This window comes from Papaver somniferum, chromosome 5 (assembly GCF_003573695.1).
Source record: "Papaver somniferum cultivar HN1 chromosome 5, ASM357369v1, whole genome shotgun sequence".
Classification (NCBI taxonomy): domain Eukaryota; kingdom Viridiplantae; phylum Streptophyta; class Magnoliopsida; order Ranunculales; family Papaveraceae; genus Papaver; species Papaver somniferum.
Genome location: NC_039362.1, coordinates 216,151,902 through 216,212,337, shown reverse-complemented (window position 1 = coordinate 216,212,337; position 60,436 = coordinate 216,151,902). Strand labels below are relative to the sequence as shown.

Sequence of the window (60,436 nt, the reverse complement as noted above, 5' to 3'; positions counted from 1 at the left end):
CTGATGTTAGGTAAGTGGATATCCAATATAGTCTCGACTTCATGCGACTGGAAGCATAGCTGGAGTTTGTTTATATCCCACCTTGGAGGGTTCTGTAGGATAAGTTCACTAACTAAAACAGGCTGCTCTGTTGAAAGCAAATTGGGGATAGGCCTCCTGTTATGAAGTTTCGGAATACAAGGGTCATTCTTGAAATGTATCTTCTCTCCATTACCAACTTCCCAGCAACACCCTTCCTTCATCTCACTTCTGCAACCTAACATAGCAGACCATGTAGAGGAACATTTTTGGGGTTTCGTCATTTCCCAGAAGTTGTCTTTTTGGAGATATTTAGCCCTCATAAGCTGACACCATAGACAATCATCATTTTCTAGGAATTTCCAGACAAGTTTAGCAATCATGGCTCTATTTAAGTGTTGCAGAGTTCTAATTCCTAACCCACCTACATCTTTTGATTTTTCAAATTGTTTCTAGTTGATAAAGTGGGTTTTCCTTACCTCTCTAGCATGGCCCCACCAGAAGTTTCTCATAGTTCTGGTAAGTCTTTACAGCACCTTCTTAGGTATCAGGAATGTCGCCATATAGTACGGAGGTATGAGCCCAAGGACATGCTTGATCATGATGGTTCTGCCTGCATAGGTTAAGTGAATTCGCTTCCAACCTGCCAGCTTAGTGTCGAATTTATCATTAAGAAAATCATGGGAATCAATTTTGTAGGATGACTTTAGAAGCTGATGGCCAAGATATTTGTCGTTAATCTGCATCTGTTTAACCCCTAGCCTGTTAGCAATGTCAGTTCTTCTGTTGGGTCTGACTCCTTTGCTGAAGTGAATTGACGACTTCTGCATGTTTGCACATTGACCTGACCAGGCAGCATATATATCAAGAATACTTTGTAGCGTGTCGATGGTCAGTTCATCAAGGTTCTCAAATAGAATGAGATCATCAGCGAACATTAAATGGGACACTGAAGGAGCATTTCTACAAATCTTGTACCCGTTGTAAAGAGCATTATTCTCCATAGTTCGCATGAGCCACGACAGACCTTGAGCGCAAAGAATGTATAGGTACGGAGATAGAGGGCAGCCCTGACGAAGACCTCTTTCACTGGTGAAATAACCCTCAGCTTGGCCATTAATAATAAGCGAAAAAGAGGCGGTCGAAACACAGTTCATAAAGAGATCATGGGTCTTGCCAATAATACCAAAAACTCTCAAGCAGTGGCTTAAAAATCTCCAACTCACTTTATCATAAGCTTTACTGATGTCAATTTTAAGTGCAAAAGCACCTATTATAGAAGAAGAATTTGACATTGTATGAAATATCTCTTTTGCAGCTACAATATTGTCAATAATCATTCTTTCAGGTATGAAGGATGACTGTGCATTATCTACTAGATTATTTAGATGAATTCTCAGTCTTTGTGCAATAGTCTTAGTAATAACCTTGTAGATGACATTACTAAGGGAAATGGGCCTAAAATCAGCAGGCAGAGAGGTTTTTTTTTTACCTTTGGGATCAAGCAAATATTAGTATGATTAAGTCCTCGAGGAAGTGACGCAGAAGCAAAGAAAGTTTTGATAGTTTGAGCAACTTCTTCTCCAATATGGTCCCAACAGCGTTTAAATAAAAAATCCGGCATCCCATCAGGCCCCGGAGCTTTGAGATTCTTCATTTTCTTCAGCACATTCCAAATCTCTTCAGTTGTGGGAGTTTGAGCAAGCAGATCATTGTTGGCAACATCTAGTTTGATTGGAGCTTGGAACTGGATAGTGATGTTATATTCGTTAGGGTCTCGCTTGAATATATTAGAGAAGTGATCAACCAGATAAACCACTAAACCATCAGCATTTGTGAGCCAGCTTCCATCAGTTTGTTGTAGAGCTGCAATCTGATTTTTCCTTCTTCTTTGAGTTGCAGCAAGATGAAAAATATGCGTGTTTTTGTCAACATTGGGGATCCAGTTCACTTTACTCCTTTGCTCATAATATTTGTATTATAATTGATGGAGAGACTCAATCTTATCACACATTTTTTTTCTCATCCTCTCTGATGTCTCTCAAGTGAGCTTCTTTTTGGATGTTGAGGAGTTCAGCCTTAGCATGTTCCATGTCCTGGAAGATGTTCCCAAAGGATTTCCTGCTCCACTTGTTTAAAGCTTTACCAACTGCATCCAGTTTACCAACAATATTCACCTGCTGAGTGGACCAAGCATCAATCACCACATCTTTGAATTCTGGGTGCTCCATCCAGAAATACTCAATTTTGTTCGAAAGCTTTCTCTTGCGTCGATTTTACCTATGAGTATTAACTAGAATTGTGGCATGGTCACTACTAATTCTAGGTAGATGAAGAACCCTAGTATCCTTGAACATGAGGAGCCAATTTGTAGTGCACATAGCTCTGTCTAGCCTCTCATATATAGGCTCTGATAAGGTAGCTCCATTCGACCAAGTAAAAAACTGGGCCAATATAACCCAAATCAACCAAACTTCTATCTTGGATGATATCCTTAAAACCATTGTTAGCAGAATTAAACTTTTGACTACCACCATGCTTTTATGAACTGGAGCGGATACCATTTAGATCACCCACCATGCACCAAGGATTCTGAATCTGAGCAGTGAATAGGGAGAAATTGTGCCAAAATTCATTTCTTTTCTGACTACTAGGAGGGCCATAGACACAGAATAAATCCCAATCACTCTCTAATAGGTTATGAATACGGCAGTGAATAACATTTGTATTGGAACTGATAATTTCTAGGTTAACAGAATCATTCCACAGAATAACCATACCTCCATTTCTACCAATTGCAGGAATAAAATTGTAGTTGTCAAAATCTAATGAAGAAAAAAGCTTGGTTGATTTTACCTCATTCAGGAGAGTTTCAGAAAGAAAAGCAATTTGGGGATTGCAAGCCCTGAGAAACTCTTTAAGATTACGGACTGTCGAGACATTTCCCAGCTCTCGACAGTTCCAGGAGAAGATTAACATTGAACTTGTGGCTGATTTTGGGCAGCCACCACACCCTTTTGAGAGTTAACTGTTGAATGAGTCTTCTTGATTGGAACATCAATATCCATAGGACAAGCATGCCTTTTAAACCCAATTGGAATCTCTTCATATTTCTTTTCAGTGCTTCCTTTTGAATTAATCCTTGCTGATCTCTTCCAATACTTATTCTTCTTCTTCGTTGAATCCGTAGAAGAAACTGAGATAGATGAGAACTCATTTTCCTCACTTGATTTCAAAATTTCTCCTCGCTGAATGAAATTCAGTTTCTAGTAGTCACCAAAATATTAAAATCAACTGAATTTCAAACTAGTGGGCCACTAATCCAAACATGACAAAATAAATCAAGCTACACATTTGGATAAGAAGCGGAGAAGAAACGGGAGAAGGCAACCCCAAAAGTCTAAAATTTTATTACTATTTCTTGGTTAAGTGTTTCTCTTCCAAGAATTAACTTGATGCTTTAGTGTTGTATCCATAGAGTTCCTATATATAACGGTCTACAAATAACCCCTATAAAATAATAGCTCTAGGACCGGCGAAATTTATCAATTTATCACAATATTAAATTATCAATGAAATAATAATTATTAATTTATCAAAACATCGTCTCATTCTTGCCATCAAACACTACATCAAATATTCAACCTTCGTGACACATGGATCATTAGAGCTTTCAAAAATGCATCATCGTAGTCGATTCTATCGTAGTCTTTTGGAGAGTTATGAAGCAGGAGAACCAAGCCGGAGAAGATTAACTTTTTAGACACGATCAACCTTGTCATTTTACCTTGAAAAATAAATGTTCAATGAATGACACCGCGTCGGATAATTCCATTGAAATGTTAGAAAAACAAAGGCACTAGAGAACTGCAAAGTTTGGAATGAAATCTCATAACGAAATGGATGTTGAATACCTTTTGAATCACTCTCAAGATAACACTATTTCATATTTTTGACTAACAAGGAAAAAATTGAAAGTGGGAAACGAGAAAAGTGATGATGCGGAAGCAGAAGATGAAATTGTAGCATAGAGCCACCTTCACGTAAAAAAAAGCTATTGAAGTTGTGAAGTCATTGGATAGTTTTTTATTGCATCACCAAACAACAACACCAAAAACTCTTCTAATGTTCATAAAAACCCAAAATGATATTTTATGTGACATCAATTTAAAAAAAAAAAAGAACAAGTCACAATCGAATAATTCTTTACTAAATTAACGTAAATGTAAAACTAATGTTCTGCAAATTAGAGATTTTTTAATTAATACATCGGAAGGGTCTACCGATAGAAAGTTTGAATTTTTTTAATAATTTACGAATTTATCGAATTATTAATTAAGCACTCTATTCCCGGTTCGAGACCGGCAAAATTTATTAAAATTATGGTCGTTATTAATTTATCGCGGATTAATTTATAGGAGTTCTGCTGGATATAGTGTTATCGCGGATTGATTTATTAAAATTACCCTTAAGACACTTTTAGTATAAAGTTCTAAATATCACTAGTAAAGTTTCCAATCCCTTGTTTACTAATGTGTTAGCATAATTCACTAGAATTATTTTCATATCTATTTTTGAATCTTCTCACTTAAAGGCCTAGACAAAATAAGCTCTCACATTGAACGGTGATGAAACCCTAGCTTCTTATTGACCGAAATAGGCTTCTTGTAATGTAGAAGCTATGGTGAGGACACTTGGCATAACTCTATTGGTCGGAATATTAAAAATTGGATTATATTTTGTTTACAACAAGTATTTAATTGTTCGTTAGTAACACCGTCGATAAAAAAGTAGGTGGACAATACTTCCGTCAGAGTTTTTACCTAAATAATTTAGTTACACCGTGTTTACACCAAATACTTAAGGAAATTTTAACAAAATGCCACACTTTGGTTTTCCGGTTTAATAAAGTGCCACCGTTTTTTTCAAAATTTATTAAATGCCACTACCGTTAGCCAATCCGTTCGGAGCCACATGTTTGGTCTTTTTGGTTGACTAGGTCAAGAAAATCTGTTGTATTTTACATACTTACCCTTGCAAATCCTGTTATACATATCACAATCACTCACTACTAAACAAACAACCTGCCTCACCTCCTCTCTACTACTGCTGCTGTCCGTATAGATTTCAATGATCTTTATCAGCTTCAATTGAATATTACTCATCATAAGTTTGTTCAACCATATGTTCTTCATAAAACTCATGAGTGTAGATTCGTCTTCATTAGAAGATGGTTCCCATCTATCACGAGAAGTGAAAATCTATCACGAGAAGTGAAAATAGAAGAAACTCAAATCTCAGAACTTATGCACCAACCAGGTTCTAAAACTTCAAAAATCAGATTTCGAATTCTCAATTCACTTAATCTCTGTAACCAGGTTCTGAAGCTTCATATCCAGTCGACCAATTTTCAGGATAAGTCGTTGTTTCCATTGATTAAATTGATAGATGGAGGAAATTAAGATGTTACTGAGATTATCAATGATTATAAATATATGGGTTTTTGATTAAATGTGAAATCTCTGCATGGAAGTAATTGGTTTTGGTCTTCAAGTTACGAACTAACATCAGTTTACAAGTCGCAGGTCAAGTGCTCGACAGAATTCCCCAGATATATGCCTCAGTTCAGTGCAACCATGATCCATGTATCAATGGTACTCAACGAGAATAAGATTAATCTCCAACGATTTTGTAGGCTATTCAGGACTAGTGAAGGAATTGAGTTTCTTTGATCAATCCATTTTTTTTCTATTTTCTTCCCTCCATTGTAAAATCTCCTAATCCCCCTCCTCTCCCTCGGCCTTTTCTGTGATGCAAACCATTACGGTTATTTACAGGGATTAGGTTTCGTCATGCCTAATACAAGTTCTTCATGGCTTGTCAGATTAATGAAGGGTTCTTTCAATTTCATAGAAGTTGCAGTTCGTCCATGGCCATGGTGCAATTTACGAATCAGATTGGGTTTTTGGGGGTTGTTGGTCGAGATTCATATAGTGTTTTGAAGTTAAACGGAGATGATGTTCATTACAACAATTGCAACCAGTGGAACATCTGAACTCAATGAACCGGGAATGCGCATCTTGGCCTTGATAGAGAATTGCAACTGCTGGTGGTAGCAGTGACAACAACATCAATGGATTTGAGGGTTTTAACGAATTGAAGACGAGAATGAAGACTACAGCAAATTGAGATATGAGATCGCGGCTGGCTGTTTGCGACTTCTGGACGTGGATCAAAATTGGTTTAGAGTGCAATATCGATTGAGAAATTGAGCAACTGCATTTACGGATATCGGTTATTAGAGAGTTGTACATCAATCTAGTGACAACAATTTCTCATCTGCCAGATGGACTTATGTGCTTATCAGTATGTTCTCTTTTCATGTTAGCATTTCACATCTCTTGTCTGCATAGCCCTGCCACCCGCGAGAGTTTTTTCAGTTGCTTTGACGTAACTGGACATTATTTGAAATCATCTTTGGAGTTGTATTGATTTAGCTCCGGCTCACGATTTAACTCGGTATTGACTCGTTATGTGGTTTAACTCAGTTATAGTGAGATGGTTCGAGGGTGTAGATGTCTTTTACTAAACTTTATAACTGCCACCTACGCACTAACTGATGTCAACAGTTTTTTGGACGGAAAAAGTCAAATGTGTGGCATTAAATAAATTCTGAAAAAAACGGTGGCACTTTTTTAAACATGAAATTGGAAGTGTGGCACTTTATTAAAATCCCCATACTTAACTGTAGGATAGTAAAACCGTATCCAGTGAAGAATACTTCCGTCAAACCGCTATGAAGGAAAAGTTTTCCCATATATTTAGAATTTCTACAGATAAAACCGTGGATTCCTAAAATCAGTATAACAAGGATTCCACGTAGTCTATAATACAGAAATCATCTCCAGTCTATATACGTAGATAGATTGCATATACTACATAATTCAATCAACTCAGCATTAGGTACGCTAGCAACTTAATAAAACAGGGCCATAAAGCAGCGGTTTTCATCATGCGAAACAATAAGAAAAAGGTACGCCAGCAATGAGACATCATTGCCACTTCATGGTGAAGGAAATTGTTTTCTGAGCCGATCACCATCAAATAAAAAAAGGTACCCCAGCGGTTTTATATTGTTTCACCAACGAACGGGTCTTCAGGGGAGCAGATCTGAGCCGACCACCATCAAAACAACCTCGTCTTCATCTCCCCTTGTACTCTGTGTTGTTTTATTTTCACTTTTTTGATAGATTTAAATTAGTTTCGTTTTTTTGTTTTCTTTTCTTCCTTACTTCCTTCTTCTCTTGCTATTTTCTTCTTTAGGGTGTGATCTTTTACCCTTATTTTGATTACAATAAAAGTTTTAGGTTTGCTTAATTTAGCTTAGATGCGTTTTTTTCTTTGGGTTTTTGTTTTCATTTATGAAAAGTCTGTTCAAGTGTTGGCATATGAGTTTTAATGGAGAAAAATCTAATGCACCAACAAAAACAACATCAACCTTAGCATCAGAAACAAAGACAGAAAAGTCAACAACAATTATCAACATCATCTGCTTCAGCAACTGTTCCAAAGACTCCCATGCCGATTCAGCTCGACTCAGCCCAATTCAGGCCTCTTAATACCTTTTCAGAAGACCTATGCTGTTGTTACTTTTAAACCTTAAGTTACTGTTATTTTGATAATCTTAGTTGCTATAACTTTGATTCATTGTTCTTATAAAAACTTGGTTGGATCAAACCAAGGTCCCATTGCTGCTATGTGCAGTGATGCAAACTAGTCTAGTTTGTCTAGTCTGGACACTTGATATGGTTATTGCTTATACAAAAACTCTTCTCAAGATCCCATTACTGCTATATGCAGTGACGCAAACTACTGGTTGGATAGTTTGGCCACCTGATATGGTTTGGTCTTTTTAGAATTATGAAAGGGTTGAAATGTTTGATGGGGCAGAATTGTTATGCAAGAATTGGGGGAAATACAATGGATTACATGACTGTATTATGAATTTGAAAAACTCTGTAAGGTTTTACGACTACCAAAATCAGATGTATGAATGAATGTGTGGAGGTTTTTTCCTCTTTTACAGAAAAAAAACAACCAACGAACGGGTCGTCAATGATTGATGTCAGGACTCAAGAGGTTGTCGTAGACATGGATTTATATAGTAAGCCTTTACCAAGATTTTTTTTATTTTTTATTTTTTTATTTTTTTAAGCATCCCAAGATATTAGCTGTTTGGGCCAAGCAAATTTTAGGTGCCTAAGAGTAACTGCAATGGACGAGTAAACCCAAATTTTTAGTCGAGTGGGCTGGCGTAGTGGGACGAACTATCGATCAAAATTTGATCAAAGAGTAAAATGCAGACCAAATTTGGTCGGCGATCAAGACCAAATCCAAATATAGTCGGGCGTTAATATAATGAAAGAATCCTATTATAGGGTCTCCAAATTTTGTTAATGGTAATATCCTCAGTTAGTTTATGCTAATAATTAGACTAACAAAATTAAGTATGGTTAGTGATTAAGTTAGACTAATTTATAGTTAGGATTTGAAAATCAAAATCAAAATATTTTTAGAAAAAAAAATTAACATACGGTTAGGAGTCTTCAATTTTCCCAACCGTAACTACCATATACGGTTGGGAATAAAAAAACCAGGTTAAAATACGGTTGGGAGTTTATATATTCCCAACCGTAACTATCATATACGGTTGGAACTTCCAAATGCAGCAAAACCCAGGTTCAAATATGGTTGGGAGTTCATCTTTTCCCAACCGTATAATTGGTTTACGGTGAAGAAAACCAGTATTTCCCAACTTTATGTAATTCTAAAACTATGTCAAAATCTCTAACTTGATCAAATCCAATAATTTGATCAAATCTAACCTATTTATGCGATCAAAAGCAATAAAAAAGGATGAGTTTTTGATTCTTACCTGATTGAAGTAATTACTTCAATCAATTGCGGAGAATCGATGATTAATTATCGTTGAAGAACAACAACAAGAAAAGGAAGAAGAAGAAGAGACGATGAGGAGAAAGAAGATAAGAAGAGATAATATTTATTAGGTTTAGGTTTCGTTTTTAATTTTCGTAAAATGAGTCATATGACCGAAACCCATAAAGTATGGGAGCAGTGGACAAGCAAAATATAGGCCTGGGTGAAAAAGACACAAGATAATTTAGTCATGTATATCTTTTGTTTTGCATTTTATTCTTTATCATATCATTTTCTCTCTCTTATTTATTTTCTCTCTCTAATTTAAAATTAATTGTGAGAAATATCTTAACTTCCGAAATATAAGTCGGATTTTAATAAAATTTATATTTTTGGAAAGGACTCGAAAATTTCTACAAAACGAGATCTATTGTTGATATGAAATTCGGAAAAAAAAATAATTAATTCAAAAATATGCATTATGCACCCAGGTGCAACCTGCCCAAAACTATTTCCTATAAAAATACACATTATGCATCCAGGTATACCTGGTAAAAACCTATTTCCTATAAGAATGTGCATTATGCACCCAGGTACACCGGATCAAAACTTATTTCCTGTAAGAATATACATTATGCACTCAGGTGCACCAAAACTTATTTCTTACAAAGAATATATATTATGCACTCGGGTGCATCTTGTCCATTTCATGGATAAATCTAGGTTTATTGTACTAATCGTCTGCAATATATTATGCATGACCAAAATCACTAGCGCATGATCTCGAGCAATAAATTCACCACCATTACTATAAGATTGCCCGTCAAACATCAACCAAAAACAAGTATTAAGAAGAAGAATAATATGAACATTTCTTTTTAAAGAAAATACACATTATGTACTCAAGTGCAGCCTGATCAAAATATATTTTTTATCAAAATATGCGTTATGCATTCAGGTGCATCTTGTACAAACCAAACTCTGTTCAAAACCCCATCCCATTCGTGACTCAAAACACACACATCCCGTTGTCAAATTTCACATCCAACAAGCACCCCTTTCATTATTCAGTGAAACGTTGTTGTTCTCGTTCAATTTTCCCCATTCCATCATCCGGAACTAATAGTACCCGCTCGCTATTTTTATTGCGTTTTCGCACCGTTTCTGCTGGCATTTATACAAACTCCTGGCGTGCATGTTGCTGGTGACAATGGAATGATTTTAGTTTGATTCTTTAACCCCGAAAACTACTCCTTCTCCATGGAATTTCATTCAATCATACAATTGACTACGATTCCATTTGGCTCACCCGTAGCGGATTCCTATAAATCATCATGATTAGTATTAGTTGACCATAAAGAGCAAGAAATAATAACTCAGAACGAACACTGTCACTACCAATACACCTCTCCACCAAACTATAAAGCAATTAAATGTATACAAAAAATGTTAAAAAATGATTGATGAGATGCAATACAAAAGTAAAGAACCCAAACTAATGCGAAAAATCCAGCATGATTAGATTAGCTCTAAAATAAACTAACACCCATTACAGACAAATTTTTTGGTGGAGAGAAACAATATTTTTAGGAAAAACCCAACCTGCACTTTCTTATAAAATATCAACTCATAATTAATTGATATTGATATTAAAAATAAAAAACCAAAATTTGTACTAGAAATCACCCAAATTTAACCAATTTTGAGACCACCACAAATGAGCCCCACAGATCCATTGATTTACGTTCAATTGATTTAGATAAAGAAAGCTGCACAACATCAACCTGTCTATTTGTTTCTTGTCTCACCACTATCTTTAACAATTAACATGTTGGATATTTTCAAGGGAATTTTGATAAAATGCCCACTTTTAAAACACACTAATAAAAGTGTCCCTGTTTTTTTAAACTTTTCAAAGATGTCCCTTTTTGACCGTTTTATTCAAAAAAACGTCTAACGGCTGGTTATGAGTGTTAAGCTCCAGCTGGCAAGAAGGAAAGGTCATTTAAGCCCTTCATCAGAATTGAATGGCCGAGTCGAATCCCCGATTTGCTTACGCACTGAGTTAATGATTATTCCTACAATCCTGCCACCAAACATTACTCTAATGAGTTTAGCTGATCAAAATCTGAAAAAAAATATCAAGAACATGAAGAACAAGCAATTCAATTAATCACAATTAACCAATTCTAAACATCTGAAAATGTTTTAGCCATATATTTATGTCCATATGTTGGTTACTAAGCTTTGTATAATTTCTGGAATTCTTATTCAGAATCTTACAACTTTTTAGTCCAACTTTGAGCTAAATCAAAACTTAGAGAGGTCAAAACTACAGATGGAGAAGTTAATTGGAAGCTAAATTACAGTTAGTAAAATATCCATAGATTCTAACTCATAAATCAAAATGAAACAGCTGACATCAATTTAAAACCGTCATTTAGTGTTCTAAGATAAAGTCTAATTCAAATCCCAAACTTCAAGCTAAGCTTTAATATGAGCATCAGTTTACACCCCTAGACGTGATCCGAAAGAAATGGAGATTCAATCAAGAAATTGTAAATGTTCCTTTATAATTTCTTAACCTACGGATTCATACCTAGCATGCACAAGTGTGTTTTTAAAAAAAAATTTACTGAAGTAATAAATAAAAATACGTATGAACCATCTATTCACTAGCCTCAGCTGCTCAAACACCACTGCAGCTACACCTGCTACCCAATGCTTACCACTTTCTTGTTGGCGGTAACCGTAGCCAAGTGCAACCAAAGCCATTACCTGCAGCTGTAATACCAACTCCACCTGCATCCATTCCATAACATCCATCACCTCCAATTCCCAATCTATCTTCAACATCACTTTTTCAAGCAATAGGCTCAGTTCAGTTCAAGTTCAACCTGCAATCAATCACTTCTAACTAAACCAATACACCCAGCTTCACCACTATTCCTGATTCAGTTCATAACATAAGCAACCATTTCTCTCAACTCCACCATTATCTGAACCTGTATTCACCAGCATCTCAAAAATTCTTGCTTGCAGTAATAAACACTTTCCCTTATATTCTCTTCAGTTCAACACATCCTCTAATCTCAACTTCATAGCCACCTTTTTCAATCCATACAAACTCCACCACTGCACCATCATTCCATCGCATTCTCAGTATCAGACTCCCTCTCTGCATCTCAGATTCAAGCTCATGCCATACATTTCTCTATTGCACTTCTCAAACCCCCCAACAAACTCAATTTCAACTTCTCAACTCCAACGCCATCTTCTCCACTTCTTAATTTCAAACTCAAAACTACCACAGACCCATATTCTCTGTCTCAACTTCGAATTAAAACCAATTTCATCTCCGGTTCCAATCCTAACAAAACATTCAATCATCAATCAACATCACCAACTCCAACACAACACGGATTCTGGTATCACCCACCAACAAATCAACCACGGCACCTGAAACTTCAATTTCATCACTGCCAAGACCCATTCCACATCAAACCCATCTCATATTCGGAAACAAATCCATTAGCAATTCAGTCATACCACCTGAATTTCAACCATGTCCTCACAAGCATCTAACCCTATAATTTGCAATTAACTTAGCCACCCTGTTTAGTGTCAAGTATCCTGACGGTAATATTATATTCACTGACCTATTTGTACTCGCTAATCTTATTGGGAAGGGTCGAATAATTGTCAAAAAGAATCTATTATTAGAGCCTTGAACCCTAATACAACATTCTTTTCTTCACCCTGTTTAGTGTCAATTTTCCAACATAACACTCAAATATAAACAACAGCGACCACTTCTTTTCAGTTTCAAGAGCTGATGTCTCTGATTTGGGAAGTAGATTTGGAACTTCATCTTCATTCACGTCTGCAAATTGCAAAATCAACCGAACCAAATCAAAATCAAAACCCATTTAGTGTATAGATGATTTGTTGTTACCAGATAATCACCACCAGCAACCCATTCAATCTCTATTTCTTCTTTAAATATTAATCTCGCACCGCTTCTTCTCCTGTTCTCCATTATCGTTGTCGTCCGAAGAGGAAGGGGAAGTTGTCGCTCGAGAGATGATATAAAGGGTGTTTTGGTAAGTAAATATAAAAATATGTTATAAAGGTTGGGTCAGGATGAAATATCCTGGAGGGATATTAGGACCGTGTAATTTTAAGTTTTGGTTATTTGAACCGGAGTTATATTTTGCTGTTTTTTAGACCCAAAAATTCAAATTCAAGAGTTAATTAAACAAAAAAATGTTTTAGTTTTCTTCTTGTTTGCTTTAGGTAAATTAATTAAGGATAATACAGTACTAATAAATATAATTAAAAAAATATTTGTTTTGTTATGGGTGAAATATCCCCTGATACATATTTGGGGCACTTGATCTATATGAACCCTCAAAACCAACTTGGAGCCCCTATAATAGGCTTCTAATGAAATATTATACGGAATTCTGAATTATTATATTAATTTCCTTTTTCCAAACTAATACATAAAAAGGAAGAAAACAAACCATATATTTTCTGTGCAAATGAATTTTGTACATGTTTTCTATCTTTTCTCCACCTAATTTAATGTATTTCCCCTGGCCCTGCCACACCAAATAAAAAATACATCGCCACAGAACAGAGCAAAACTCCTTACAAACCAAATGAAAAATATGTCGCCAAGGGACGAGGTGGAGCTCCACACACCAAATTAAAAGAGAAATGCCCGTTGTATAGCACGGGCACAAATCTAGTGATTTTTATTAGTGAAAGCATAATTAGCGAGCTATTATAGGTTGGAGATGAATCTGTATAAATATGGCTATGTATCTTATTAGGCAGAACGCTTTTTCTCTTAAAACTAACCATTTTGTTAGCCATTGACTGGAACACAGTTATACAACTCAAAAGGCCATGCACGTTACCTTGATGCATTAGAATTCGTGAATATGTCGATCAGAAGTGAGCCGCTTATCACGGTTGATCATTATTTATTGCAATTTGATTTATTAAGAAGCTTCTTTGAAGTAGTACTAGATCTAAACGCGAAGTTCTGATCAACTGTTTCTTAATTTCTGTACATATTGTCAACTCCAAAATGGTGGATTTAGAAAAAGAAATTCAATGCAAATACAATATTCAATTCTATTCGAATGTTAAGAATGTGCAGTGTTATTAAATACCACAAATGCCGGGCTTAACGTGAATATGTATAAATTAAAATCGACTATGGTGTATCGATAAGAAACAGTGCCAAACAAATCCAGATGCAAGTAGAATCGGTTATTGAAACTTACATATATATTGTTTATATATTTTGAATGAAGCAACTTGGAATACTAATTAATCATTTATCTGGCTAGCTACATTGAAAAACGTCAATGAGATCTCGTTCTTGTCGATATCATTTCAGTCTATAGAATAGAAATATAGAATGCATAACACAGTTGATCTGAGACAATCTCAATTCTGTTTTGAACAATTTTCTTTTACGGATGAGAAATCTTAAGGTTTGGGAGAAGTCATGTGATCACTTGTTAACGATGCCGTCATCTCATGATCATTCAAAGAGATACGGGTCATCATCGTCCGTACTTCTTGGTTACAAGTTCATCATAGGAGCTTCCATCCTAGTTCTTGCAGCTATTATCTTCGTATTTCCATCAGTAATGGATTCAGTAGTTTGGATACGAGAGGCGCATACTTCAAGTAGTAGAAGTACTACTTGCGACACCGCTTTGATTTCTGTTGTAACTGCTGTTCCGGCGAAGCTATTGGAAAACTCCACCAGTACTGTCGTAACGGAAACAAATCGAAAGGAAAAGAGTTCTAAGAACTCAAGTTTTGTGGAGTGTGATATTTTTGAAGGTAAATGGGTCAAGGTCAATGATCTAAAACCTTATTATCCTCCTGGTTCCTGTCCTTACTTGAGAAAAGGACCGTTTGCTTGTTACGAAAATGGAAGACCGGACAATCAGTTCCTTCAATGGCAATGGCAGTGGCAATCTCAACAAACCAATGCCGGATGCAATAATATACCCAAACCTGGGTAATGTATCGATCAACATGTTCCCGTTTCTTTGTTTCAGTTCAGAGCGTGTAATTGCTTGTGCTTAATTTATGTCGCCCGCAATGTCCTTGACAATCGACGATGTTTATCTATTTGCAGCTTCTTTAATCCAACTGATTTTCTCAATAGACTGAGAGATAAAAAGTTGGTATTTGTTGGGGATTCTCTGAACAGAAATATGTATATGTCAATGATATGTATGTTATGGAATGCCATTCAAGATAAGAGCAGAATCGTTAAGTTCCCCAAGGATACAGAATTCAAAATACGAGGAGATTTAGCTCGGCGATACGAGGTAAATCCTGTTTGATTAAACTTAAGTTTTCAACTTTCGATATCCAAATTGTATTGATGAAATGTATTTTCATGGATGGCTTTTGTTTTTATATTAGGACTACAACTGTTCCGTAGTTTTTGTTTGGTCTCCATATCTGATTTACGAAGCTAATCAAACGAGTCGTGGAAGCAAAATGTTATTACATCAAGGACCTCGAACGCTAAGATTGGATCTGATTGACGAGCTTCCAGCATCGGTGTATCGTGATGCTGACATTGTAGTTTTTGATTCGTGGCATTGGTGGAATGTTGATAAGACGAATCACGGGTGAGTCACATTTGCAAGTAATTTTCGTTGTCGATGAATATTGTGCCTCACCAACTGTACTGGTTTTCACTTGCAGAGAAAACATATTTCAAGAAGGTGATTACTTGCACCCAAAATTGGAGATAGACGAGGCATACAAGAAAGCTCTTACCACTTGGAGGAGATGGATTGATAACAGCATTGATTCTACCAGGACCCAGATCGTTTTCAGAGGATATTCCATATCCCATTACGTGTGCGTATAATATGTTGTTGAATCTCATTCTTTTAATTTATGGATTTTGTGAATTTACTTGGTCTACTGCACAGGGATGGGAAATGGAACACTGGTGGAAAATGCAATAGAGAAACAGAACCGATCATGAGTAACGAAACGTACATAAATCCATCACCTTCACGGGAGAAAATACTTAGAGACGTACTTGGGGAATTAAAGTCTCCTGTTTTATATCTGAATGTCAGTAAACTTACATACTACCGGGCTGATGCACATCCTTCAGTATATGCAAAAAATTACAGTGTTCAAGAGAGGATTGTTGCATTGGATCATCAAGATTGTAGTCATTGGTGCTTACCAGGTGTACCAGATACATGGAATGAGTTGTTATATGCTTCTCTCTTGAAGGCTGCTAAAGGATCTTTTGGTCGCCAACCTTTTGGGAATTCTGTAGGAACTAAATTTCCTTGTATAGTCCCATGATATGTTCCATGGTCTCTCTGAACCTACTTTATGCACAGGGTCGATGTTGAACTAACCCCTATTGATTTTGTTTTCTTCTGTTTTTATGATTCTTTAATTGTTCTCGAGACAAGGAAATCTGATTTTCAAATCCTCCAGCAAAGTAGCAAATTCTTTTACCGGTCCGGTTGCCATTTGACTAGCCCACTAACTGAGAGCCAGCTTATCTCAAAAAGACCAGATTGACCATGAAATTTTTGAAGGGTTCTTTTAGTTTTAGTAGGGTCATTACGAAGTAAAGTTCGACACTCCTTATCCATATGTATTAGTTAATTAATAGCTAAAATACTCTTATATTTGTTGTAGTAACATGTGTCTGACCACTACCTACATGTGTCACAGTGCATGCGCATTTCTCCTTCATGCTTAACACATGTTGTCTTTTCTCTTATACTAACTACACATGTAATGTGAGTAGCTACTCTCTCTTACTTTCCTAAATGAGAAACACAATGAATGAGAAGTATGTCTGATTCTCTTTCTCTTTTCTCTCCTTTATGCTTTACTCTTTTGTCTCCTCTATGCAACAAACTTAACTACGTTATCAACACGTTGTTCTTTCTTTTCCACTTGAGCATTAATCCTTCACAAACAAAAGTTGTTGGTTCTACGATTAATATCAAGTAGGATTTTCAAAAAGAAGGTATTCATTAAACTTCCTTTCTATATTTCCCTTAAAATACAACTCATAGTAATAGTAATTATTTTGATTTGCATGCATGTTTATTATTCTTCTTTTGATTTAAATGCATGTTTGTCCTTCTTCTTCATCACGTGATAATTGTTGATAATAGTACTCTACTCTATTTTCTTATCACTTGCTTGTATACTTTCTTGATAGTTATAAATTTATTTTGATAATGCATGTGATAGTAAATGTAATAATCCATGATCAATGTTTATCTCCCTTATTTATTTAGAGATTTTAAATATGTGTTGATTGATAAAATAAGGGTATTTAGAAAAACAGTCACACTTTGCTATTCCGGTTCACAAAATGATCCCACTGTTACAAACTTAGCAAAGTGGTCACTCGACATGTAACTGCGGAGTTATGTCACTTGTCAGACGTTTGTCGGGTTGTTAACTTACCTAAAAACCCCTAAACCGTGGAAGTGGCACGTGTGTGGTCGAGTGGGATCGATTAAACCAATCTCGAAAAAAACGTGGTACGTTGGATCAAAACAAACTAAAACCCTTGCACAAATACGATTGTGCTGCCATTTCCTACCTCATTTCTTGCCGCCTCTGTTCCATAGCTTCTTCTCTGAAGAAATGGAGAAGATGACGGCGATTCCATGAAGAAGTTACAGATCGATCTGTTTCTTCACATATTTCTTCAATATCTTTACCTCTTCATCTCGATCTACTAGAGTTGTGAAGTGAAATACGAGTTTACGGAGTTGTGTGAATCGTCAGTTATCGAACTGTGAAAATAATCAGTGTTAATTTTCTCCATCAAGATGTTTACAAACATCACCAGGTAAATACCCTCCTCGTTATACTTCTTTTGTAGATTATCAACTCCATTCAGAAACCCTAATTTTCTGAATTTTAATTTTTTACTGATAAACCCTAAATTTCTGAAATTGGGGATTTGGGATTTTGTTCATCAAATCCGTGTTAGGCTTTGATTAATATGTTAGTAAATGGTAATCATTGTCAGTTCAATTTTGTGCAGGAAGTATGTGAAGTACCCAACTAGGAATTTTAGGGTAGAATGCTTTTGGACAAATAAGGTTCAACATTTTGATAATATGGATGTTAATTCTGGTGGGTTGAATGAATTTTGTGATAAAGTTCATGCTTCTTTTAAGTTAGCACCAAATAAGAAGGTTGAAGTGATTTGGATTAGTAATGATAAACCAGAATATATGGTTCATGATTCACATTGGTATGAGATGTGGGACAAGGCTGTTGAGGAGGAAGGGTATGTAAATTTGTGGTGCAATGCCAATGACAGGATTGTGCTTCCTGGTGATGGATGTGCTGAATCTTCTGGGATATAAAATAAGAGGGACTCAACACCATCCAAGGTTACAAGCAGTTCAGTAACATGCATTAACTATGCTTCTCAAGACAAGGCAATCTGATTTTCAAATCCTCTAGCAAAGTAGCAAATTCTTTTACTGGTCCGGTTGCCATTTGACTAGCCCACTAACTAAGAGCCAGCTTATCTCAAAAAGACTATATTGAACATGAAATTTTTGAAGGGTTCTTTTAGTTTTAGTAGGGTCATTATGATGTAAAGTTCAACACTCCTTATCCATATGTGTTAGTTAATTAATAGCTAAAATACCCTTATATTTAGCTATTTGTTCTAGTGACATGTGTCTGACCACTACCTACATGTGTCATAGTACATGAACATCTCTCCTTTATGCTTAACACATGTTGTCTTTTCTCTTCTACTAACTACACATGTAATGGGAGTAGATACTCTCTCCTACTTTCCTACATGTATTTAATGAGAAACACAATGAATGAGAAGTATGTATGATTCTCTTTCTCTATTGTCTCCTTTATGCATTACTCTTTTGTCTCCTCTATGCAACAAACTTAAATATGTTATCAACACGTTGTTCTTTGTTTTCCACTTGAGCATTAATCCTTCACAAACAAAAGTTGTTGGTTCTACCATTAATATCAAGTAGGATTTTCAAAAAGAAGGTATTACTTAAACTTCCTTTCTATATTTTCCTTAAAATACAATACTCATAATAATAGTAATTATTTTGATTTGCATGCTTGTTTATTCTTCTTCTTCTTTTAATTTAAATGCATGTTTGTCCTTCTTCTTCATCACATGATAATTGTTGATAATAGTACTTTACTATTTTCTTATCACTTGCTTTTATACTTTCTTGATAGTTATAAATTTCTTTTGATAATGCATGTGATAGTAAATGTAATAATCCATGTTATAAATTTCTTTATTGTATATTTTTTTATCACTTGCTTGTATGTGCTGATTGATAAAATAATTTTATTTGTCCTTGTTTGGAAAAAAAAAGAAGAAGAAAAAAATATTTCTTTTTATGCATGCATGCTTGTTCTCTTGAAAGAGACATATTTGGTTTTATCATCTACTATTAAATGTTTCCCTTAAAGTAATAAATGTTCGTCCTTTTCACCCTAATAAATTAATTCATGTGATAGACAAAAGCATATATCTGATTTGTTTTAAATTTTACCATATAAAGTTGTACCTTTATAATATTATAATAAATTGTCTTTACCTTTGGTCTTACCTTTTGAAAAACACGATGCATGTATATTAATAAAAAAAATTTATAAAAAAGAAGAAGAAAGAAGATAGTATTATGATTTTGTACTACTTGTTAGGAAAAGTAGTGAACTACAAATTATTACCACTAAATATTGTCCTGATTACAATTAAAGTCATAAAATAATATATTTTTCACACTTATTTGTATATATATATATATTTTGATTGTCATATACTTGCAAAGGAATAACAACTTCAATCTTTATGAAATATGTGCATGTAAATATTAAATATTTTTGTATCCTATTTTTTTCAAACAAGCCTATTTTTGGCTGATCAATTTGTTAACCATAAAGAAATTTGGTTAGTCATTTTTGTTGACGGGTTATGACCATAAATTGGACTATGACATATCCGTATTACCTATATACAACCATAAAGAAATTTGGTTTATATATATTCATCTTGTCCATAAAGAAATTTGGTCATAAGAAATGGTATCGAAATTAGTCATGTTTATGGACTCAAAAGGATTTGAGCACCGCATTAATGTCCTTTACTTTGTCTATGTAGATGGACCCAATTCGACCGGAGTTCGAACTTTTGTGCTCAGCAGGACTTTAGTACCACCGTTGGGTTGCTGATGTGGAAACTACCTTCGTTGCAAAGGACTTCACCTCCACTATCAAGCCATCTGTCGATGCTGCTCCGACAATTGAGAAAGACAAAGCCAATTCTCTTATGTTCCTCAAGGGGCACATCGATCCTAACCTGCGTTGGGGTTATCATCACTTGAAGACACCAAAAGAGCTATGGGATGCTCTCGATAGCCGTTTTGGGAACATTTATGATTCCTTAATACCACAATTGAACGTCTTGTGGAACGAAATCCGCTTTCTCGATTATATAAAAGTGAATGATTTCCAAAAAGACATGCTGCAAATTCAGGCACGTATGGACTTTTGTGGAAAGAAACTTACTGATGAGAAAATGATTCAGAAAACCCTATCGTCCTTTCCTACCTCGTCCATGATACTAGCGAATCAATATCGTTTGGAGGTTGACAACAAAAGAATCACCACATTCAGTAGGTTGATAAACTTACTGCAAGTGGCCGAAAGGCACAATGAGATTCTTGTCAACAACAATGCCAGAGCTGTCGGGAAAAAGAAAGTTCCCGAAGCTAACCATGGAAAGGTCAACAAAGGGAAGGGCCCCAAAGGAAAGAGGTCTCGACATTCTGATTCACATTGCCATGATCCATACCCACGTAGAGATAACACCACTCGTGGAATAGGACGTAAGGGACATAATCGAGGTCGAGGGAGAAATGGTCATTCTCATATTTGGCATAGAGAAGGAACTTCTGGCCATAGTGGTAGTGATCCTAAGTTCGAGAAAACCCCTATGAATCCCGCCACTAAAAAGGCTGCAGATGGAAGTGCGCCTTGTTTTAAGTATGGATTCACCGGACATTGGTACAAGCATTGCAAGGCTAGCACCAACGTAGATGCGAGCTACGAAAAGTACCGGGAAGCTATCGGATAAGAGGTTAACTACGCATAAGAAAATACTATTACCCCTGACGCTAACCTCACAATCTCATATTTCCTGGGAAACGAGGACTTTTCCCCCAATAATGGATGTACCTGACTTTTCTTGGGCCTAAACATTTAGTTTCTTGTTTCATGGCTTGCTAGACTCTGTTGTTTTAATAGGTTGTTAGTTGCTTTGAGGTACTTTATGTTTTCTTAGTCTACCATTTGTTTAATGGTTTGAGTAGGTGGTGTTGTTGCTAAACATATTCTTAGCATCTTTATGTTATGTGTGTGGATTATCTATGAGTACTTGTTTTCTATCATGTTTTATAGAATTTTACTTTGTTTATGATAATCTACTGTTTAGCATGTATATTAGATTGGTAAGGATGCCATTCTAGTAGAACAGGTTTCTCTAAAGAAAATGAGATAAACAGTTCATCTTTATAACCTTCCTGCCTAATGTACTTGTAGGAATGTTTCAAGTTGAAATTGAATGTATAGATGATAGTGCTACCACCCATACTATCCTATGAAATAGACAATTATTAATTTGTTGATTTTACTCCTTATAATACATCTGTGACTATGATGATTGGATCATCACAAGTAATCATTGGGCGAGGTACTGCTCAATTCTTGTTGCCAAACGACACAATGATTAAAGTCACAGAAGCTCTATATGCACCAAGAGCTAACCGCACTTTGTTGAGTTTCAAGGATATCCGTGAAAATGGTTATCACTTGGAAACTCACTGTTAAAATGGAATTGAGTACGTATACATGACCTCTAATGAATGCGGAAGGAAGCGCATCTTAGAGAAACTAATGATCCAATCTAGTAGATTGTATATCACTACTATTAGGATTATTGAATCCCATGTTGTTACCAACGAAGAACTGTTGGCCAGTGACTTATATAAGCTTTGGCACGATCGACTAGGGCACCTAGGTCGTGATATGATGATCCGTGTTTTGAATAAATCACACGGACATCCTTTCTTTCGAATGAAAAAGAAAATAGCACAAAATATATTACAATGCAGAGTAACAATATGCATTCTAAAGTAAATGATGCAAATTTTATGCCTTCTAAATTAAGAGAAGCGCAACCTTCGTCTTCCAAAGTAATTGAAGCGCACCCCAGTCCCATTCTTCTTCGTTTTCCTTATCGAAGGCACATAGCTCATTCTGCAAAGCTTGTTCTTTAGCAAAGACAGGATCGAGACCATCCTATCCTAAAGATACCAAACAAAATATTCCATTTTTACAAAGTATACAAGGTGATATTTGTGGACCTATAAATCCAGAATGCGGAACATTCAGGTATTTTATGGTTCTGGTTGATGCTTCGACCCGTTGGTCACACGTTGCATTGTTGTCCACAAGAAATGCTGCATTTGCAAAGCTCCTAGAACAAATTATACGACTAAGGGCTCACCATCCTGATCATCCAATCAAGTCTATCAGACTTGATAATGCTGGAGAATTTACATCTAAATGATTTGATGATTTATGTATGTCTAATGGAATTGACGTAGAGCATCCCATACCCCATGTACACACTCAAAATGGTCTTGCAGAAGCTACCATCAAAAGGTTACAGATGATAGATAGGGCATTGGTTATGCGTTCCAACCTGCCTATTACTTCCTGGGGGTACGCCATATTGCATGCAGCATTACTTATTCACTTTACACCCACTGATAGCCAACCATTTTCTGCATACCAGTTGGTAACTTTTTATGAGCCTGATATTCACATTTACGCATATTTGGTTGTGTCGTATATGTGCCTGTTATGCCCCCACAGCGTACTAAGATGGGTCCACAAAGACGAGTAGGTATTTATGTTGTATATGACTTCCCAATAATTATCCTCTACTTAGAACCTTTGAAAGGCGATCTCTTTACCGCTAGATTTACAGATTGTCACTTTGATGAGACAACCTTCCTGTCGTTAGGGGGAGATATGGAAAGGGACTCCCAAAGGGAACGACAGGAATTATCGTGGTGTGTTCCCACGTTGTCTCATCTTGATCCCCGCACTCCATAATGTGAAAGTGAAGTGAAAAGAATTATCAATCTTCAGAATGTGGCAAATTCAATGCCTGATGCATTTACTGATATCACTAAAGTGACGAGATTACTTATACCAGCTGCAAACGTGCCTACAAGGTTGGAAATTCTCGACAAGGGAAAAGGTACCATAAATATAGGTACTAAGGATGCACTTGGTGGAAGTGTAGCTGAGGACGTGGCCCCCAAAAGGAAGAGGGGAAGACCACTTGGTTCGATCGATACTCAGCTAAGGAAGAAAAGGGTGAGTAAGGCACAAACTGATCCATATATCATCAATACAGATAATCCATCTCATGAGATTATCTATGATTACAGTTATGTCCATGAATCATTACTGAGGGACGCCCCAAAGTTTGAATTGATTCCAGAGAACAAAGAAATCTCTATGGATTGTGAAAGTTCATACGTGTTGATGGAAATATCCTCTACGCATATTGATGATATATTCGAATATAATGTTGCCCGAGAGATTATAGAGAACGATGATATCGAACCACGCTCTATTGTGGAATTCCAAAAGAGAGCATATTGGCCCCAATGGAGAGATGTAATCCATGCTGAATGAAATTCACTGGCAAAAAGACAGGTGTTGGTGCAGTAGTGCTAACCCCATTAGGTGTAAAGCCTGTAAGACATAAATGGGTATTTGTCAGAAAGCATAATGAGAAGAACAAAGTCTTGAGATATAAGGCTCTCCTTGTGGCGCAAGGTTTCTCACAATGCCCTGTGATTGATTACGAAGAAACGTACTCTCCTGTAATGGACGTCATCACGTTCCGTTACTTAGTCAGCTTAGTAGTTTCACAAGGACTTGAAATGCAACTTATAGATGTGGTTACCGCATATCTCTATGGGGATCTTGATACAGAGATATTCATGAAAGTTCCAGATGGACTTCCATTTCCCAAATCAAGTAACTATAAACCACGGAGTGCGTTTGCAATACAGTTGAAACGCTCACTTTACGGATTAAAGCAATCCGGGCGTATGTGGTATACCCTTCTAAGTGATTATTTGATTGGGAAGGTATATACAAATAATGAATTGTGCCCCTGCGTGTTTATAAAGAAAACAAGTTCTGGATTTACAATTATAGTTGTCTATGTCAACGACATGAACATAGTAGGTACTCTTGATGAAATAAGAGAAACCGCAAGCTATTTGAAATCCGAATTTGAGATGAAAGATCTTGAAAAAATTCGGATGTGTCTAGGACTTCAACTAGAACATCGAGCTTGTGGAATATTAATCCACCAGTCTGCATATGTACAAAAGATACTCAGAAAATTTAATATGGACAAAGTGTACCCTTCTAGCACTCCCATGGTTGGTCGAACTTTAGATGTACATAAGGACCCATTTTTTCCAAAGGAAGATGGCGAAGATGTATTGGGATCTGAATATCCTTATCTAAGTGCAATAGGCGCATTATTGTACTTAGCACAATGTACTCGACCAGATATCTCGTTCTCAGTAAACTTGTTAGATAGATATAGCTCAACGCCAACGCAGCGTCATTGGAATGGTATAAAGAATATCTTTAGATACCTAAAGGGAACCATTGAATTAGGTTTGTTTTATCCCTACGAAGTCGAAAGGAGAGATGCTAATGTAATTGCAACTCCTTACACTAAGACCACAAATAATATTTTGGTTGGTTTTGCTGATGTTCGCTACCTCTCAGACCCACACAAAGGTCGATCACAAACTGGATATGTATTCACTATCGGGAATACAACGACATCCTGGAGACCGACCAAGCAAACCCTTGTGGATACCTCCACGAACAACTCTGAGATCATTGCCTACATGAGGCGGTTCGTGAGTGTATATGGTTAAGGTCTATCATTACACATATTCAAGGGACATGTGGTTTGAGTTCTACCACTGAAGAACCAACTTGTATTTACGAAGATAATGCAGCTTGTATCGAATAGATGAAACAAGGGTATATCAAGGGTGATAATACGAAACATATATCACCGAAGTTCTTTTACTATCAGCAACAATAATATATGTCTTCTAAACATTTGGGTCAGTAAAGTAAAATCTGACGAAAATGTGGCAGAATTATTTACTAAGTCATTACCTAAGGCCACATTTGAAAAACATGTGAGAATTATAGGAATAAAGATATTGTCCGAACTTCCATGACCCCATAGGACAAAAGGAACTGTCCACTCCCATGAATGTATTAGACTAAAGAAATTGTCCTGTATCAGGGGGAGCACCTGATGGTATGTTGAACTATTTTCCTTTACCAAGGTCACTTTTTCCCACTGGGTTTTACTACTCGGAAAGGTTTTTAATGAGACAACAATAATACCATAATACAAATAATGGGGAGATGTCGACATTAATGGGAGCATCTAATGATGTGATGTTGACGTAAAGGTTTGTTGTACTCATTTCCTTCACCGAGGTTATTTTTCCCACAGGGTTTTATTATCCGGAAAGGTATTTAATGAGACAACAATATCACCAGAAATATAACTTCTCGGTTGAGGTTATTCTTACCCTTGTATGTGTTCGGGTTTTTATGCCAAATATTTTCCTGACACAATTCTACAAAGAAGTTGACGCCATTCTAGAAGCTCAAATATCATCTTTCTCCTTCGACCAGTTTTTACCTCGAAGAATTTTTCTGGCAAGGTTTTGACAATGCAATGAGTCTGTAATGGTGGTCATCCAAGGGGGAGTGCTGTAGTGACATGTGTCTGACCACTACCTACATGTGTCATAGTGCATGCACATCTCTCCTTCATGCTTAACACCTATTTTCTTTTCTCTTCTACTAACTACATATGTAATGGGAGTAACTACTCTCTCTTACTTTCCTACATGTATTTAATGAGAAACACAATGAATGAGAAGTATGTCTGATTCTCTTTCTATTTTGTCTCCTTTATGATTTACTCTTTTGTCTCCTCTATGCAACAAACTTAAATACTATTATTTTTCAATTTAATTTTTTTCTTTATATAATAACAGAATTAATCTAGAGATCACATACATCACTCTAAGTCAGACTCTTTCAAGAAATTAGTTGGCACACGAGACACAAGTTCTGTGCCAATCCCTCTCTGAAGGCCACCCCTATTCTATGAAAAAGAAAATTTACAAATCTAACATTATCATCATGACTAGCCGAGAAATTACGCAATCTATTAAGAATTTCGATAGTCTCGTCACCAAGTCCACCAAGAGTGGTGAAAGTGATAAAGATGAATCAGGTTAATATGAAACTGCTCATATGGCTAACCTCGGTTAACTGTTTGTGAACCAACTAAGTGTACACGTTTAGGTACGGTTACCTTTATCTAAATGTTGGTGCATTTCATTTGTGTATAACAAGATAAGTTCGATCTAACGGTTGAAAGATATTAGCTTGAATCTAATCAGGTTTTCATTAACGGTGAATATTGAATGTTTTGTTACCAAGGTAACTTAGATTGCAAACCCTAATTTGAAGACTATATAATGGAAAACTCTAGCAAGTGGGAAACCTAATCCTCACACCTCCTGTATGATACTAGTTGCGACTAGAGTCGATTCTCCTTTAACCTTAGGTTTTTCATGAAACCATGTAGGTTAACGACTTAAAGATTTCATTGGGATTGTGAAGCCAGACCCAACTATTTTCTCTGTAGTTTCGTGTTATGATCTTGTTGTTTTCTATTGTGATTGAATACTATCTTCTTTAGGATTTGCTCGAGATTTATCTCCGATAGACAAGATTGAAAAGTATTCACAAACATCTTCGTCTCATCGTTTGTGATTCCACAATATCTTGTTTCGTTAATCGATTAAGATTATTGTGAGGTGATTGATAATACTAGGTTGTTCTTCAGGAATATAAGACCGTTTTATCAATTGGTTCCTGTCACCTTGACTTATCAAAAGACGGAACAAAACTCGTAGGTATATCTGTGGGAGACAGATTTATCTATTCAATAGACTTTTATGTGTAATACAGATTTGTTTATCAAGTCTTCGAATTTGGGTCGTAGCAACTCTTAGTTGTGGGTGAGATCATCTAAGGGAATCAAGTGTGCATAATTCGGCGTGGTTCAAGAGGCGTAAGGAACGCAATTGTACCTTGATCAGTGTGAGATTGGTTAGGGCTCAACTACATTCAAATCCGAAGTTAACTTGGAGTAGGCTAGTGTCTATAGCGGCTTAATACAGTGTGGTGTTCAAATATGGACTAGGTCCCTGGGTTTTTCTGCATTTGCGGTTTCCTCGTTAACAAAATTTCTGGTGTCTATGTTATTTCTTTTCCGCATTATATTTGTTTATACGATAGAAATATCACAATTTGTATGTCAATTCAATCAATTAGATAATCCAACCTTTGGTTTTTGATATAAATTGATGGACACTTGAACATTGATCTTTGGTACCGTTCAGGTTATTTATCATTATTCAATCAGGCTCGCAAATTCATATTTGTTTGATTGCGGATTGAATTGAGAAATTGAGATATAAACTCTTTAATATACTTTTATTAAGATTGAGTCTGACTGTCTAGTGGATTCTATTAAAAGTATATTGGAGTTTGTCCACATAAATTGCTAAGCGAAATATTGGTTGTGGTTGTTAGACCCCCTCTTTTTCATGTGGCTCCAGCGTTCTTTAGTCCGAAGGACATCCTCGTGTAACCGTATAATCCTCTAGGGGAAAAAAATGTTTTGTGTTCTCGATCCTCTTCAGTGAGCGGTATCTGATTGTAGCCTGAAGACCCATCCATCATGGAGAGTCTATGATACCCTAATGCTGACTCTACCATTGAGGTATATTTGGTAAGGGGAAACTATCTTCCGAGAAAGTTGCGTTCAAATCAATGAAGTCAATACATATTCGAATCCCCTTGTTTTTCTTCGGCATCACCATCATGTTCGCAATCTAATCGGGATATTTTGCCGGCCTTATTATCCCCGAATCCAACATCTTTTGTAGCTATGCCTCTATCTGTTCGTGATATGTGGTTGCTATCTTTAGTATTCTTTGCATTACTGGTTTTATTGCTGGGTTTATGTCTAACTTGTGACAGCCCACTTGTGGGTCAATACCTGGCATCTCGTACATGCTCCATGCGAAGACATACTGATATTCTCGCAATAATTTTGTCAACTTTTCTTCCTCGTCCATCCGCATCTTCGTCCCAATCTTCACCATTTTTGGTTCTCCGTCAGTTCCTACATTTATCTCCTTTGTTGGTTCCCTGCTGCGAAGATCATAGCTGGTTCTCCGATAGTTGGTGGCTCCTTTAATTGCTATAAAGGGTCTCCTTCTTTTTCGGGGATCTCGTTTGGGACGACCCATCCTTTTTTAGTCTTGGTCATATATATCATCAATTCGTATTCTTTCCTGGGTTCCAGCACTTTCTTTTTTTTGTTCCTTCTTCTTCTTTAGTTTTTCTTCATAGTTATGAACATCTTTCTCGTTAGAATCCTTCGCATCTTTTGGATCTCCTTTAATTTCTCCTATTCCACTGGGCATTAGGAACCGAATTTCTTGATGAAAGGTTGACGCGACTCCTTTTATCCCGTGCACCCATGGTCTGCCTATGAGTGCATTGTAAGGTGAATCCACGTTTACTACACAAATAGTGACTTCAGTCTCTAGTTCTCCCGCGAATATCTTCAAAGTTAGTTCACCTTTAGGTTTTGATACGACCCCATTAAACCCGTATATACTGTAAGTGGATGGTACAAGATCAGAATCTTTGTATCCCATGGTTTTTAAGGCATGGTAGAAGAGAATATCCACCGAACTCCCTGTATCCACAAGTATCATGTCTATTTCCCAAATCTTCGTATCCCTTGGGAGATCAAATTCCCATTGCGAGTGCTTTCCGAAGTTTAGTGTTACAACCAACAAATCAATATGAGAGACTCTTCCTTCGGGTGCATCCAAGGCTGAAAATGAAATTAGTCTTTTTTGTCATTCTTTTAATGGTTCAACCTTAGAAACACTAAATATATCGTTCCCCTCAAGATATATTTTGTGTACCCTCCTTAGTACATTATCATGAAAGTTCTGGATGTTCTTCGCTGAATGTATTATGGAATTACAATTCAAGCGTTGAGCTCCCCTCTCTATTTCTATACGATATACTGGTGCAGCCTGTTCGTTCTGGTTTGTTTCACGAGGTGGAGGAGGTGGAAGCACTGGATTATCTAGGAAATGACTCATCCTACCTTGTACGATCATACGAAGTATCTTTCTTCGAATGTTCATATAATCGTTGGTATGGTGTCCATGGAAACGATGATATCCGCATAATTCGTGACTCCTTCTTCCTAGGGGTGGTTCCATCCCCATATTCGGAGGGATACAAATTTCTTCGGTTAATACAATTGCATCCCAAACCTTCTCCACAGTAGTATTAAGCATGAGAAGTTTCACGTCTTAAAACGTTGGTGCATTTGGCCTTCGTTCTCCAAATCTCTGATTTTGATTATTTGTTCACTGATCTCCCGAATTATTTCCTCGTTGGTCATAATTTGTTTGTATGGACTCTTCGCATCCTTTGTAATTTCGATTGATCCACTCCTCGTATCCACTCGACACATCCACGAGCTTGGATTGATTCGCATTTTATAGTTCTCCCTTCTCATATTTATAGTTATTCTACACTGCATTTGCCATTTGTGGTAGAAGACACAAAGTTCCTTCTTTCGATGGAATCATAACTTCGTTTGCTTCTTTCTGTTTCCCCTCCAGTGCTATGTACTCCTCATGGTACTCTCTCAGTTCATTCATCCCTAACGAATTTATGATTATGAATATCTGAGTGTACAAGAGATTTGTTGGAATCAGAGCATTCACAAAAGCCAAGATAAAATTCTTTTCTTCCACTCTTCCAGAAAGCTCACTAAAAACCGTCATTCATCTCGTCACCAGGCTTCGTAGATTGTCACCGGGGTCTTCGCCTTAAGTTGAACAAAGTTTTGATTCCTGCCTCAGCATATTATTGCTTATATAAGTTGTTAGAAATATTCTCTGCAAATCTCTAAATGAAGAAATTGATCTTTCTGAAAATCCGTCAAACCAAGCCAATGCCTCTCTTGTCATACTTGATGGAAAGTATTTGAACATAATCGCATCATTTCATCCCCATTGCATCAGCAAAATGGTGTATTTGCACCGAACTTTCTGTCCCACTAAATATGCTTCCGAAAGTTGCTAACACACATCTTGCAGGGATTCTCGCATCCAGTATTTCATAAGTGAATGGAGACTTATCTGCCTCTTTTATTTCCTCGTCTAGATACACTCGTCCTCCTCTTCGTGAATTATTTATTAGGGTTCTCATATCTCGCAACTCATTCAATACTGTCTGAATCAAATTTCCTTCACCCTCTTCAGGTACATTCATTCTCTCTTCTTCTCGTCTGTTTTCTTCGTCGTACCTTCGCCGTTCTTCTCCTCTTCTTGTTCGTTCTTACACCCTTCGCAAATCTCTTTCTTCGCTAGTTTTCTCTTCGTCGTCTTTCTCTTAGCCCTTGATTCTGAGTCTCCATTTCGTGTTTGTGAACCCGCATCTCGTCTTTCTTCGTTAAGCATATTGATTTCTTGTGTGAGAAAAACGTTTTGTGTGGCAAATATTATTCTTTGATCCACCAAGTCTCTTTCTCTTTCCCTTTCCTGGCGAACCCTCTCCCTTATAGCTTCTCTATTGTCATATTTTCTTCATCGACATTCTCTTCCACCCCTTCGTGAACTTTCTTTTCGCCCTCTGCAGTTTCAGTATCAGTAATATGAACCGATCCTTCTTGGTATTTATTTTGGTTAGGGTTAACGTTCTGCTGCTCCTGAATTACACCACGCTTTCCTTCTGCATCCGAAGTTTCTCCTACCTCCATCCTTCCTCTTTGTCTTTCCCCCATACGCTTGCTTTTTCTGGATGCTATAATGTGTTTAGCTCTGTTTGGTACTCTTGCCATTCAATAACTCCAACTGACGTTTTCTGACCAACTTTGGATTATTTGACTCACTGAATTACTTATGAACCTCAATTGATGAAAGAAAAAGTTTAATTTTTTATGAACCCTAGAGTAAACCTTTCTTCTCCAAATAATGAAAATCAAAATAAAATTCTAGAAGTAATACAAAAATTTGCTTTTTTCTAAATCTCAAACATGAAACTCTTAAGATCCATGAAATCTAGCTTTTGAATCCAAGCTAAAGAGAGATAACTTATTAGAAATTGAAACTCAAAACCAACTTCCTTTCTAGATCTCAGGTGAGAGTAAACTCTCAACCCAACTCCCTGTTTCTAGACGCCAAAATATAACTCTAGGAAATCCTACGGGACAGCCAAATGAATAATCTACTCAAATCCTAAGACATGGATATGGAAATAAGATCAAAACTCTTGTTATTATTCATAAATATGATGATGATGATACAAGTAAAGGATTCCACAAACCCTAATTTATTCTCAGAACTCTTACAATATGATCTCACTGATTACCAAAAACTCAACCCTCTTTATAATAATGTCCTAAGGTTCCTATTTATAGGCGAATGAGTGAGTGGAGTATATCTCATTTTTACTTCGTGGGTAGTCACGCAATGCATGTGATTTCTGCTTTTACTTCGTCAATACAATTTTCGATAAAGGTATTCCTTCTTTTTTGCCGATCATTACGGTGACTTGTCGGTACAGCTGTCCTGATTTCTTGTCCAACCATCTATCTTCGTCCACTATTACTTCTTACATCGCTTCGTGGTCTCTTCTTCTTAAGTTAATTCCTCGCCTAATCTTTATTTATCTCGTTTACTCGTTACTTCGGAAATTATCTACTCGTAAATATTTCGCAGATCCAATTTCACGAAAGTTCAACCTCACTCGGCAGATCCAATTTTCATAGAAGTTTTCCTGACAACTGATTTGACTCTTCATAAATACTTTGTCTATGAAAATGGTGAAAATATCTTCTGGCGAGATCTTGTTCGTCTATTTCGTTTTTTCTGGTGCAAACACGTGGCGAGTAGGTTTTCCGTATCTACAAATTCAACTGTAGGATGACTCCATAGCAGTGGATAAAATCTTGTCCAATTGGGGAACTGAACTTCCATTAGTCAGTAAGATTGTTTCCATAATTTTGAATTTTTATCGTGTACTGTGATTTTAGTTTCGGCTTCCAATATTAATTATTTACCAACAACGGAGGACACAACATAGAAATTTTATATATATGAAAACAAAACACAATCATAAACGTTGAAATGCATTACGTGACTTATTCAAACCTAAGTTAACCCATGCTATACAGAGTTTCTTAAGATGTTTACTTTATGATAACCGATTACTTGTGTTAAACTATAGATTGTTATACCTGTATTTGAAGTTCGTCGACACCTTAGCGATTGTTTTTTTTCTTTTTCACACAATCAATGTTTGAGCTAGCAACCGTGTCCCATTGCTGGCTCTTGCTCATGAACTAATAAAAGTGGTAGAAGAACTAGATGCTCGCCCAGTCATACACTCGCTCTCCTTGCAAATAAGTTTGGAAGAAAGCTTCAAGAAAGTCTTTTGCCTTCATCCTCCTATACTTTCTAGGATTGCTCTCGTCGATCAACGCGGCAACGGGTTCGATTTCCTGATCCATATGTGGTAAATAAAACATAGCCACAGAAATTCTCGTCCGTTCTGTATTTGTTACTGCCCTATGTAAAGGGCTCTTGAAGATTCCATTACTCATTATCTGCAATAGATCCCCAATGTTGACAAGCAGAGCTCCAGGCATGCATGGAACACTAACCCACTGATCATATTTATGAACTTGAAGACCTCTTACTTCAGGGTCTTGCAGAAGAAAAGTTATTGCTCCTCCATCTGTATGAGCTTTTAATCCGTAAACAAGATCTGGTCTAGAACAAGGAGGATAGAAACTAAACCTTGTGTACACATACTGTCGATCACCCAGCTGGTTGAGGAAGTCATCGTCTTCCAATCCTAATGATTTTGCCATTTCCTTTAAAATGATTTCTGATACTGATCTCACCTGAACGCTATATTCATCCAATGTTCTCCTGCAGATCAGCACACACAATTACTAATGATTATACTCGGAAAAAAAAAAAATTACATTTCAGTTTTTTTGTCTGTTACGTTGTTAGTACCTGAAATTCAATGGAGAATCATCACCAGGCCAGTAGCGAAGACGGTCAGACCAGTCGAGAACCTGACCATTAATATTTGCTCCCATGGAATCACTCCCAAATCCCTGTAAGTCAAATATTTCATCGTCTTTAGATAGCGCGTACCTTTGCTTCTCTTCAACAGGAAGATCAAAGAACTTCTTGGAAATATTATACATATCATCGAGTAAATTTTGCGGAATACCATGCCCTACTGCCTGAAAGTCCATAAGCCAAAAGAAGACTAAACACATTTAAAATATCCTTTAAATTTAGTGAGGTAAAGCAGTAGATATGGAATGAGCACAAAAAAATTAAACCTGAAACATGCCCCATGAATTCAAAGCAGACTTTAACTTCCCCATCTCTTCTTCTTTCTCTTCAATGGATGCGTTGGACGTTAAACGACTAATATCAATTATCGGAACTGATAACGAATCATCCGTAGTTACCTGATTCCCTTTATCATTAACATTTTTATGGAAATATTTTGGTGGCGGTTCTTCTCCACTAGTTGCTAGTTCTTGGACATACTTCAACTGTGCAGTACTCTGTGACTGCGATGGTGATGATAGGACTCCCTTCGTATCCATGATTTCAATTTAATTTCAGTCTCTGATCGGATTCAAAATAAAGGAAAGAGTGGTTATAATTCGATTTTCTTTTTGTGAAGGTTGTGCTACCATATATGTGGTTCATATACATATACTAGCTGGGTTCAAGTAGGAGGCTACACGTATACATATGACACCGATGATTAATCGGATAATATTGCTGTGTTGTTAATCAAAAGGCAGAAAAAACAAAACCCACTTACATCATTGGAAATTAATACTACATATATTGCAGCTAACATGATTGTCAGCATGTTAGTATGATTCCTGGATATATACGTAACCCCTTGCAGAAACGAATAGTCTGTAGCGTACCAATTACAACTACAAGAAGAATGCAAGATAACTAGCATCAAGTTGCCTTCTCTCTGATAAATCAGAACCTAACTTCAATTGAAGCAATTTTAGTTTTTCATTACATGAGTTCGGGAGAGAAGAATGATTGGTCTTTAATAGACCAATCCTTACTAACTGTATCAACGGCTAATAATACTTCATAACTCACTAAGAACTCGAGGAAATGACTCTATGATTATTAGACCCTATTTGAGCTTAGTTACACCATCAATAGTTAGTGAGGAATGTAATGTTGTGCATAGTGAAACCTGTGGAACATGACACTGCCCCTCCCATTTAGAGATCCTTGTCCTCAAGGATAAAATCCGGAAACTGAGCTTGGATGTGAGCAGCATCCTCCCATGTGGAATTTGCTAGATCTGAGTTACACCACTGCACTAAGACTTGTGGAATTTGAGATGTGTCTCTGACAGTAGTTCTAGTGTCCAAAATAGCAGCAGGTTCAATGACAAACTGTCCTGCATGGTCCACCAATGCTAGTTAAGGTGATAGAACTACCTGCAAGCCTATTTTCTTCTGTAACTGAGAGACATGAAAGACTGGGTGTATCCTAGACCCTACAGGAAGTTTCAGTTTATAAGCAACAACTCCACTTCTTTGTAGGACTTCAAAGGGGCCAAAGTATTTGGCAGACAACTTGAGATTCCTTTTTATAGCAACTGGAGTTTTCCTATAAGCCTGGAGCTTCAAGAATACCAGGTCACCTACCTCAAAGTTTCTGTCAGATCTCTTTTTATCTGCAAAGAATTTTATTCTGCTTTGTTCCTTGGAGAGTTCTTCTTTGAGCAGTTGCAGGATAATGTCCCTCTCTTGTAAATAGTTGTCAACAGTTGCAACAAAAGTATAAGTAGGAATAGGGAAAACCAAGTGAGGTGGAGCATACCCATACAATTCTTGAAAGGAAGACATCTTCAAGCTGGAGTGGTAGTTGGTGTTAAACCACCATTCAGCTAAGGCTAACCATTGGACCCACTGTTTAGGATGAGAGCTTGTCATGCACCTCAAGTATTGTTCAACACAGGAATTTGTTGTTTCAGTGTGGCCATCAGTTTGATAATGGTAGGCATAACTGAGCTTTAATGTGGTGCCCAAAGTCTTGAATAGTTCTTGTCAGAATTGGTTGATGAAGATTTTATCTCTGTCACTGACAATGGAACTAGGAAGTCCATGGAGCTTGAACACATGAGCAAGGAACTCCTTAGAAACTGTAATAGCAGTGAATGGTTGTCCAAGGGAAATAAAGTGGCTATACTTAGTCAGTCTATCCATAACTAATAAGATGACATTCTTTTTAAAAGATATTGGAAGTCCCTTTATGAAATCTAAATGCAGTGTCAGTTATAAGAAGGGGTTATAGAAGACCACCTGGAAGTGAGTTTTCTCCCTTGTTCCATTGGCACACATCACAAGTTGTGACAAGCTGAATGATATCAGTCTTCATATTAGGCTAAAAGAAGGAGGTTCTAGCCCTGTGATAAGTACCATTGTAGCCAGAATGGCCTCCAACAGCAGAGGCATGTAAGGAATGTAATATGGAAGATCTGAGAGCAGTACCTGAGCCAATATAGAGTCTCCCCTTAAATCTTAAAGGCCCTGAGTTGGAGTAACAGTGAGTTGAGTAATAAGTTGTTGTGCTGCTGTGTCTGACTCATAGCTAGAATGAATGTCCTGCACCCACTGAGGCTGAGATAATGACAACGATGAGCAATAGGCAGTAGGAAATCTAGATAAGGCATCAACAGACTGATTTTCCAACCCTTTTTTGTACTTAATGACATAGTCAAAACCCATTAATTTGACTAAAATTTTTGCTGTAAAGCAGTATACAATTTCTGGTCCATTAGATACTTCAAACTCTGATGGTCAGTATGAATGATAAACTGTTGACTGCTCAAATAGTTCTTCCATTTTTGAACATCCATGACAATGCCCAAAAATTCTTTCTCATAGGTAGATAAAGCTAATGCCTTAGGACCCAATGGTTTGCTCAGGAAGGCAATGGGTTTACTATTCTGCATGAGCACAACACCAACCCTTTTTGAACAAGCATCAGTTTCTAAAATAAATGGGTGAGAGAAATCAGGTAGAGCCAATAATGGTGCTGAAGTCATAGCAGTTTTGATGGAAGAGAAGGCATGAGTGGCAGCATCAGTCCATGCAAAAGAATCCTTCTTGAGCATATCAGTTAGTGGCTTGCAAATATGTCCATAATTTTTAATAAACTTGCGGTAGTAGCCTGTAAGCCCTAAGAATCCTCTGATCTGCTTCAGTGTTTGTGGTTAGTGCCAATTAACCATAGTTGCAACCTTGTCAGGGTCTGCAACAACACCATTGGCAGTGATAATATGGCCAAGGTACTCGAGTTTTGGTTGAGCAAAGGCACATTTGGATAACTTGGAAAATAGAGAATGCTTCCTTAATAAGGCTAATGTAAGCTACAAGTGCTCCATATGTGCTTCAATGGATGGTTTATAAACTAAGATATCGTCAAAGAATACAAGTACAAATTTACGAAGATATGGTTGAAACACCTCATTCATGAGGGATTGAAATGTCGCAGAGGAATTAGTAAGCCCAAATAGCATGAACCTGAATTCGTATTGGCCATGATGAGTGAGAAAAGCAGTCTTGGGAATGTCTGGTGCATAAACTCTGATTTGGTAGTAACCTAAACGAATATTTATCTTTGAAAACACCACAGAACCATTCAACTCATCTAACAATTCTTTTATAAGAGGAATTGGGAATTTATCTTTGACAGTAATGTCATTGAGTTTACGACAATCGACACAGAAACGCCAAGTTCCATCTTTCTTCTTGACTAGGAGAATAGGAGAAGCAAATGGACTATGGCTGTGTTGTATCACACCAGAGGATAGCATTTCAGAAACTAAGGACTCTACCACAGACTTATGTACATAAGGGCACTTATATGGCCTTTGAGAAGTTGGGTAAGACCCATTTTTGAGTGGAATTTTTGATCAAGTGACATAAAAGGAGGAAGTCCAGTATGTTCTGCAAAAACATCTGAAAAGGTTTCTAAACGAGCAGATACTGCAGGTGGTGGTGGAAGCATAGGGGTTGTAGAAATAGAGAAAAATTAGCCAATGAGGGTAGGGGTGATAGGACCCGGAGATACCTATATGTAATAACCGCAATCGCACGGTGTCTATAGTATAGACAGAGGACAGTACAGGTCGTTCCCACGAGGAGCAGCGGAAATACTGTTATCAACATCTCTAATAAATTAACCGAAAATGATGTTTTTGGATTTTTGGAATTAAGAATTAAAAAAAAAAGAAACAAAAGAAATGAAAATTAATAAAACACAATGAGAAGGAGCCGGTAATCAGGGTCTATGGATTCCACTACTATTTATAATTATGCACCGAAAAGATCTCTAATTACAAATATATGTTTATAGCTTTGTTCAATTGCAAAATCTATTATTTATATAATTTCAGATCATAAACTCGCATCTCCTAAGTATATCCCATCAAATTTATAAGCATGACCTATCAAATTCTAATGACGAGAAAATTATCGAAAATATAATTTATAGTTTCAAAATTATTATTTGCTTCGTCTAAGCATAACCCATCAAAAGAATTAACCTAAGCATGAATTATCAAACATTAAAAAATACAATTGTAAACTATATGAATTTATGAATTTAGGCTAATGCATTATACAAAGCGGTGTGCGACAACTCACATTCTAATAAAATAAATAAACATAATTATAGACTTCAAGATTCATTTTTATAGCTTAACACCAATATAATTCCAATTTATTTCATAATGGTCTATGCTCAAAGTAGCTTTCTCCATGAACCCTAGTTACAAAGAGTCTAGCAATACATGACTTTCTCAAAAGCCACAAACATATCAAAAAGAATCAACGACAAAATCAAAACGAAATTGGAATAATGAAACTTCAAACCCTTGTTTCGTGTAGATAGCTCCTCTCCGTCGTCCAAACTGGCAGAACACTGTATTTCCCAGCTGTGGCTCTCCAACCAGCCTCCACTTTCCTTTTATCTCTTCCTTTCGCCCATGCCCCAAAAAAAAATGCAAATCTTCCATTCCATTAATCAGTGGATATTCGGATCTCATTTCCCCCAAATGAAAACTTACTGCATCATACTCATGAGGTCAACCAATTAGTGATCGCCACATGTCCAAATATTAAGTAATTCAAAATTTGAGAAGATTAATTTCCTTCCCAGTCCCCACTTCCATAACTATGACATCTTATGAGCACATGATCTGATATTCTCATTTCATATACAAGGTAATAATTTCTCTTTTGTCATTGTTCCCATTTAATTGGATATCTTCTTTCAGCAAAATATATATTATAGTATCAATCGACAATTAAAGAGAATAAAATGTCATTTACCTCATACATTTATGCAAACGGGACCCACTTTATTTTCTTCTTCTATTTATATTATAGAAATGGAATTAAAATATATATCCCATAATATCATTTGTGGCATGATCATTATTAGGCAATGAAAATAGATTCTCGTCTGAATGGAAAGAAATTCGTCCAAATCTCATTTTTCTGCTCCCAATGTTTGACAGCCACCCCATTTTGTAGTCAAGCACACCAAATTGCATCATTACGTCATAAATTAATTTCATTAACTAAGTTAAACTCAATTAATCTAAACGATCCGTGAACCATTTTCTCCTTTTGAGTCTCGAGTAATTATGGTGATTTTTTGTTGTCGCAAATATCATTTTAGCTTCACATTTCTCCATTTATCTTGGGATGATCGGATTTGCTTATATTTCCTGCAAACGACTCAGAACAATCTTATTAGCGAAATAATGAGGCCTAGATAGTGTAATTATGGGTGTAATTGTGTCGCACTCAGGTGCTTATCAAATTCCCCCACACTTGCATTTGGCTAGTCCTCGAGCAAAGCAAAACAAAACAAAACAAGACCCTCTCCACAGCTAGTTTTTTTTTAAGACCCGCTGAACAACTGATCATATGAAAAATCTTAAGACCCGCACAACAGCTGGTCATAAATTGATGAGAAAACAAAAGAATAAACCCTCTCAATATCTGGTCATAAGAACCCTACAATGGACCCGCTAAACAACTGATCATAATAAAAAAAAATTATTTAAAAATATAAATATATTTTGATTAATAGAAATGGATTTAAACTGCAGATTTTTGGTTGGAAGCCGAGCAACAAGCTGAGCACCAACCCCTTTCTGAATAACAACACCCAACTTATGAAAAATAAAACTTCATAATCCACTACCAGAGTCATTGCTAACTAACCCATTTTTCAGACGCTTGAAAAAACAAATAAAATCCTCACTAATCTCTCTTAAAATAGTAAAAGCCAAGACACCCAAACCGTAACCATGAGAAACACAATCAGACAAATATTTAGTACGCTTGCGCGAAATTGCTCTCGAAATAGCCTGGCCCAGAATAAAAGAACGAATACCATCACCAGTGAAGGGTGAGACACCTGTGACATCCATACACACATCTTGGCCGTTTTCCCAATTGAACACAAGGATATCGACTGGGCGTAAGTCCTTGTTAGCATATGATAAAATACCCATGTTCGCTTCCTTGAGTGCAGGTACACAAGCTTTGTAACAGATGTCGGTAGCTAGATCACGAACTAAGTCATGACGAAACTTAATCCCAACGTCCTTAGCACAATGAAGCGCATGATCGCCGAAAATATCCATAGGTTTATTGCAACAGGAGCATAATCCACCTTCGACGAACAAAGGAATACCAAGACGATAACAAACTATAGCCTTGAATTGCCGTGGACCAAGGCACTGACCAAGTCCACTAATAGGGACAGCCAAAAGATAATCCTGAGAATGTTTGATCTGGTTACACTGCCATAGCATTGAATCTCTTGCAGATAAAGTAAACTCGACAGGGATTCGCTTCTTGACTGCGTCAAAATAAGTAACTGCCAGGGAGTGCATAGAAGGGGGGAGGGGGGGGGGGGGGGGGGGCAGTTTTATCGACGCAATAAGTAGAAGGAAAATCACACACCTGAGTAAATTTCGGAAGAGCTAAGTTGTAGGAAGTACCATTGACGGTTTGGAATAAACTACTAAGTATCACTTTCCGCACCAAGGTCGTCTGACTCTGAGAGGAAAGATAACAGTAGGTGCGAGTGTCTGTCATAGTGTAAATACCGAGGCCACCATCTTTGATAGGTAGAGAAGCTAATATCTATTGCAAAGGACCGAAACCAGCACCATGTACCGTTATCAGAATCCTCAAATACTTGAGTAACTGATCGCCAAAGAGGTCGGTGGCTTGTTGTAAAGCAGCAGGATTGGTAGTCTAGAGACACCGACACAGTTACAAAGCAGCAACATCTCACTCTGAGGTTCCTTGAGTTTTTTGATAGCCGACATTAGCTGAATAGTCTTGTTCACCATACCCACAGCCATGTCGCTCATGAAATCCATGTCCAAACTCACAAACCCACCCAAAAGTTTAACACCTTTGGTAGGCCTCCCAATGTATTTGGGGAAAACACCTTCCTCGAGGCTACGTGGATCAGGTGTAGGCCAAAAAACCTCAGTTTTCTTGATGTTGAGATGCAAGCCTCTATCTGGTCCTTCAGGTTCTATAATTTGCAAAGATTTGGCAACCTCCAACGTGTCGCCGACAATAGTGCCATCATCAAGATACCAAGCGTGTAAATCGAGCTTACGACGAGAAGCAATGGACTTCACTAAAGGATGAAGAGTCAGAGCAAACAGAAGGGGACCGAGAGGATCACCTTGCTGAACTCCCAATGAAGAAGACAAGATGTACTGGTCATAATAGAGTTTAGCAGGCCTAGCATAACAGAACTCAACCCAGTGAGAAATACCTGGACAATGAAGTCGAACCTCTCTAATAAGATGAGACCTGCACACCATATTGAAAGCATTCGAGAAGTCGATAAGCAACATTTACATTTTATCCGAGTGCCCTCTCAACTCCAACAAACCATTTACAGCATGAAGTATACTTTCTCCCCCAACTGGCACACCAACCCCAAACTGATGATCTCCTAAGTAGGAAGACATGGCCTTGCAAACGGATAATGCGTCTCCCTTAGAGACCAAACGTCGCCAGATAGTGCCTACCGCAATGGGCCTTAACCCACCACCAGGTTTGAGTAAAGGCGTGAGAGGTTCACTGGCGATGAGATCCCCCAAAACCTTAGGACACTTTCCATCCAACCAAAGGTTGACCACTCCTGTGATCAAATCCAACAAATCATTTGCCACTGCCGCTGCTGCACCACTCAAAACGTCAACCAGATATTGCGCACGCAAGCCATCACGACCACAAGAAGTTCCTCTAAGGAAACTCTTTATAGAACAACGAACAGCCCGTGAATCAACCGTGACCGGATCACAACAAAAATATTCCTCTGGAATAGAAGGAGGTGGAGCTGCAGGATGCTTAGATTGTAATTCAAATAACGTGTTCTCACTGCGAGGAGCAACACCGTTCGAAGACAATACACGAGTCGCCTCCGCATAATGTCCAAATTCGATCTTCCTTCGGCAAGCACTTAAGTTGGCCATATCCGACTTCTTCTCACTATCTTTTTTGGTGCTTTGATGATGACTCGGCGATTGAAGCAACTTTGTAATCAACTTATAACATCCCCCTGGTTCTTTCAAAACCAACAAGGCGTGTTGAATGGACGCTACCTGCAGTCGCTTACGATTGCTAGACTTTTCATCAGCTTTAGGTCTGCAATGTACCATCGTGCAAATGGGGAGGAGGAGTAAAAGGATCCAAGCAGTTATATCCAAAGGTTTATACAGCACACTATCTAAGCGGACTTTAATAGTGCGGGAGAGACTCAATCTGCACTTATGAGGGATGCTACAGACCGTAGGAAAATGGCGCTGGAAAACATCACAAATCAGGTCAGGGGTTAGAGAAAAAACCTCATCAGCCAACGCCTTATCATCTCCACTGGCAGGGACAATATCAATGGAAGCAGCAGCATGTTTGATCAGCACATGAGAGATTACAGGCCTGTCGATACCGTGAAGAAGAAAATCTGCAGAACTGCCATTAAAGGGACCTGCAATGGTCTCTCAATGAACACTCTTTCCTTTGCAGGGAGACTTCCAGGCATGAAGGGCCATGCAACAGCTTCAAAGCCACATGCTTAACTACTGCAACAAATCTTCCCAGGCACTGAAAACCTCAATATCTTCAGAGATGATAGCTCTGCAATGTTCTCCATTAGCTTTCGAGAAAGAATGTCTAACTTGCAGATGTTGCAGGATAGAACCTCTAGCATAACCCCTTCCATTAACTCCATTCTGGTAACTGTCACATTTTCTGAAAGGGCAATTCACATAACCATTTAGAGAATTCGAATCAGTTGATGGAGAAACCATTGTCCGAGGTGATGAAGGAGGTTTAAGGCCAGATCGAGGAGCAGAACTTGCTGATGCAGACATGGCTGAAGGTTGAACTTAACAAAGAAGAAAAACCCTAAACGAAAAGAAAAATCCTAGGCAAAAACAGGAAAGGGAAAAACTGCTAAGAAAAAACTCGTGGAAGCAAAACGAGGAATGAATGAAAATGAGAAGGAAAAGCGATCAAAAACAACAAACAATACGGATGAGACCAATCCGATGGAGATCCCTGGATTTCAATCGCCATGGCTCGTCGCCGAAGCTCATCGCCGGAGGAGAGAGAAATTAAATGTAAAATTATTTATTTTTTTTTTATATTTTTTTTGACCCGCTCAACAACTGGCCATAATATACGTACAAACCTACAATAGACCCGCTCAACAGCTGGTCATAAATTGCAAGAAAATTCCTGAAAAAGAAAAGTAAAAAGTTAACCACTCCCCACACTTAAACATGTAATTGAGTCATCCAACGTAAAAATTAAGATGGAAAATTCATAAAATGCGAAAATAAACAAATAAAAATAAAATAAGAAAATAGAAATACCTACTGGAAGGTACATAAAGGATCCCCAAAAATTAACAATCTGAAAATTTGGGGATCAACCCAAAATACAATATTTACAAATGGCAGCTTCTCACTTATATTATGATTCCTTGAAGAAGGTCAAACTATCAAAAACAAAGGAGAATCCCTAAACCAAGTTTTTACTGCACAAGCAAGTGCGTAAAGAACATAGTATGGGGATACTATTTGGACTGAGGAAATATCAATTGGCTCATGCACGGTATCAGGAACAGGCAAGTCCTCTGGGTACTTGGATGCATAGTAATCCAACAAAACCTTAGAAACACACAATTCTAACCCTAAATTAGATAAATTTTGGAAGTCTAGGGGTCTAGAAACAACCTCTAAGTCGGGTGAATGATCTTGTGAGATAGATGCATCTACGGAATTAGGTAAATCATCCACACAAGCATCCACAGGGTCATCTACATGTTCTGTCTAGAACATATATTCACTACTAGACTGATCATCATCACCATATAATCTTTGGCATTCCAAAACTTCCAATCTTTGTTCCAAACTAGGTGGTGTGTGTTTATAATACTTCTCATATATCATATTAGGTGATTCTTCACTTACCATATGTGGAGAAAAAACTCCATACCGTTGCCTATGCATATATTCACCAAGCGTCATCTCAGATGAGGTTGCCTGATAATCTGAACTTCTACGCTTGATGTCTCCTGAGAAAGAATCATCATCCTTAAAAAGGTACCTGAAATAAAATTCTAAAACGGAAACGAAGTCAAATGGACCTAAAAATCCTAAAAATAATATACAAAAATATTAAAAATAAATAAAATAAAAACATAACTATTTACAAAATCAAAAATACTAATCACAATATTCCACAACCGCTCCCCGGCAGCGGCGCCAAAAACTGAAAGGATCCGGAGATACCTATATATAATAACCGTAATCGCACGGTGTCTATAATATAGACAGAGGCAAGTACATGTCCTTCCCACGAGGAGCAGCGGAAATATTGTTATCAATATCTATAATAAATTACCAGACAATGATGTTTTTGGATTTTTGGAATTAAGAATTTAAAAAAAAAAAGCGAAACAAAAGAAGTGATAATTAATAAAACGCAATGAGAAGGAGACGGTAACCAGGGTCTATGGATTCCACTACAATTTATAATTATGCACCGAAAAGAACTCTAATTCCAAATATGTGTTTATAGCTTTGTTCTATTGCAACACCTATTATTGATATAATTTCAGTTCATAAACTCGCATCTCCTAAGTATAGCCCATCAAATTTCTAAGCATGACCTATCAAATTCTAATGACGAGAGAATTATTGAAAATATAATTTATAGATTCACAATTATTATTTGCTTCGTCTAAGCATAACCCATCAGAAGAATTAACCTAAGCATGAATTATCAGATACTAACAAATACAATTGCAAACTATATGAATTTATGAATTTAGGCTAATGCATCATACAAAGCCGGTGTGCAACAACTCATATTCTAATAAAATCAATAAACATAATTATAGACTTAAAGATTCATTTTTATAGCTTAACACCAATATAATTCCAATTTATTTCATAATGGTCTATGCTCAAAGTAGCTTTCTCCATGAACCCTAGTTACAAAGAGTCTAGCAATACATGACTTTCTCAAAAGCCACAAACATATCAAAAAGAATCAACGACAAAATCAAAACGAAATTGGAATAATGAAACTTCAAACCCTTGTTTCGTGTAGATAGCTCCTCTCCGTCGTCCAAACTGGCAGAACACTGTATTTCTCAGTTACGCTCTCCAACCAGCCTCTACTTTTCTTTTATCTCTTCCTTTCGCCCATGCCCCTAAAAAATGCAAATCTTGCACTCCATTAATTAGTGGATATTCGGATCTCATTTCCCCCAAATGACAACTTATTGCATCATACTCATGAGGTCACCAAATTAGTGATCGCCACGTGTCCAAACATTAAGTAATTCCAAATATGAGAAGATAAGTTTCCTTCTCAGTCCCCACTTCCATAACTATGACATCTTATGAGCACATGATCTGATATTCTCATTTCATATACAAGATAATAATTGCTCTTTTTTCATTGTTCCCATTTAATTAAATATCTTATTATAGTAAAATATATATTATAGTATCAAATCGACAATTAAGGAGAATAAAATGTCATTTACCTCGTACATATATGCAAACGGGAACCACTTTATTTTCTTTTTTTCTTTATATTATATCAAAGGAATTAAATATATATCACATAATATCATTTGTGGCATGATCATTATTAGGAAATGAAAATAGATTCAGTCCGAATGGAAAGAAAGCCATCCACATCATTTTTCTGCTGCCAATGTTTGACATCCACCCCATTTTGTAGTCAAGCACACCAAATTGCATCATTACGTCATAAATTAATTTCATTAACTAATCTAAACTCAATTGATCGAGACGATCCGTGAACCATTTTCTCCTTTTGAGTCTCGAGTAACTTTGGTGATTTTTTGTTGTCGCAAACACCATTTTAGGTTCACATTTCGCCATTTATCTTCGGATGGTCGGATTTGCTTATATTTCCTGCAAATGACTCAAAACAATCTTATTAGCGAAATAATGAGGCCTATCTAGTGTAGTTATGGGTGTAATTGTGTCGCACTCACGTGCTTATCAAGGGGTATTACTCTTGATAAACTTCTTTAAAGAAGAACCACTAATGAGACTTAGAGAAGGTTTAGAAGAGTTACCCTGAATTGTAACTGGACTGCCTTGATGCAGTAAGGAAATGCTCAGCTGACTGAAGTTAAAAGTAACATCACCAAGTTTGTGCAACCAATCAGCGCCTAATACAATGTTACAACCGCCTAGAACAAGGGCTCGTAAATTTGCAAAGAATTAATTCCCTTGCATTTCCCAGTTGAGGTGTTGGCAGATACCTTTGCTGATGACGCTGTCCCCATTAGAAACTGTAACAAGCATTGAACCAGTTGGAGAGACATGAAGGCCCAATTTGGAAGTTAATGCAGCATCAATGAAACTATGGGTACTGCCTGTATCAATAAGGACAACCACAGGATTCTTGTTAAGATGACCAGAAATTCTGATAGTGTGAGGAGCAATATTCCCTATCAAGGCATGTAAAGAAATCTCGATTGTGGAGTCAGAAGACGAAGAAGATACATCAGATATTTCTTTAGTTGATAATGTTCCATGCTCCTCTATGTCTTCATCAGCAATTAACATAAATAGTTGTTGAGTTTTACATCTGTGATCCTGTCTGTAAAACTCATCACAATTATAATAAAGCCCTTTATCTTTCCTAACCTGCATTTGTGCATGAGTAAGTCTCTTAATAGGAGGAAGAGAATTGTCTGGTGAAGTTTTAATGGGAGTAGTAGGGTGAGTCACAATGGGTGATGATGAGGAAGTATTGTTCTTAGAAAATGTAGAGGATGGAGTGAAAAAGGGTTTGATGGTTGATGGTGGGTGGGAAACAGAAAGTGGTGAGGGTCCAAAGGGTTTAGAGAAGGATTTAGTGTATTTAGGCTGGGCATGCATAAAAGCCTGTTGCATTCTATCCAGATAAAAAGCTGTTGTAGTATTATCAGGTTTGAGCATTTGCACTACTGTACGGATCTCCTCTTTTAAACCACCAATGAAACTCAGAGTGTAAAAACTCTCAGGTAAATAAATATTGTTAGCTACCATGAAGCTTTTATAATGTTCCCAAAGATCATAGTAATCCTCTACAGTGGTAGTTTAGAACAGTTTATTGAATCTACCAACATAATTATCCTGAGCAATATCTTCAAATCTAGCACATAAATCATGAATAAAAGTATCTCATGAAATGAATTCTTTACACTGCTGATAGTTTAAAAACCATGGATCTACTGAAGAATCAAAATGAATTGCAGCCATATCAACACGCTCATCATCAGGAAATTTATGTAAACTGAAATATCGTTCGCATTTGAGAGCCCAACCACGGGGATTAGTACCATTAAATCTTGGAAAATATACTTTGGGAGTACGATAGAACTTACGAGACTCAACGTGAGAGAGATTATGAATCATCAGCTAAAATCCTGTAATGGAATTATTCAGATCTGGTTGAGGAATCTCGGATGAAGACTGATATGGAGGTGAATTCGAGTGTTGCGCAGGATCAAGTAAACTAATAATAAGATTCATCTTGGTACCAAAGGATTGAATCTCAGATTTAATCTCAGTGATTGAATCTGTGTGTTGATCAACAATGGTGTAAATTTCTTGAAGTTTTTCTTTGGTGGCCATGGTTAAAGGTTCCAGGATGGAGTCTGATACCAATTTTAGCGTACCAATTACAACTACAAGAAAAATTTAAGATAACTAGCAGCAAGCTGCCTTCTCTCTAATAAATCAGAGCCTAACTTCAATTGAAGCAATTTTAGTTTTTCATTACATGAGTTCAGGAGAGAAGAATGATTGATCTTTAATAGACTAATCCTAACTAACTGTATCAACGGCTAATGATACTTCATAACTCACTACAGAACTCGAGAAAATGACTCTAGGATTATTGCACCTTATTTGAGCTTAGTTACACCCATTTAATAGTTAGTCAGGAATGTAATGTTGTGTATAGTGAAACCTGTGGAACATGACATAGTCAGCAAAAACGATTTGGTAGCAGCTTAGTCCAGGTTCGGATTCAGATGAGCAGATCAATTTAATTGGCAAGTGGAAACCACTTATCCAAGAGAGTATGAGTATGATGACTACGTAATACCAACATAAAACTACCGTTCCGTATTTAACCATTTACAACTGAATCCTTTTGTACCCAAGGAGATAGATTCTAGTATTGTTCTTCATTCCGATACTATTTTTGGTAAGTTGCTTCCAATTGATTGTAAGAAATACACCCAATTCAGCGCAGCTTTTACCTGCAATGGGATCTGCAGTGTGGGTGTCACTTTTATTTGGATTTGGAGAAAAATGAAGTTATCACGTATTTTTTTTCTTTTTCTTTTTCTCTTTTTATAAAAAAATTAACACTTAGAAACTCGAAAGAGTTTAAGTATTATGGTAGTACAAAGGCCAGATTAGATCTTCTCGCGTATAAATGAAATTGATTAGATATGTGAGGTTTTCAGCAATCCATTTATCATTAATGATAGAATTGTTGCATAATTTAGAAATTGCAGCAGGCATAATATTATCAAATCTACTAACTAAACTTTAAGACATAGCTTTGAAGTTTATGGGGTTTTGGTAGTGTTTCCAAACGAAGCACTTTTCTTGAATCTTTCTTCTTTAGCTTGAGCATACATTTCCATAATCTTTAGAAGTGTTGGTTTGGAGTCACTTTGAAATTCAATGTTGTGTCCTGTTAATTCTGTAGCCCATTGGAAAGCATTTTCAGTAGCATTGAGTTCAAGTTGTTCTTTTGTTCTCCATCGAGAAGACTCTTGTGAAAAGACAATAGTCCCACATCGCTAGAATCCGCTTAATTAACTTAAATATAATATGGAAGGGCCACTCCACTAATTTCCAATTGGTTTTGAGTTGGATGCACGCATACTTTAACATGGTATCAGAGCTAAGCCCCAGACCCAGACCTGCGTACGCCGGGTGTAGGCCGAGTTACTGGCCGAAGTGTTTAACCGATTTTGTCACTTGTACACCCGAGGTGTAGGAAGATACTGGCCGAGGTGTTACCCACCGATTTAGTCACTCACCTGTACACATGTTACTGATTGACTGATTACTCGTACGTAGGTCCACGTGGTAGGTCGAGTGACTGGCCTTACATGTGAGGGGGCGTGTGAAAGGGAAATAGTCCCACATCGCTAGAATCCTCTTAATTAACTTAAATATAATATGGAAGGGACGCTCCATTCATTACCAATTGGTTTTGATTTGGATGACCGAGTTGGATGCCCGCGGACTTTAACAACTCCCCTCTAGCTTCTGTACAATAACCTACATCATCGACAAGAGTAATACCAATTGTTGAATCACAAATATCATAAATCATTGATATGGCAATGCTAATTCGATATTTCATGAATCATGGATAATTCCAAGTGTCTAAGGTAGTTATTTGTAGGTTTTCATCTGTCATTGAATCATAGTAGAGGGTCTAAGTCAGATTGTAAGTCGTATTTGAAACATTGAGGTAGTCATTTATGTGTTTTACTATTCGAATAGTTATATTCCTACTGTTTTGATCTCTTTTCTCGAAAACTTTGTCACATCTCTGCCCAACCCATTTTGATTACCATTCCTATCCATTTACGAAAACCAGCTGTTAATCCTTCATGACAAGTATGAGAGTTACTTTTCACATAATTCATAAAATTAAGATTATTCCATACTTGACATGCAAAGTTACAATATAAGAACAAATATGAAAGGGATTCATCATGCTCACTACAAAGTAAACAAGTGGTATTTATGTGTGGAAGGATTGCGTCCACTCTCATACAATTGGGAATTATAGAGTGAGCTTCCAAGTAAACAATTTAGGGGAGACTTTCATATTTCAGATATTGTTCCAGCTGGTGTTGGTATTTTTGTTACCATTAAGATTATTATACAGGGAGTTGACAGTGAACTTGTCATTTCTGTTTAGAGTCTAAGTGATTGTATCTTCTCTATCATTCAGAGGGATTTCAATCTGTTTTATCTTAACATTGTTTCTCTATCAAAACATATATTGAGTTTAGTTTCGTCTCAGATTCTTTCCTGGGTGATTAGATCACATACCTGATTGCAGTTGTCAGTTCCCGTTGATGGTTTCAGAAGAGTATGTCTCTTGTCTGGTATCCAAAAGTCAGTCCAAATATTTATTTTGTCACATTTACCTTGCTACTACCCAAAGGATGTGATTTTGAATTTCTCCGATACCTGATTTAATACCTTTCTATATCCAACTATCGGTAAACTGTTATAAGTTAGCATCTGGTAGACTGTTATAATTTTTTGTATTTTTTTAGATTTACCTACGGTAGACTGTTTATAAGTTAGCATCTTTCCTGTCTTCTCAGTTAATTTTTTAAAAACAAAAATTCTAATGATTTTCATTGACTCTATAGTATAGTTTACGATTAAGTTTCCATAAGTGGTAACAACCTGTGCAGGTTGTATCCGTGGCCTATGGCACTTGATTGATATCAAGTTAAAAATTATCCATCGAAAAATTAAATTAAATAATTGGACCCCTTAAAATTTTTAAGGTATTGAAAATTAGTAGGAAATTATAGGTATTATTATCCAAAAGAGGTCCCTTTTCACTTTGGATCGTATTAATTAGACTTTCATGATCAATTATCAAAATTAATTAAAAGTTGATCAAAACTATCAAACTTAAATCATTGAGAACCAGCAATAATTCAAGAACGTCAACGAGAAAGGCAAACTTTTTTAATCAGATATGAAGGAAGAAAGAAGACACAACGGTTTGTGAATTGGATGCAACCAAATATATCATCATGGAACACGTCAACACGTCCAATGCTCAAGTGGGCCCTAAATGCTTACTTGTGCAGATGAATTAGAAAATTAGCATACCCCAAATTAGTTAAGGCTGTGAATGTCAATATTACTCCTTGCATCCAAGTTTTTTTGTTTTTTTTTATATGGTCAAACTTATATTTACAAAACTAATCTCATACATTGATCACCCCCCAAAACACTCTTAATTTAGGACGATACAACTATGTAATGTTATCTGTAAATTATTTCAAAAATATTGGTCAATCGCATCATATTTCTACTCCATTTTTTGATAAGTTCGCATGAGAGTGTCGTTGTGCCATAAAGGTCCATTGACGACAACATAGCTATAAATGACGAACTTTTTCACTGCATCAAAACTTCAAATCGGAATAAAGATCCCAAGATATTTAAAAAACCTATGACTGCTTGGAATGGAGTTTCATTAAACAAGCTTTCACCACCTTAGGTTTCCCTTCAACCTTCGTGGATTATATTATGATGTGAATATCAACATTAACCTACTCTATTAATATCAATGGAACTACATATGTGTACAACACCCCAACTAGGAGAATAAGGTACGTAGATCCTCTCTCATCTTATATATTTATTATCTGCGTGGAAAAACTATCCACAATTTGGGAATCCTTGAAAACCAGAAAAACATAGAAAGGCACCACATTTCCCAGATGTCCCCATCAATACTACACATCATGTACACGGATGACTAATTGATAAGATATAAAGCAATTCCGGAAGCACCAACCACCTCAAACATCGATCTGCTTCAAGCTTATGGAATTTCAACGGTTCTACACATCAACACATCAAAATCTACAATTATCCATCATGTGAAGCTAGAACAACACCAACTGGATGAACTAAAACAAGCCTTCAATATGCCAGCAACATCGAACATAACATATCTCTCTTTAGCGAAGACGAGCAAAATCGCCATATTAAAGCTAATCGATGCACCATAGTAGTTGGATTTCGCGATACTTAGTTATAGCCAAGAGAAACAGATTACCATAATAAATGTCCTTACTATATGTTGGCTTGATTTGCCTACTGGGCTTGTAGTTTAGTTTCTAGTTTGGAGCATTTGGGCTTGTATTTTTTTATTTTGTTAGGCACTTTGGATTTGTATTTGAACCCTGATTTTGGGCATACTGAAATCTTACTAGGCATATTACATAAAGACAAAAAAGATTGTGAAATAGCAAAATCAGATTACCCCTTAACCCAAGTTTTTTAATGGCAAATATGCCCTTTACGTATTAGTGTTAGTAATATTGATTAGTGATTAAAAATTTTGTTTAGTGATTAAGATAGTTTTCAGAATTATAAAGGTTGTTTAGATGATTTTTTGGATCATGGTTCGGCGAAACAAGTTGAGGTTCGGCTCACATCTATGAGCCGAATCTACCAATTGATGAACGCTTCGGCTCACTGAATCGGTTTATTGCATGCGCCGAACCTATAATTTTCAATTCCAACCCTTTTGCTAGACACTAGTTCGGCTTATATGAAAGTTTCATAGTAAGCCGAACAACATCCTGAATAGCCCAGGAAAAAAATAATTACTGGTTCGGCTTATATTTCAAAAATCGTATGAGCCGAACATCAATTTGTTATTTTTTGGGTTAAAATATTGTTATTGGTTCGGCACATATTGAGAATATCGTAATAGCCGAACCTCGTAAATGTTCTAGGTTCGGCACATATTATGATTATCGAATACGCTGAACCCCTATGCATCTCTATCTGTGACTAAGTTCGGCCTGAAATTTCATGAAATTTCATGCCGAACTGTCCATATACACTTACAAGAAGCTTTTGTGAAGAACAGTTCGGCTAAAAACGCTACTCAATTTTGAGCCGAACCCAATACTGTAACCGTCATTTAATCGATGAAAAACAACAAATAAGAGATTGGGTTTGTAAAAATTACTTTCTTATCCTCATTTCCGGAGTTGGAGATGCAGTTGGTTCAATTTTTGGTTCAATTGGTGGTTGATTTTCAGTTTCTACACCTTCATCTTCAATTGGTTCTTCTCTTCTTCAATTGATGGATTAAAAAACTATTTGGTTTTCCTAGTCCCTGCTTTTCTTTGTACGAGTCATTATGTGGTTGAGTTTAATCGACGATCAAATTTTTACCAATCGACAATTTATCACGATGATGAATTTTTTTTTTCGCAGGAGGGGGAAGAGTTCGGCTAGAGGGGGAGGAGGAAGAAGAGATGTTAAGGGAAACTGATTTTGATTTTTTAGAAAACTGATTTTAGATTTTTGTATTAAGGGTATATAGGTAATTTGAACTACCCATAGGTACCCCTTATAAGATCACCCAAGATGGGACTTTATATGCCTCGGAAGATTTAGGTATGTCCAAAATCAGGGTTCTTGTATTTTGTAGGTATTATTTTGATATGTACTTATTTAGGTTGTTTTGTTTTTCTTTCTAATTTTATCTTTTCTTTTCTCAGATAAGGGTTTTTTTTTTCCACGTGTACTTACTCTAAATTTTAATATATTTAACCGTTTTTACTTTAAATAAAAACTATGAAAGAGTGCCGAGCCAGCGCGTGAAATGAGTTGGCAGTTGCCCATCATGGAAATCGGCTCTCGAGCCTAATTTTTTTGTTTAATTCAGTACTTTTTTTGTGTGTGTGTGTTGTATTCATTAACCAGTTACCAAACCATACGATGTTCTGCCTTCCCATCCCATAACATTGCTCCTAGCTCCGCCCCTTCTCTGAACCGCCAGCCTTAGAGCTGATAGCATATGTCAAAGGATTCTCTGTGTGTCCAGAAGGATTGTCTGTGTGTCCAGAAAGATTCAACGTTTGAGCATTATCAGTGGCAGAGAGTAGAAATAGAGAAACACAGTAGAAAAGAAGAAAAGGGAAAGAAGAAAAGAGAGAACTGAATGTCTCTCGACTTGGTTTGAAGATAAAAACAATGAGATATTATTGCGGCGCCCGGATGGTAGGATATGGGCACCCATAGAAGAATCATTTATTATCTGGAATTGAAGGTGCCTTTAGTAGAAGTCTCGGATGCCTTAAAACCACTTTTCCATAAAATTACTATTTTACCCTTCTCATAAATTTGGTAATTTTCTTCTTCGATTTCCATTTGACACGATCGAGTAGTCCATTTCGCATAATTTTTCGAGATCTATTCAATGTCCCTAGCTTCATGTTCAGATTATTGTTCGATTAATTTCTATTACTTAATATTCGTGTTTAACTAATGAAGTCATTAACAACTAAACAGTCTCTTGACCCGTCGAATGGCGTTGACGAGGTTGCGAGTCCTTACATCAAAAGCTTGCATGACTGCATGTATAAATCAAAAGCTTCCTTGCTTTTATGGGAAAGATGGCATTGTATTCGTGATATGAATACCGCATTCCCTTTAAGCATATTTATGGAGAAGTGAATTTCTCAGCTAATTTCTCTATTAAGGAGGGAGTTCATTTAAAACCAGGGAAACAAGTTGTTTTCGGTTCTAGACATGATGATTTGGCAAGAGTTGAGTTCTTTGACTCTCCTTAGGCCAAGCACTATGGTTGGGGTGTTTCGCTTGGTTATAGATTAAATGTAGCCAAGCGAAATGAGAGAGACATCGTACCTCACTATGGAAAAAGGACAATGCTTATCTTTTGGGACGAAAACTTTGTAAATATGGAAACTGAGTGTCCGCCTACTATTTTTTATATCACGTATTTCATACATATATATGAAAATTTGGAAAATCCCTAAAATTCAGGTGTACTGAGTAAAAGAATTGAATATAGTATGTCCAAAACCATATGAAAATCGTAAATTAAAGTTCTACACGGTAACCGAGTTTCCATAACCCATCACTTATCTTAAAAGCGGAACAAATATGTTCCTCTCTTTAGTGAGGATAAACGAAACCGCCACATTAAAGCTAAGCGATGCACCATAGTAGTTTGGTTTCGTTATACTTAAGCTATAACCAAGAGAAATAGACTATCATAGTGCTTGGCCTTACTATATATTAGCTTTGATTTTCTTATCGGGCTTGTAATCCAGTTTTTAGTTTGGAGCATTTGGGCTTGTATTTTTTTATGAACCGTTTTTTGGGGACTACTAAAAAATGGTGGGGGACTATTTTGTGATAGGAAAATCTACCATATAGTTTTAAGGGGTATCCTAAAATGTAGAAATGACTAATCTATCCCTAACCTAATTCAATTTAAAACCAACCTAATAACTACCTATATATATATAACCACCTCCTTTCCATCACCACCGCTGCTCACCCCCACCGACCACCACCTATCACCACCGCCACCACCACCACCGACCACCTCAAACCACCACCGCCACCATCTCTATATATAGCTTAATTTAAATCATTAACAAAATCAAAATCAAAATTTTAATAAACCCACTATTTTTCATTCATTTTTGGTTTAACAAATGAGAAGTAATCGTCAAAGTGAGTTGAAAATTGAAGTCACAGAGAGAACTTCGTCTAGGAATTTTGGGAAAAATTTTGTCGAACTAGCCGAACCTGATGGAAACGAATAACATGAAGGAAAGTTCGGCTATGTCGAAAAAAAATTTCTAGGCGCAGGTTGCCAAACTTAGTTTTAATGGAATTTTTGCTTTCAGAAAAAAGTTCGGTTACATCGCATTTTTTTTCCTAGCCGAACTTTTGGTTCGGTTACGTCGCCAAAAAAAAATTCCTAGCCGAACTTTAAGTTCGGTTACGTCGCAATTTTTTTTGACTCTTGTTATTAGGAGGGAAAGAATGGACATGAGAAGCGAAAGATTTTGACCAAATTATAGTCAACGTTTAGTCAAGATAAAAGACAATAAAAATAAATAATTAGTTTTGAAATACCCACCCTATCCTTAAGAAGAACTTAACTGTTGTCGGTTCTTGACTCCTTGCTTCCCAAGAACCCATGTTTATCTGTTTGTCGAAAAAGAAAAAACCCTAACATTTTATAACAAACGATTAGAACAAACAGAATAAAGAAGATTATTGTTTGGCGAAAAGAATTAATGAATGAAAAATTTACCCATAACTTTACTGTGTCATTCAACGTGGTGCAGGAAATGAATTCCACTTCTCAATATACAGGATCAAAGAATCACTCATATATTAATGTGCGAATGTGCGATTAGTTTGTAGCCTGATCTTCACAAGATTAATAAGACCAAAACTTTATTCCGTAGCCTGATGTCCGATGTACATCTGTCGTTAGGGAGGAGAAGACTTTTAAGCTTTTGCATTCTTAGTTAGGAGTTGTTTGTTTAGTGAACCTAACAGTCGGGGTCATTATAGACATTTATCGTTCCTTATAAAAAGTCAATCCCTCCTGAGAAATTTTGTTTCCCTCCTCATATCCACTCTTTCCCTCCTAATAATATGACTCATTTTTTTCCCTCCGAACTTTTAGTTCGGTTACATCTCTATATTCTTTTTCCTAACCGAACTTTTCTCTGAAAGCAAAAACTCCATTAAAGATGGGTTCGGGTACCTGTGTCTTGAGAAGCATTAGCCAGACTACACTAGCAGAAGATTTCGGTTACCTGTTCTTCAGATTTCATAGCCGAATTCTAATGTCATAGCCGAAATCGGTTTATAAAATTTTCATTTTTTCGAAAGTTTATGCCAATTCAAGCAAGATTAAGTAAATTTGAAGTATACCTAAGTATCCAAAACCCTCATTTCCAAATCAACCATCTTTAAAAAAAAAAAAAAAAAAAGCCCCTTCTTCTCAAAAATTATTATTTTAAAAACACCCAACTAATTAATCTAACCTCACTAATCACTAATTAATCCTTGCACTAACTAATTTAATTACCAAGGGTAAGTTTAGTATTAAAAAAAAACTTAGATAAAGGGTGACTCAATATTACTTCTAATATCCACCCCAAAAATGGAGAGTAGTCCCCCACCATTTTTGAGTAGTCCCCAAAAAACGGTTCTTTTTTATTTGTGTTGAGCCTTTTGGAATTGCACTTTGTGAATTTTTTGTGATATATATACTTAACCACTTATGTATATTGTTTTGTTTTTCTTTCCAAGTTTCTTTTTTTTTCTCATGTAAGGATTTTTTTTCCCCATGTTCACTTACTCTAAATTTTAATATACTAGTTTGTCATTCGTGCGATGCACGGATATTTTTCATGCATATATAGGATAAATAAATAACGAATAAGTTAATTTTAGTTGGTGTGACAACAAATTAGGATCAAACAGATCCCTCCTTTTTACAACAAACTATTTCGCAGTATACAGTATTTCTTGCAAAGCAACACGTATCAAAGGAAAAAAAGCAACATGAATTATTAACTTCGAATCCACATTGGCTTACTCTTAGTTTTACATCGACAAATAAAATTACTAAATCATTGTGGGAATATTAACAAACTATATAATCCACCAAATGCATCACTAACTCGGTAATCTTTTTAATCACGTATCCCGCTTAAAACATTCATTCAGAAATAAACTATTAGTTAACAATAGCTATCAATTTCAAATTCTTCATCCAATAAGCCCCCCTTAATCTTACCTTCCTAACACGTTAAACTAAATCTGGCCACAAAGAAAGATCTCTACTAGTAAAAATAGAATATATATTAGTTCGAATTAAATTTTCACAGATCGATCATGATGCAAACAGCTAAGGATTACACAACCAAGGATTACACAAAAATATGTAATACTTAATATCGCTGATGAAAATTCACCTCACATAGAAATGCCTTTTTCGTAATAAAATGCAGTAACTCATACCTCCCAATATTCTCTGAAAGGGTAATACCTTTGCTAGCTATTTTATGGTTTTTTTTTGTTGCATAACAAACAAAGCGAAGATCAGTTATGTAGTTTCCAGTAATGAATAAATGCCTTAATTGGTTGCGTCATTTGTGGACTGGAAAATACTTGTCATGTTGTATGACTGAATTGAGTTAGTATATATATGTCTAATCACTTGGGCCTATGAGTGCAGCAAATATTAAATAGATAAATACCAATTAAATTCAGTTACGCGTGGCATTTTTCCCTTTGTGTCGTATTTATTTTGTAGCTGCAACACAGGCCGATGCGTTAACTAATAACATAGAGTCTCGGAACAACCATTAGATGTAAAAGGTTAACCCAAATCAAAAGCAAGTGGAATTATCAAAATAAATAGGTAATTGACCTACAGTGGTTTAAAAGAAAACGTTTGTGTGCAACTGCACTTCGGGACATCTATAATCCGATTGCATTTTCAACTGGACCTATTGATCGAACCATGAAAAATCATTTGCATGCAACTTAGACAGAAATCATCCCATTAAAACCGGACCATAACTACATCACAAATGGATAGTAAATTCTCACTGCTGAGATCTTAATGAAACAAAATGAGATGATAAAAATTGCACTTAGTTAACTTGTCTGTCATATTTAATATGAATTACAAAAAAAAAGTAATATATTGCTCCCATGACTACATATTAAAAGGAGGTCGTATTCACCAACTGGTCTCAATCTTGAGCATTTTATCTCTCTTGAGTGTCGAATCCACTCGACTTCCCAAGTCACAGGCATTGGTGATGCATACCATCAAGTTAAACCATTGAATTCCATTGTACAACAACACATACGAAACTCAACGAAAATACAGTTGTAGTTGTACATATCCAGAATATGAATTAGAAGGGGGATTGTGACAAATTCAATAATAACAACACAATTTATTCAGTTAATCAAACGTAATATTGAGCACAAATCAAGAGAAACTAACATACTCTCTATATGTTTTTTTCATCTTGTTTTGATAATATAACAACATTTAGTTCAAAATTTATATGAAAGAACTTATTAGAGTAAGCGACTAAATACAGAAGAATACCTCAAGGAAAATAACTAAAGTTATGGAGCTGCTTCTTAGCAATGAACCTAACTTGATCCAAATCTCCTGCTTTCACTGAATTTTATTGATTTTTCTCATCGGTATGCCTTAACAACCTAAGAGTAGTAACATTCTTCTCCAAAGTCGCAATTGACTCCTCCTTAGATTGAAAACCTGATTCGAAACTATAGAAAATCGATTAAAAAAACGAAGAGATTTACAATAGAGTATTATCAGTGAACACCATTTATATTCACAGATTTATAACAGAGCATAATCGATTAAACTACATACTTCTATCATTCACAAAAAAAAAAAACACTCATAATCAATAAAAAGAGTATAAGCAACCGACCATGTTACTGCACATGCAAAAAGAAGGAGAGCTTGTCCATCAGCTACAACAACAGAGACAATGGAATCCATCTCAGAAACCACTATATGTAGTCCTTAGACCACCAATCACATCTTTCAACTTCTTACAATAAAAGAATAAACCACTGCATCATCTACACTCTATCAAAATAACTCAAATTCAATTTAAGAAGAATCAGAAAACTAATTACCAAAATAACTTTAATTGAATTTAAGAAGAATCGAAAAACTAATCATCGTAATAAGTTTAATTGACAAATTTAAACACAAAAATATACTTTTAGATGTCTTTCCTTCTTTGGTGGACATTCAACTTGCTTTGTTGCCATTCATCCTTTTTATAGAAAAATTATATATATCGGTTTTTTTCTTTCCTTCAAATATGCGATTTCTGCTTAAATAAAAAAACACTGCGATCCAATTTTTTCCTCTCTAGGTAAATGAGGGGTGGATCTCTCACGTCGTTTATTCTGAGATAAATAGAGAGAAAATTGGGTTCCAGTACATATGCCAAGATTTTAAGGAGAAGGAGATTACCAATTTCTTCCATGCGAAAATCTATTAGAAATCCCAGTGAGATAACCTTTCATGTGAATACATATTAGACATCACATTTGCATTGCTACCTGCAAAACTATAACAGATTGTTGATTAGACAACAATATAACAAATCGGAAAAAGGAAAAAAAAAAGAAAAAAAAAAGAAAAAAAAAACGAAGCTGCTGAAGAGAGAAGTGGCGTCGAAGATGGAGCGTGACTTATGCTCCAATGACTAATATAAAGCAACACTTTTCCATAAATAAAAAGATATTGTTTTGAAAATAATACTAATCGATATCTAAAGATATCTGAGATTTTTATATTTTTCCTAGATTTTTTTTTTCGATTGTGTAATTTGTATTACTTTTGGAAAGTTCAGGTTACGAAAATCTTAGTTTGCCTAATTTGTATTTTTATTTTCTATTGATGGAATTTACGCTTTAAATAATATATTTTTTTTTACTCAACATTTTTATCATATTTATCTATACGATAAATAAATATTATTTTTGGACAACTATATTTGTTTGTTGAGTTAGAAAATTATTTAGTATCTTCTACAGTCTAATAAAAAGGAAACTGTTTTTTATTTTTTTATTTTTTATGAAATGAACAATATCAAGAAAAATAATGTTGAAACCAATATTCATTTTGTCGATTATGCTTTTTCATCGGGGTTTTTTGGTTCCTCAGTTTTTAGTTTTTGTCAATATTCATTTTTGATTATATATGCTATTTCCATGTTTTTTATTGACGGTTTTATATTTCGATCTATTGGACAGGATTAACCATCGA

The 60,436-nt window shown here is 36.3% G+C and overlaps 3 protein-coding genes across 3 annotated transcripts; 2 read left to right on the top strand and 1 right to left on the bottom strand.

Moving 5' to 3' along the window:
* The first annotated feature begins 14,498 nt into the window (after nucleotides 1-14,498).
* Nucleotides 14,499-16,377, top strand: LOC113280822 (protein trichome birefringence-like 2). Its single transcript, XM_026529400.1, has 5 exons — nucleotides 14,499-15,004; nucleotides 15,125-15,320; nucleotides 15,418-15,629; nucleotides 15,706-15,864; nucleotides 15,939-16,377. The coding sequence occupies exons 1-5, from the start codon at nucleotides 14,499-14,501 to the stop codon at nucleotides 16,327-16,329; spliced, it is 1,464 nt and encodes a 487-aa protein (XP_026385185.1). The 3' UTR covers nucleotides 16,330-16,377.
* A 3,714-nt stretch (nucleotides 16,378-20,091) lies between these two features.
* On the top strand, nucleotides 20,092-21,145 carry LOC113280821. The gene is made up of 2 exons (XM_026529399.1): nucleotides 20,092-20,166; nucleotides 20,267-21,145. The coding sequence occupies exons 1-2, from the start codon at nucleotides 20,092-20,094 to the stop codon at nucleotides 21,143-21,145; spliced, it is 954 nt and encodes a 317-aa protein (XP_026385184.1).
* Nucleotides 21,146-32,498: 11,353 nt separating this feature from the next.
* Nucleotides 32,499-33,964, bottom strand: LOC113280819 (codeine O-demethylase-like). Its single transcript, XM_026529398.1, has 3 exons — nucleotides 33,692-33,964; nucleotides 33,354-33,589; nucleotides 32,499-33,263 (listed from the first exon to the last, which is right to left on the bottom strand). The coding sequence occupies exons 1-3, from the start codon at nucleotides 33,962-33,964 to the stop codon at nucleotides 32,693-32,695; spliced, it is 1,080 nt and encodes a 359-aa protein (XP_026385183.1). The 3' UTR covers nucleotides 32,499-32,692.
* Between the last annotated feature and the right edge of the window lie 26,472 nt (nucleotides 33,965-60,436).

Bases quoted from the DNA above. Each gene is read 5' to 3' on its own strand.
- LOC113280822 (XM_026529400.1), top strand. From the start codon at position 14,499: ATGCCGTCATCTCATGATCATTCAAAGAGATACGGGTCATCATCGTCC. The intron at 15,321-15,417 runs GTAAATCCTGTT...TTTTTATATTAG, and splicing joins ATTTAGCTCGGCGATACGAG to GACTACAACTGTTCCGTAGT. The intron at 15,630-15,705 runs GTGAGTCACATT...TTTCACTTGCAG, and splicing joins GTTGATAAGACGAATCACGG to AGAAAACATATTTCAAGAAG.
- LOC113280821 (XM_026529399.1), top strand. From the start codon at position 20,092: ATGGTATCGAAATTAGTCATGTTTATGGACTCAAAAGGATTTGAGCAC. The intron at 20,167-20,266 runs GTAGATGGACCC...TTCGTTGCAAAG, and splicing joins ATGTCCTTTACTTTGTCTAT to GACTTCACCTCCACTATCAA.
- LOC113280819 (XM_026529398.1), bottom strand. From the start codon at position 33,964: ATGGATACGAAGGGAGTCCTATCATCACCATCGCAGTCACAGAGTACT. The intron at 33,590-33,691 runs GTTTAATTTTTT...ATGGACTTTCAG, and splicing joins ATTCATGGGGCATGTTTCAG to GCAGTAGGGCATGGTATTCC. The intron at 33,264-33,353 runs GTACTAACAACG...GCTGATCTGCAG, and splicing joins GATTCTCCATTGAATTTCAG to GAGAACATTGGATGAATATA.